A 60,948-nucleotide genomic window follows, 5' to 3' on the forward strand; every position below is an offset into this window, starting at 1 on the left:
CCTAGGTTTCCGAGATATCGCAATGTCCTAAATTATGACATATCCCCATTTTTGCCAAAGCCCTCTCCTTTAAATTTTTTTTTGTGGCGTGCACATCTGTGGGGCAAGGCTTAACTTCTGAGAAAGTTTCGTATTTTTCCCTCCAGTAGTTTCCGAGAAAACGTGTGGACAAGTTCATCAGTGAAAAAACCGTACAAAAACAATAAGTCCCCGACACTTCGTGTTCGGGGACTTAATAATAATAAGAAACACAATAAAAACAATAAGTCACCGCCACTTCGTGGTCAGCGACTTAATAAAAATAATAATTAAGTCGCCGACGACGAAGTGGTGGTGACGTATTGTTTTTACTGTGTTTCTTCTTCTTCTTCTTCTTCTTATTATTATTATTATTATAATTATTGAAAAACGGCGACCGACACGCACGGGATTTTTTTCGTGATTTTGTTTGGACTATTGAGCTTAATATATACACCAAGTTTCGTCAAATTCTGATTAGCAGTTTTCGAGATATATGATGTTCCAATTTCCAGTATAAAAAAATGGGTACGTCCAGTCCGGCGGCCATTTTGAAAAAGTGGCGGCAACTGGAATAAACTTTTGGAGTTCTGCATCTTTCGAAGAGTAGTTCTAACGTCCTGGGAAGTTCTTCTCAATCAGATAAGGCGTATTTGAGAAAACGTGCGCACAAATCAATGAAAATTTTATGACAGGAGAATTAAAATAATAATGATAATAATAAGAAACACAGTAAAAACAATAAGTCACCGCCACTTCGTGGTCAGCGACTTAACAATAAATATATAAATAGGTACGATAATAGTGCCAGGTTTTTCACGACGGATAATCTTACGAACTACCATTTCTGATGAATTCCTTAATAATGTAGAATTTAAAGACCCTTGTACAGTCAGGATAAGTTCCGGATTCCAGGAAACTATCCGGATGCACTATTACTCGACCACAAATTGATATTCCTTGTAGTACGGTTTGCCTGAATTTCTTTATCATAATAATCACGTTTTCCACGAAAATAAATCATTTCATTGGAACCAATGATGCGTACGAAATAAATCGGCATTACCTTGATTTCTGAGTGCAAATTAAATCAAAACATTGGCAAATTACATTCATTATTGTTGATCAAAGCTAGAAAGAGGGCTTGAAAGAATTTCGAGGTCGCTAATTGATAAAGCAACGACCCTGAAAATGTACCGATAGTATCTTAGAACGTAACTCATCAACCTTTTTTGATGTATCATCATTAAGGTTCGCCCTTGAAAAAATATTTGCTAGTTCGTTCTAGCATTTAATTACACATCAGTCTCCAATGGGTTTTTATGTTGACTGTATATCACGTAGTTTTCGAGAAATTACAATGAACATATTTTATTTGTACATTTAAGATAATATGCTTATTGTAGGGAAATTTTGTAACGTGCATTACTTGGACATTAATAACAATATTCGCCTAGATTCCAATTTTCAACATTTTTCAATTCACACCTGTTATTAAGGAATGAAAGATTTTTGCAAATGGCCGATGGCCGCGAAACCGAAATAGAAACAAACGTATTAATAAAATTTAAACATAGTGAGCGCACATCGTTCATTAATGATGAAAAGCAACAAATACGTTAGAATATAATCTACATATAATACAGTAAATACCTTCAGATGTCGCCAAAAAAGTCTTTAACGAGTAAGCTCTGAAAGGCCCCAGAAACAAAAGTAAAATAATCAGAACGATGAAAGTCTCGTAATATAACGTGACTTGGTCTTCATACATAATGCATCCGTTACTTTCCCACTTCCTTTCGTGGAGAGGGCACCTTGTCTACGCGATATCTCTGCTGTTTTTTTTTCAGTGGTATAATGTGTGCGCGTCCAGTATAAATAATTTATTTTAATTTTTATATCAATAACTGAATATTATATCTATAGTTTTTTTCTTAAATCTCACTGGCTAGTCTGTATTGTTTTTGTTTTGCTTAAGAGCTGTCCTCGACATTGGTGCTTTCACAGTGCATCTCGAATTAGTACATTTATACATATGTATGGATGCTGGAAAGACCAAAGAGTCAGATCGACGATCGAAGACAGAAGACAATAAATGGTTATAAATCTGTAACTTAAAATATGAAACAAAGGAAACAGAAACAGGAAACACAAAAATATATAATAATGAGGCAAATATATATGTGTTCCATGCTTAAAAAGGGTAGGTAGATAGGGATTTCTTTTTATTTTACTAATTATTTTCTACCTTTAATTAATGGGACCAGAATCTCAAGTTTAATAGTGCTCAAGCCAAAATGACAATAATTATGGGCACAAAATAGGGTAGGTAGTGAAACCAGAATCACACACAATTTTTTATTTGGCCTAAGCAATCTAAACTTTGTCAACAATTAATGACCGCAGAACATATATCCATAACTTTACTATATTGGTTTCTACTAGTACTAGACTAAGTACTTATTGTGGTGTTTCTAGTTTTTCATCAGTCTGAGTATAGTTTATAATTATGCATGACATTTGTTTAAAATATTTTAAATGTTGATCGAATTCAGAGTGTTCACAGATACAAAACTAATTCTATTTTTTTGCACAAATATGGAAGTTTCTTGTGGACTTGCACGCCCAGTCGTATACTATACTATTTTTTATGGCTAGTATTAATGTAAGATTAGACTGAGTACTCAAAAAGTCTTACAGAATAATTTAACACCAGCTTACTCAGAGTTTTGTACAATGTACTAATGAAAGTATTGGTCAGTGTAAAGATCAGGCAAGGGGTGATTCATCATATCTCAAGATAATCAATGAAACTGTTCAAAGACATTTGTTACGTCATAAAGCAATTTTTAGTACGCCCCTTTCCTTGCCTTGTATCTGATATATGTCAAATAAAATTAAGTGTTAAGCAGCACTCCAACTAAGGATCATGCAAAATGTGATTCATGGGTAAAAAAAGCCTACATATTTTGATTTTTTATATTTTGTTTGAAATGTCATAGTAAACAGAAATTAATATGTGGTTTTTCATATAACCCGTGCTCTTAGGAGATATATCATATAGAATGCACTGTAGATTTCAAAATTAAGGGAGATAACTCTGTACATGAAGCTCAAATACAATAGAATCTACTGCATTTTCAATGTTGAATATCCCCTAAGAGCAGGCAGATTTAAATGAATAATTACACATTTCATAGTATAGACCCATAAAACAACTTAATTACAAAAATAAAAATATGTAGCCTTTTTTGGGGTGTATCACATTTTTCAAATTTTGCATGATTCTTTCAAAGACAGCTACTTAATATCTCCATTTGTTCTTTTATTAAAACAATTACTATGAGGCTTACTGAAAGATTTTCAGTTATTTTGTCATAAAGATATGCACGAATCAATTAAATCATATGATTCTGCCTGGTTTTAAGGCAGAGCTGTACTTAAGTAACAAGGACATTTACTTAGGTCTACCCAGACGGCATAGAATGAAATGGAATAGCTTGCATCAAATAGAATCATCGAGACTTTGCACATGAGACTGACATACTAGTTAGTTTTAATGACAGATTGCATTTTCAGATAATAGCATGTTCCCAAAGGAATGCTCTGTCCTTCCTCACGCACAAAATCTAATTTTCAAGTTCAGTTTTATAGTTGAATAAACTGATGGGGAATATCTAGCAAAACAAGAATTTGTATTTTTGTATATATGGATATGAAATTTGATCATGCAAAGAGGACATGACAGAGAAATACAGTGAAATCTAAATGCAATATATTTCGATAATAATATAAACTCTATTAGAATAAAAAAGAATATTTTAATATTGATATACTGTACGTGTTTATATTATACAATTGTTGTGTGGATATTCGAGAATATATTGTCCGCGTAGTGCATCATACATGTAGTTTAAGGAGGTAGACCTAAGGTAAGGGACATAACTCTTGAAATCAGTGATGTGTTTGCATTATATTCAATTTCACCAAAGCCTATCAAGCTTTCATTTGAAAGAGAATTAAATCAGTTAAAGTTACTTTAATACTTACATGAGATTGATGTAAAATGCCAAACACAAACGTCCAATGACTTGTATGAGTTCTGTCCCTTATGGTAGATCTACTTCCTTAAGACCTTGCGGATGCTATACAGGGAAACTGTAAGGGACATTTCGTATCATATTTTCCTTTTTTACACAATGGGTTAAGAGTGGTGTCATAAAATGTTTTTTATTACTGCCCCGTATTATGCCCCTGGACAAGCTGTATTAGGCCTCAAAAAGTTGTATTAGGCTTCGTCATTGTCTCAGCCTAACACAGCTATGCTCGACCAATACGACTGTCGTCGTACATAATTAAAACGTGGACAATATGAAAAAAAAACCAATTATATTACCATATAATATCAATCACTGTACAAAACTGCATTTTGTACGTTTTTATTGCATTGCTGAAGTCATGGTTTCACTGGTACATTTTTGCAATAATGGTACGCTTTGTGTTTAATGTTAAGACACAATAAAATGAAAGTAACTAGATTACCTTTAATTTTGCTTATATGCTATATTCTAATATTGGGTTTCCATCTACACATATATTTGCACTTAACCAGTGTAATAATGCCATCATGACACGCTGACGTTTGCTTTTTATAGCAAATCCTATTGCCCTATTTAATGGCATAATTTTATTTATTACCTCATCTCCAGGGAGATCCAACCATTGTTTTCTTGTAGATGGAGTCTCCTAAGGGCTTAAGCCCGAAGTTAACAACATTAAAAAATCAGACAACGTTACCGAAATAGAAATCTTCAGACGAATTGTTTTACAGAGCTTTGAAAACCATTATATGCATGAAAGTAAGTATTACATGTCAGTTTAATTACAATCAGGGTTATACAATTCAAATTATACGCTTGTCATGGAAAGATACATTAGTATTTTTAATAGTATATTGAATAAAAGTTTATTTTGATGCCAAATTTTACGATGGAAAGCAGAAAATTTCCTACATAAAATGGGCAAATAGTGTATGTAAGTTTATATCTTGCTGGTGTCGTATTTGTGGTTGCACCAATCCACTGTATATAAAATTTATTTATTAAGTTCAGCATTCGAAGACGTCCATGTCGTGGTTTGACAAAATGGAATTACAATGTATACTCTGATGTATAGTAACATTATTAAGTAGTTGTAAAACCATGTAGCAATGCGATAATTGTGTGAAGATTACAAGTAACTGTACAACCTTTCATTATGTTAGCCTGATCTTTCGCTCTAATGAATTTGAAGCTGATTATATCAATGTTCACCTATCTAAAGTCAAAACCGAAACAGTTAACCGAGCACGTATTAAAACCACATAGAGTTTTGCTGTTCTTTTATATCATGTTCTGTGAAGTTCATGATGTATTGAAAACTAAAACTAACATTAAGTATACCCTTACCTAGACTGGTTCCCGATCGCAATATTCAGTATGCTAAACATATACAAGTATAACAGTGACAGTGTATTGCTAGTAGCTATTATCCCTGGAAGGTAGATCCGGGAACCAGGATAACCCTTACTCAACTTAACACCTGTCAAATAAGAATGACGTTGAGTATCATCATCGTTTTTCTGTGTACTCTAACCTGTGTAAACCGGACACCTGTCTCGGCATCTTCAAATATTGATTCACCAAAATGCTTAATTATTACTGGTTTTATTCTAGTATACGTATCTATAGTATAGCTCAAAATGTTGAATTATTACTGGTTTTACTCTAGTATACGTATCTATAGTATAGCTTTTTAACATATTTGTCTTCTTGGAAAGTAATCTGGCATTAATCTATGATAGTAAATTGTGAATAAAAATCTCTTGTCTGGAGTTTGAACATGTAATTGGAATTCCTTTCGCCGCTCCTTATTGACCTGTAAATACAATTTCGTTGATAGAACAAAGCAATGACTATTGATCGAGAATTTCTGAATGAAACAGAAAAAAAACAACCTCCGTAATATGACAGATATTTGATTACTGTGGTTCTAGATTGGAGATTGTCATATGCAATCTTCTTTCTGTATAGAGATGAAATGGGAAGGAGTGCATTGACATTAGAAATACATAATTAGTTTTCTGGTAAAAAAAATACCTTTCCGACAGGAAAGCTACATTAAAGACTTTGTTTGTATGCCCATGCCGTCATGGAGGTTGTCGACCTTTTCTTTATTGTCTTGTAGCGCTTTTTTTATCCTTTGTGGTTCCTACGGTATGTACTTGTTGTTTGTGTTAGAAGTTAAGCTTATCTTGTCCTTAATTATATGTAGAGCCCAAAACGTTTTTTATGAATGTTAAATGTTCAACGTAAACAAATGATGCTTTATCTCTGCGATACTTCAACAGTAATAATTTTCTTTGATCCTAGAGTGAAAAATTTCTCTATATTACCAGTAACACATACAGGCATTTGTATAGTATTACATGTTTCAATCTGCCTACAAAATTCTTTAAACGTACCACATTTTTGCGTTGTACTAATATTCGATAATGTCTGGAACCAGAAAGCGAGAAAAATAGTACCCGCGAAATTTATTTTTAACGCTATGTAACACTAATTCAAACTACGAAAAATGATACCCGCGAATCTTTTCACATGACAGAATCCGTGAAAATAAGCAACAAAGAAATTGAATATGTTTACATTTATCAATCGCAATAATCGAGCATGTTGTCAAAGGTTGCAATAGCAAAGACCTGTACGTAGCCACATAATGAACGACATTAAAAGAAAGAATGATCTTTTTCTCGACCAAAAAAAAAAAAGAAAAGAAAAGCAAAATAGTACAAAATACAAACAAACAAACAAGCAAGCAAAAATTAATTACATACACAACATTAATAATCAAGAAAGCCAACTAACAAACACATAAACATATGGTGTATGATGGAATGTATCATTCATTACAATAGAAAACTGTTCAAACAAAGTAATAGTTATGAACAATATTTCAATACGCAGAAAACAATTGATTTGATGCCTATGAAAAAAAAATATTATAAATAAAAATAAAAAAAACCAAGGAACGTAAGGAAGATGTAACTAGATAGAACTAGTTGGGTATCAGTCAATAAGGCAGCAGATACAGTTTAACAAGAGATTAAAGATACCACTTCTACAATAGTACGACTGTACAGCATCCCACAGCCAATCTATTGAATGCATTAATTATACTATGTCAATTCGTTGTCGCAATCAAAATGTTTGTTAAAAGCCTTAACGAGATTCTCTGCAAACAAATACCTGTGTTAAGATGTTAAATGGCTATTCAAAATCAGAAGAACTGTACTTGCAGAGCTTTATGGTTCTATTTCAGTCTTTATTAAGTCTTTCCTGTCCCTTACCTAACATGTAATATTCTTATCTGTAAGAGTTGTGATGAACAGAGATATCACGTAGACAAGGTACCCTCTCCACGAAAGGAAGTGGGAAAGTAACGGATGTATTAAGTATGAAGACCAAGTCACGTTATATTACGAGACTTTAATTCCAATATGGCTGTCTTCTAGGTGCAAAATAATGAACAGAACAATAATGTTGGTCCATCTTCAAAGTATTTAGAGAATTTGGGTATTTTTTAATTATATAATTGAAGTTGTGTCTCCTTTTAGTTCTATTTTATATAATGCGTTGATTGGTCTCTGTCTTTTCCTTGTCGATAACTTCCAAAATCAGTGCAAAACCATGTGCACTCAAAAACTCACTCCTTTTCAAAACTACAACAAATAAACAAACGAACAAAAAAAAATTACATTTCAAAACAAAGCAGAGGAAATCGAATATCGAAGTAAAAAGGAAACAATGGTAATGTGACACTCTGTTTTACGAGAATACGACACTAATTACTGTTCCACGTGCCACTAGAAAGAAGTAAATGAGACAAGGATAGGAAATCAACACTTTACAATAAATACAGCGACAATAATGGGTCCGAAAATCAAACAGAATGGAGGGTAAATTTGAAACCTTGCTTTTATTTTAGACACGTATGCCTGATTTGAAGTACGTTATCTATTAATCAATGAAGCATTAAGTACATTGATGCATATTTTACTAAGACATATTAAGGAAATTAACCAAAATCTCAAAATCATAATCTCTAACAACATAGAGCAGGGGTGAAGTCGTGAACACGGGCACTTAAATTACCTATTTAAGATTCGAAATCGACTTATTTTTCTTGATTTTTGAAAAGTACACAAATGTGATGGCATTGTTTGTCTGAATAGGAAATGCGAATAACATGTGTTGTGCAATAAATCACTCTAAATCTAAGGTCTACCAGGCTAGAATTAGCCATGGTAATTGAAAGAATTAAACATTAACCGCTTACGTAAGACGTATAAGGAAGTAATCGATACAGCGAAATCAATTTATATTGGAACTATGGCTATTTATTGCCCAAGTTTGCGCTATTCTCCCATAAACATGCAAATTACAATACATAGTGACATGAATTGTTATGATTACCAATTATCCGCATTTAGTCGCCGAAGTCTGGTAAGTTCTGTTCATAAATGCATAATCTCTAAAAAAATGTTCGGATGAATCACATTCTACTGGGAACTGGAGTTTAATAGACCCATTTTTAGAGTACATTAATAATAGTTATTACATTTAAAAAATAGCATTCAACATAATGGAAATGTGGTTTTATTCATGCATAAACGATTTGCAATGACGTGGTAATACACCTATAAATCGACCGATACAAAACTAGGTGTAGGCAGTCGTTTTTTTTTCAATAATGTATCAAATGGAAAAAAATCACGTTTTATAATATTTTTGCAAGGTAAAAAAAAACAAAGCAATGGTAAAGGGGACAACGAAATAACACCATACATTGAAAAACAATAACTACAACGACAACAACAATAGACAGGGGACAAGTAAGCAGAAAACACAAAATCGACAAACTGTCCGCCAACCTTCATAGTCAGTAGTGTTGTGACCATTTGACCAAGTGCGTCAACACGTAACTACTGGCAATTAATCATCGATCAATCTTCCAAGTGTCACAAAAAGAAGAACGCACAACATCACATGATAATCGAAATCGTCACAAAGAGCAGAACGCACAGCATCACATGGTTATCGAAATCAGGCGAAACCACTGACTTTGCCTTCACACGACCTGAATTGTAAAAGTAGGGTTAACATCTCTGCTTTTTGAGTTTGACCTATTTTTTATGAGAATAGCAGTAATATTCAATCAAACTTTCTTCAATTAACTATGACAGAAACAAAAATCGTTTTCTGTCACGATATGAGGATTGAATTGGGTTTCATACCACTTTTATAAGCTTTAAGCAAACAAATTATAAAATGTCACAGTGAAGTGATTGGAAAATATTGTAGTAGTATTTAGAAAAAAGACAGTGTAAAAAAGTTAACTGTAATGAAAATGCTGAGCAATCACATTCGGATAAAAGTACAAATTCACTAATTTGCAATCCGTCGTTACGACAAGCTAAGATGTTACGAATTATTATACCAATTTGCAATCCGTCGTTACGACAAGCTAAGATGTCACGAATTATTATACCAATTTGCAATCCGTCGTTACGACAAGCTAAGATGTTACGAATTATTATACCAATTTGCAATCCGTCGTTACGACAAGCTAAGATGTTACGAATTATTATACCAATTTGCAATCCGTCGTTACGACAAGCTAAGATGTTACGAATTATTATACCAATTTGCAATCCGTCGTTACGAATTGTTATACCTCTATTAATCAATTTCAGTGTGCAATCATTACACACAAGACTATTCAAACTGAAGGAAGTGAACGCAAATTCTCAATAAATATGGATCTAAACAACAGAAAATACAAAAGCCAATCGAATGATAGAATCAATCAAATAAAGACCATCCAATCAGGAATTCAATTTAGAAATCAAACACCGTAAAAACCGGTGACCCGTGAAAAAAACATGTATCCTAATATAGTCACCTTTAAAAATTTGTAATTTTGAAAGTAAAAATAATAACATAATATGCTCTTCCGTAAATACTGCAAAATAATAATAAAAAAAAACAAAAAAACAACACAAAAAACAAAAACAAAAAACAGAAAACAAAACAAGCATAAGCAAAATATATTCAAATGCAAATAGGTAACTTTACATGACCATTCGCATTCTACGCTCATTCGGAATTTAAAAACAAATACTACTTTAGTACTCGGTAAACCAATATCCTAAATGTTGGCACGAATATCGAAAGGTCAAAATAGCAAGCAAGGACAGTCCAGAGATTTCAGAATATCCTGTATTATCTGTGAGATTATATTGTGATGACGAACATTAAATGTAGTGTTGTAATGATATCTGCATATACAATGACTGAACGCACACACTCTCTTAGAAACGTATTTGACACTATCATCTCTTTTTTGAGAAGATCAGAACAAAAATGGCATGCAAATGAGTAAAAGATCAACTGTGAAATATATACTCCATAGCCCGGAGACATGGGTTGGGTGGTATATTGTCATTTCAAAGGACACGTTTACAACTTGAAAGCCAAAATAGTCACGTTTTTTCTTATCAAAGTTTCAATTTCAAACGCCCTGTGTCATCAAGTTATTAAACGAGGAAGGTGTATCAGTTTAATTTCAAGTTCTTTCGGTCAGAACAAATGCTAGTACTTTAAGTACTAATTAAGTACAAAGAGTCAATTCAAAATTCGAAAAAAATCAAGTCCTGTTAAATGTCAAATACAGGATATTGAAAAAAAAAGAATATTGTATTTGTCCATAAAAACACATAATTTATATTGTGATGATATCAACAACATCCTTTATCTCTACTCATTCTGCTGCCATCGTCAAGACCAATTTATAAAAGAGCTTTTCAATAGGTATCAATTCCTATTATCAGAGTTAAACGAATTTGGTAGTGTCATGGCCGAAGTCAAGGACAAACTCAATAGCTTTTCATTCATAATTTTATCTGCAGTTACATCTTATATAATCATATATATATATATATTTGTGCGGTATGCATATTATCAACACGAGAGTATATTTTTCATTTCATTTCATATTGTCAAAAGTCTTGTTGACATTTGTATTTGTCTCTACTACAAGTACACAAATAGATTTTGTATCACGCAAGCTGTTTTTATAGTCCTACGACCTGCGTATGGAGTTTTCATATCAGATCTTCTCAACGCATACGCTATGCTAGAGCTTGCCGTAACTACAAAGACTTTTCGTATCGATAGACTTCTTACAATTATGCATCGGGAACATGCTGCTACAAGATAGTTGTCACGACTTCAGAAGTTTTTTGGCCGTCATCATGAACTCGTGGATTGTTACGGTGTACCCATATGTACTATGAAAACTGATCTGTGGGTGTTTCTAGAAAACCAGAAGACGCTTACCCTACCGGTGCACCCAATCTATGCTACCAGTTTTCAGTAGAGTCTGAGTTGCTCATTTATTTTTGTTACTTGGTATGTATTATTTTGGTTATTTTATGTGTTGTGTGTGTCTGTTTTCCCTGTCTGGTCTTTGCCCTTGTATGGATTTTATTCGTTTGATTTGCGCTAGAATCTTGGTTCTCTTGATAACTCATTAACCTGTACATTAAACTGTTATGACAAAAAATTAACATACATTTGTATATTGTACATACTTCACATTAAGGTAAACAACAGACAAACAAATAAATACATTGATAATATACCTGACGGTTAAGGTACATTTTATTCAATAATGTCGTTTGGCTATTAGTTTGTACCTACACACGTGCATTAAGATTCACGTTTTCGTGACGTGAAATTCAGCGACCCTCCTGGCCAAGATAAGGACATCGCTATATATATACTAGATCTGTTCAATCTAAATATTCATAAATACAAATGACATTCATGACCATATTACAGCGGATAAATCCTGAAGTCTTTTTATTTGTCATACACACTATAGATAGACGTCACCGTTTGTATTCCTGGACTATATTTGAAATAGCTATTTCCTCTGAGTTAACCAAGTCTGTTGAACAAACATAATTGACATATAAATTGGTGAAAATTCCACTACCACCGTTTACATCATCGTTCTAATTAACCTATATTGTATCCAAAGAATAGATCTTGATTGGTCAGTACTAGAATGTCTTGTTGGAGCAACGATTAACATATCATTCTTAGCAGGGCGATATTTGAAAAAAAAAGTCACCAAAAGTTCACTCATTGTACTTCTTCGCGTCATTAAGATTCCATTAAAGTCAATAGCTAGGGCATTCCCAATTGAATCGTTATCATTTGTCAATTAAAGTATACATTAAAATTAGGTCTGAAACTTGGCTACATATATCTTGATGTGTCATTCACACAAAAGAAATGACCAGGTATGGAACTAAAAAATTATATAAAGTTCACATAGAAACAAGCAAAAAAGTGTAGAAACCTATTTTGTGTGGTCCAGCTTATTAGTATTAATAATCATTAATTAGTAAAGTTTTCATTAAATCCGCTTATTGTTTCCTAATAACAGACAATTTGTCCTGCACTAGAAGCTCAGTTTACATAATATGTTCACCTCCAAACGTGTTCTGGTAAAGCTATAGATTTATTAAATATAAAATATGCTTACACTATGTTGTTTGCAAGGACTTTATGTCAGGTTTGTGAGTGAATAGTCCGATTTTAATTCTAATGATTTCAAGCCCTACCTATCTGAAATATGTTGATAGTTTTTTTTCTTGTAGGTTCCGAATCAGTAAAATTCACACCCGAAATTGACACATCAAATGGCAGCATTCAACGACAACGCGACATGATTATCAATTCCAATATTCAAAGTATTGACGGGCTACTGAGATCTGTATGCTATACAGAATTTTTATTTTGAATAAACAATGCCGAAAATTATTGAATAAAGCCAACAATACCGATTCAAGCCCTTAAAAGGCCATATCTTTTGTCGAGACCACTAAAATTGGTAATCACTGCTTCTTCGCCAAGCATGCGGCATTTAAGGGGATAGTGTGGGTTAAAGTCAGTATAATGTGTCCGAATGGGGTGACACACCTACCTGTGCTTAAGAGGGATAGTAAAATGAAGCCCCGGCTCCGCTTGTCTGACTAGTTCAAAGCAGGATCTGTTTAATTGGGTCATCGTGTCAGACAAGTACAAATCAGGGTCTGATTGTTAATCATTCTTGTCCTAAAATGCATGGAGTATCTATCATAGCACGTGAAACCATAATTAATCAATCAATAAATCATTACAACTGCATCTCATTAAAGTAAGGTTGATAACAAAGGTATAATTGAAATTGAAAAGCTGAGCCGTAGATTAAAAAAGACTAACATACAAATTCATTTTACTTAAACGATGAATGAAATTGAACGTACAAAAATTCAGAGCCCTTTAAACCTTTACCTTGTACATGTACTAGTAAATAGGTCCCCTTCATATGCACCTGTCAAAAGCTAAGATTAATATTGCACATTCAGCATACTGAAGTGTCTAGGAATTTCATACTGTTGGCGCCAGAACAAGCATTGATCTATTAAAATGCTATATTGCTGCGAATTATTAATAGTACTTTTCTTTGTACAAATCAGGAAAAAAATTGAAGAGAATATAACATACCTCTGCGCAAAACCTATTATATTAATGGTACATTTGTAAGCATTGTGCGCCTCTGTTTTTGTACGCTTTGTCTCTCTAATGATGAAAAATAGGGTTATCTTAGTACCCTGAATTGTACATTACTATAGTGCATTTGTATGAAAATTGTACTTCTTTTTATCATAAGACTATTTCAAAAACCTGTCTTATTCCCTATATTGTGATGGCACAACACGTACAGTTCTACTAACAAAGAAGTATGTTTGCTTTACGTCCTTAATTTTACATGGACTGGCACTACATCAAGTCTTTTATATTCTCCGACCCTGTTTTTGATGCGGTAAAGATTGCATTTTTAAGTCCTTGATTCCGATTCAGTGTCATTAATGAATGCAATAATTCCATCAATCAAACATTACGTATTTCTAGTCCAAGTGTTTTTACATCAATATTTCTTCCAAAAACTAGGACACGGTCATTGAATTGCTTCAAATAGATTAATTAGAAGTTGATTTTAAAAATGATACTAATAGAAATAGTTAGACCATTATTAAAATGGTTTATATGCTTTAATTGAACACATTGTATGTACATTCATATTCGATTAAGGCCAAGTTATTTTTGCGCCTTCTTTTAGAATACTTGAAGTATTATTGAAGTAAAATTCGTCGTCGTGTCCCCAACTTAACCAATAAAACTGCTGGATTCTAAGAAATTGATAGTTGAATTGGCATGAACAACCTCTTATTGTTTGAAATTTGTTTGATCTGGTTAATCACTGATCTGTCATAACGACGGCAAAATTTGCACATACCAAAAAGGTTTTCAAAAGGGACAAACATGTAAATGTACAAAAAAGAAATGCGGAGCACGCTAATAAACTACTGTTTTGTATCGATACGTTGTTAGCATCACGTACATACCATCATGATTTCAAGTATCCGTCTACAAAATATCGATTGAAAACACAAACCTGATACATTTAAGTACCAGTCCAAATAAAATTCAGACACAAAGAGGTAGGGTCGATTCTTAGTTTAGAAAATCTACTGAACAAATGACGCTTTTTGGTTCTTTCATGTTATATTGTTTCATAACAATTACAGTTCTTTTTTTTAGTCAGAACAGTATTTAAAAAAGCAGATTCATCTCTCATTTAAAATCAACTAAATCAAACCGGATTATGAACATAACTGTTGCAACAATTTACACACTTTATTCTGATATCGAAAGTGCAACACCCGGATGACAAACCTAGACTGGTTACATGTATGTGATCGGTAACTGTATCACAAATTAGAAATAAAAGTGAATTTGTTGGGTTTTGGCATACATGAATCACATCCTGTTTGATATATATACATACTACTAACGAAATTGAAATTTAAACATCTACCGAATATTAATTCACTTTCATGTCTTGTTAATTTGGTAAAGAAATTCTAAACAATATAAACGTGTCACAACATCATGTATAGCAAAAACATAGAAGACAGACGTGACTTTTCTTTATTTGATTTCTATAGCATAGTTTACATATATAACTTAACATATCAAAACTGTTACCGTTTTCGTCACATTTCATGCAATTTTGACGTCATCAATTTATTGTGGAAGAAACAGTATCGTAGGAAAAATATCCTTTATTTGTAAGTAGGTTAACAAGAAGCTCATGCACACTCCGCATTTTAAATTTTGAAATATATATGAAAATTTTTTTTCACCATTGTCATTAGAAAAATAGACCCTTTGTTTAAAGTTGATGAGCATGCTCAACATACACTTCCACGAGGTAGGCCTGTGTAGAACAAAATAATATTCTCGCTTGTGAAGTGTATATTCAACATGCCCCACACTTGTTCATCGACTATCTTACAGTTAGCACAAAAGGGTATATTATATAACAAACAGAAACATGCCAAAACTGAAGTAATCACTTATTATCGAATTATATAATCAGAATCAATGTCCATATGTAGTGTCCTTTCATATTTTCAGTGCATATTTATGAAATGATTCTTCAGACAAACAAACTAACAAACAAGTAAAGCAAAACACACATACAAAAAAAAATAATGATAACGGCAAATTCAGTTTGAGTCAAAAACTATTAATTCTGAAAACAGAACTCCTGCACTTTCACTCTCAAATGTTTCCCGATTTTTTTAAAAATGCCTCTCACTTTAACAAGTCTTTTTATGATACATATTACTGTATTAACGGTCGAGTCTTGAATCCTTGATTCTGACTTTGTACCATTATTAAACGTCATATTTCCATGAATCAAAAATTACATTAAATTATTGAAAGGTTTGTTTGTTTGTTTGTTTGTTGGGGTTTAACGTACGAGAAGCAATATTTCAGCTATATTCAGATGAAATGTTTGTAGACTAAGTGTTTTTGTATCAATGTTTCTATGAAAAATATAGACACGGTCATTAATATGCTTGACTTTTATTATATATTATTCTTATAAACATTTTATGTATATTCATATTTGATTACAGCTACTTTTTTTTCTCTTTATTTCATTTTACTTGTGTATCAGGACATACGTCTTCCGATTGTTTGAGTAAAATTCGTCGAGTTTCCAACTAAAGTCATAAAAAATACGAGATTCCAAGAAATTATTGAATGAATTGACATAAACCACCTAATCTTTGAACTGTGTTTGACAGATTAAGTGATCTTTTATAGAGGTCGTAAAATATTCACATCTCCAAAAGAATTTTTAAAAATATGTAAATAGAAAAAAAGAAAGAGCAGCACGCTAATGAAATACATTTTACCGACAAATTGTTACCGTCACGTTAAAGTCATCATGATGTTAAGCAAAGAACTTTAAGTATCCAGTATCCGTCAACAAAGTTTCAATTGGAAACCCACGGCTGAAATTCTTTTAAATGATAAAAAAAAATCATCTACTGATTCAATACGCTTTCATATCTTGTCAATTTGATGAAGAAAACTAAAAACAACATAAAAGTGTCACAAAATGGAAAAGTACATCAAGATGAACGTTGCTAATATTAAGTTTATACTCTTTATTCAATAAATATTATCTCATAATCATAAACCTATACAAACTGGTTATCTTTTTCAGTCCCAATTCATGCAACGTCATCGTCGCCAATTATTGTGAGGGACACTTATATTGTTTGGTTTGATGAATCAGAATGAAATAGCAAACTGTTTTTTGTTAGATAACTTATTCTAATTACCACAATAATGTGCCCAACACATCTGATCAATTCAGGCGCTAAGATGTTTTTTTTTCGGGTTACGATTACTATATTCAGTATACAAAAATAATCATAAGTAACAGGCGATTAACTTCTAGGCTATGTATGTATTTGTACTTTACTTAAACAAAACAAAAAGCTTTAAAGATAGAAATAAATAGCATGGTTTTTCACCATCATCATTAGCAAAAATTGTATAAACAAACAGGCCCACGTCAAAAACTGAATTCATCTCTAATTGTCGAATTATATAATCGGAATGTATTTGTTATAAATTGTATTGATTGCGACGAAAATGCTAGCTTAAGTTTCCATAGAATTAATAATATACTTATAATTATTAATAATTAACATATGACGTTTGTAAGGTCACTTAATTGATGTCAATCATGTATATCACATCGTACTATCGGCGGTCCTGCCAGTTATATATGTTTTTGATTGTCAATACATTTTGTAGATGATATTGGTTTCCATTCAGGAGAAATAATTATAAAAACGTACAAATTGTACCAAGCAGCCCCAAGTTATTCACAAAATTTGTAGTTGTACCAGAAGACGCCTAGAAAAGCCAAGTTAAATATCAATATCTGTTTTATAAATGAGGTCGAACAAACTTTATTTCAAGGATTACTTTCATACGTTCTAACCTAATGAACTTGGAATTCAAGATACAAAACTGTAAAACTAGTACAATTTTTAAGCCTAAATATACCTTAATATATATATATATATATATATATATATATATATATATATATATATATATATATATATATATATATATATATATATATATATATATATATATTAGTGGTTTTATTTTCAGTATACACATGCTAAAATCTCATGCTGATGGGGTTTATATTGACTCATTTCCGCCGTTAGATTTGTATAATGAATCACTTTCTTAGTAGAGCAAGAATAATGTCAAACAAGTTTCCAAGCCTTAGTTGGTATCATAACTTCAACAATTTAATGGTCGTCGTTACTGTGTGATTAGTATGTATGTAGTTTTGTTTGCGCAGATGCGACAAGATATCTTTTATCTTATGATTTTACATCTAACAAAAATTTACAGCATCAATTATAACGTGACGCTTATAGGATTTTAATCACTTGAAAAGTGGCGGCTGCCGTTGGCGGAGCAGGGCATGCAACTTAAAATGTTTCTCTTGCAAATACTTTCAAAAACCAAAGTTGTGAGTACCATTCTATCGATAAATTTCATGCCAACAAATAATTAACTCGTCCACGTCTTTGTTCGAATAATATAGTAACGTCCAATGAAAATGGTCGCATATTTTCTTTGAAATTTGATTCTGATATCACCTGAAAGACTAACCATTTGATATACTGACTTACATGAAGCAAACCGGAATATCGCATTCACTATGTAGGTGAAACCGGTCGACACCCATCTAAAAGTACACAGGAACATCTGTATCGTTTCAACAGACCAAAAAAGTCCAAAAGTGTCATTTTCCAGCATTGTAAAAAGCACAATCATGACACTAAATATATAATTGTTCTCATATAGAAGTAGCCAAAAACCTGTCAGGAGAAACTCGTTCCAAATTCCGCCATTCCCGTAGACTGGTTGAATTGGAATGTATACGGAAATTACAAACAATTTTCTATTTCGGTCTTAACGACAATATCATGGGAATCGCAAAAGATTCGGTCAGCATTTTGGATATAGTTTCTAAATCAATGCGTAACAAGAGATCTGATAAATATTAATAAAGGCTTTGATTGCACCAATTTAGCTGGTATATTAAATATCATACAGTTTAGGAAACTATCCTTGCTTATTTTGATATTACTAAACTCCCTTCCATATGCTATATTTATAAAAGGCAAACCCGTAAATAGTCTTTAATTATAGTGCATTTATGCAAAGATGTGATCATTAAGGTAAATACGCCAATATCTTGAAATTGAAGTAGCTCAAAATATATTTATGGTGTCAGTTCTCATGTTATTATAGGTAATTTGAATGTCACTAAAGACCGAGGGTTGAAAACATTTCTTCAGAAAGGACCTAGTAACGTCCTCCAGCCACTATCAATTGGAATAAATGTAACATCATCCAAGACTCATTCAATTCTTGTTGTATAAAATGGATTAAACGTGAGAAAGTAGACAAGAAAGTAATAGATTCTTTCAACAAGACATCCGAATAAAACACGTGAGGAGCACTTTACTTCTAATAAATAACATCAAAATAGTATTTCCCTTATAAAACACACATTGAAAGAACTCAGCAAGGATTTATTTTTGTTTCTGTTAATAAAGCTGCACATAACATTATTGTTATTTTACGTAGTTTTTATTTTGAAATTCTACAAAAAGAAAAAACGAATGTAGAATAAAAAATAGAGAATACGGAAGAATTCACCAACAATCCAACTGACTAAATTTTCAGGAAGTTAAAATGTGAACTAACACAATCTCGTCGCCACCTGTTTACAAACTTGTCTAGTAGCATGGACGTTTCAACTACGAATTCACAAATCACCTTATAAATATAGATTAATTTCCTGTCCAAGTCACTACTATACAACTAGACTTTCTATTTTTCTTACTAGTGTGCTAAATACGATAATTTTTTTTATAAATTTCTGTAACAAAGCTTATGAAAAAGGTGGAATGAACAATTATTGGAGTGTTAAACATTTGCTTGAAGTGGTTGCTAAATTCCATGCCCATGTGGGATCTTTCGAATCTGTTCAAAGATTTGATTTTTCAACTTTAGTCACTACAATTCCACATATTCTCATAAAACAAAAATGATATATTTTATCAAATAATCGAATATCGAATTCTTTAAGATAATATTTTAGTAACTACAACATGCAATTAGTACGTTAATTGGACCTCTTTTGATATGCTTACAGCACTCGAACTTCTGTTACACAATAATTTCGTACGCTCTGGCGAAACCGTTTATCGTCAAGTTATAAGAACTCTCATGGGGACAAATTGTGCACAACTTATTGCGGACCTCTTTCTGTACTGTAACGATTCACAATGTGTGGTTCTAATAAATAAAGACCTTTCAAAACAACATTTGATAGAAAAAATATAATAACTCCCTTAAATATTTGGACGATATGTTGGCTCTATACAACGAAGACTTCAATATTCATACTAAGACATATTCTGTAGAACCGTTTCTGAATAAAGAAAATATCGATAATAAATAATGCCCGTTTCTTGATATCAGTATTAATATCGATAATGGTAAACTCAGTGTTAAAATGTACAATAAAAGGGATGATTTCTCATTGCCGATTGTCAACCATATAAGGTGACGTCCCCTTATCTTCATATGGTGTTTACATTATAACAATCCGTTCGATTTGCTCGTATTTGTAACAATGTTTCGAATGTGAACAAAACGGATCTTTATAAAACCGAGAAATTACAACATCAAGGTTTTTATATTACATGCTCGTCAAAAACATTCACATTTTTTTTTCAAACGTTACAAGCAACCTCATTTTTAAATACAGATGTACTCGTATAGAATTACTATGTGCGGGTATCACCCTTTGTTTTACGGTAATATTCTACAACAAAGCACAGAAAGCTCAATCAGTTAACAAAACCATTGAATAGGCTCATTCATGAGGGATATAGATATGATATTGTTGTCAAATCGTTAATGATAGCCATTTATTGGTATTTATATTGATTCGCTCATAGGGTCTTCACACTGAAGATAAAACACTATATTTAAAAGAATTTATTAGTATGACATGGGTTGTATCTTTATTGCATGACTTATGATGTACTGTGATTCTCAACCCGCATGAATAATTGAATCAGGATTGATTTTACATACGATGGGGACATAACTTTTTATGGTTTAAACTGGTCTGAACCTGGCATGTCAGTTGACTGCTAGTAGTCCTAAGTTTGTACATTTGTAGAAATTATATTCCGTTTCTTTATTTCCGATGTAACAATGGACTCAAACCTTTTTGAACTGATTTTCATGTATGTTTGTGTTATATTTTTACACTGTTGCCAGATTTTAAAAGGGGAGGGTTGTGATCACGCAAAACCCTTTTACTTTAACCCTGCCGCATTTTTTTTGCGCTTGTTCTAAGTGGAATTTATGGCCTCTGTATGTCTTGTTTCGTTTTCACCTTTAGTTAATTTCTATGTTGCTTGAGTATATATGGGCAATTCTTTCTCTGTACCTATGTACAACGATGTTTTGAGGCCAGATGCAACCTCCCCTTTGGTGTGAGTGTTTCTTCATCGTTCATTGAAGACCAATTGGTGACCTTGGGCTGACATTTTATTCCAGTGGGGTTGTTGTTGATGTTTTTTTTCCTTTTTTTACATATACACCATTCCTATTCTTGATATATCACCAATCCGAAGTAAATTATTTAACTCCTGTTTTTTTTTTCTTCCTGCGCTGTTTTTTTCTAAATTCACTTTTATATGTTATTGTTTTTTTATTTTATGTCTTACATCGTGTAAAATATACAATTGCGGTTTACCCTAATTCAGTTCATATGATTTCTGTTTCTGTATAAATAATGATATTTATTTAACTCGGAGTGTAAAATAATTAATATGAAAGAGGAAAATTATAAGCTAGGGAGGCATGATCGATCGATATTTGACTTCTCTGAAGTTGGTGTGTCTTTTGTCATAGAAAACCTGCCCAACTTGTCTGTTGGTCGAGTTCTCCCTTAATTTAAACTTCTCATCGCGCATAGCAGAATTCCTTGAAGAGTTTTTTAACCTTCACTGATCCAGAGGTCACTGGTAAAATTTGTAAAGATAACCGTTATGGGGTATTCGTCCTCTATAAGAATTATTTTTTATTTTGTCTTGAATAAACCAAAAGATCATGCATTTTGTCTCTAAAACTCATATTTATTAGAAACAAATGCTTTAGCCTAATCCTGACAGAATTATGTTTTAAATGCAGAGTTTTCCATGGGAACAAATTTAGTCAAGGATGCAAACGTGGGTCATCACAGTATACATGTACTACATATGTTCTTGTATCTCTGTTAGGTGGTATATATATTTTTACAACAAAAATAACTTCATAATGAGGAAGTATTTTACACTGACAATGGGAAGGAATTGTGATTTCAGACACAACATAATCACATAACGGGTCTCATGCAACGTTTTAAGATAATGATGTAATCATTGTAAATCTAATTCTTACAGAAATCAAATAATTTGCAGCGAAAATGAACCATAATCCCACAATTCCAATTTAAACTGAATGTCACCGGAAGAAGATAATTCCTGAGATCAGGATCCCGGATGTCAATGCATACATGTACATATAAATAAATATTTATATTAAAAAGTACATGTAATCCCCAGGTAACTCGACATAAAATAGGGTTTAAGTCCCATTAAATATTTTAGGGTAAATGTTTGGTTGATATTCTCAAAAACTCTTCTGAGCGGTTATAAAACAAATTTTTCTGGCGTTTTTATATGTATCGAGGGCTTAGATTAAAATAGATCGAAAAAAACCGTTACTCAAAATTTCATATTTAAAAAGGCAAATGACGTACGTAATGCTTTGCACTGGTGAAAACCGTCAAACGCCACATTCTTATTCGCTAATTGTACCAAAGTTCAAACAGAACAATATTCTCATGAAAATGCACATTACAAGTTTTTTTTTCTAGTTTCAAGTCAATACCACATCTTACTTAGAGAACGGGCATTTTGTCTCCACTGCATGCTTTGTATGGAACCATACTTGGTAACGTTGGTCTATTAAAAAAAGTTTTATTTGATCAAATGAACTCTTTCCGAAGTTCTTCAAATGTCAATGTACATACATTTACGACAAATGGTCATAGCGGTAATCAAAATAATGTAATCTAGGGACAAAAACCAGACATGGAAAAACAGACATGCACAACAAAAAACAACTAAAGTAACTAAAATTATACATACAAACAGTTAAACAGTTATATCGGTCGTAAATATCATTTTACATGTGACAAATGTCAAGTTTTACATTAAGCATATTCCTGTTTTCGGAAAATGAAATAAAATCAAATATAACAACTTTTATATAAATAATATAAACTGGACGTTATTTCTGGTGTCAAATTACTATTGCATGTAATTGTTTTCTTGATTATTTGAAGTATGATAAGTGTAATCTTTGAAACCAAAACATAAATTACCACTATAAAATTCAGACACTGCCTATGATAGAGGTGATTGGAGGGGTGTGTTCACATTTTTTCAACATTTAAGTATTAGACTAGAACAACATAAATTACGGTTAAGTATTATGGGGTCCTCAAGACGGTTTGATAGTTTAAATTTACCTGTATTTTACCTTTTCCAATAAAAAAAATGTTGGATGATATTTATAAATGATTTCATTGACTATAGACACACAATATAATAATAATATTATATTTTCTTCATTAAATATGTATTTTTTTGTTTTTACAAAAACAAATTAGCATATTAAAACAAGAAATTTAAAAAAAAGAAAAAAAAAAGACATATTTCTATCTTTTTAAGGTAATTATTTGAATTCTTTTAGAAAATAAAATAATTTAAAATTTGTTAAGGCAATATATTTTAAAAAAATCCATCGAGCAGATTGGTCTACATATACTTTATGTTTACATAACAATTAAAAAAGAACGGATATGGTGAAACGTAACACATGTCCTAGAGTAGAATTTTAATAAACTAATAGTCAACTACCTTCAAAGATCAATCTTACAATCATATACCTCCAAAAGTGACCAAATCCAACAAAATCAAAAACGATTACGCTTGCAAAGTGTCAATTTTATACGCAATCTATATTTATTTTTTATCTCATAAGTGCAACTGTTACAACCAAATAAAACAATAAGAAAAATTTATGTGATCTGTAACTGCCTGTAATTGTGAAATAGAACTGAATGCGGTGGGATTTTAACGAAAGGCGTGATACGATGTTATTCTTTCAGTGTTCAGATCTGAAATTTTTAGAAAACCTTACAATCACATTATACTAAAATCAACCGAATCAAACCAAATCAAGAACGATAACCCTTGCAAATTACAGATTTCATGCATAATCTATATAATTTTTATTTTGAAAGTGCAACAACCGAGTGACAAAAGAAGAATGGTTATGTGATGTGTAACTGCTCCTAATAGGGAAATAGAACTGAAATTTCAATGGACATCTGACATGCACCAATCACGTGTTGTTTAATTTTTATTTGTCTTATACTTAACTATTTGACGTGGACGCAATGTTATAATCAATACAATATACCTATGTTACACATAACTAAATACGTGTTTATATCAACCACAACATATACCGTTTGTATGATTGAAACAAATAAAATGTAATTACAAAATTAACAGACTAGTAGGCAAAACATCTAGGCAATTATCAAAAGGAATTAAAGTAGAACAAAAGAAAAATCAAATGACACATGCCAATATCAGTGCAAAAAAAAAAAAAAACAAAAAAAAAAAAAAAAAAACCAAAAAAAAAAAAACAAAACAAAAAAAAAAAAACAAAAACAAAAAACAAATTGACTGGCTTTTATTTTCGCGATTTCCCAATACTTGTGAATACATTATATTGCGAAAATATCCCGCAATACGGTATTCATGATATTATGTGTTACCGTACTTTGATTATTTACCTCTAATATCCAACCAATATAGGATAAGATTAACGAAACGCATTGGACATTTTAATAGGCTATGTTAAAACTCGGTTAGCATGCCCAAATTTTAGAGAATGTTGTTTCAACCCAAGATAACTAAAATACCTGAAAATGGTAGTCGCGTCGCTGCTTTTTTTCATCAAGATCTACCATACATACAGTAGTAAAATTTGTTCGGTTCGCAGTCAAACTTATCCGAATTGGATTACATGCCAATCGTGTTTTCGACGTCGATAAATGTTAAAGATCTGACATTAAGTGGTATTGCTAAAAAGAAATATACATAAAGTTGGTAAATTCACTCGTTCAAAATGCATTTTTTGAATTGAGCAAGCATTTATAAATCTGATATAGAAAAATAGATATTAGTGCGTTTTTTTACTTTCCATTTCCTTGTCTTTTAGTAAGAACAAAAACTAACTTTTGATTACGATTTTAATATATGTATGACACGCGGAATTAACTCAAACCCTGTTACATGTGACAATCGAATAATGTTAAAGGACCGTTATACAGACCTTGGCTCACAATACCATCACTGTACAATAATTAAATGCCAGTACATATGGGTAAGAAACCCGCTAACCCATAGGTAAGGGCTTTAACTCATATATAACAGTCCGTGAACTCATAGATAACGACATTTTCCCATAATACGGGGGATAGGTGAATTTCGCGTGCCATACATAAGATAACAATCAAAACAAAAAGAAATCATACAGACTATCAACATATTGGATTATACATAGAGGGATAAATAAATAAATAAGCTTGTTACAATCGATCCTGAAAAATCACTTCTTTTCTTGAGTAACAGTCTTTGTAAGAATTATGCAAATTCTGTTAAATGTGATAAACGTTAAAAAGGCTATGTATTTCTATGTTTGTTATTAAGTTGCTGTATATAACTCTATGATGAAATGTGTAATGATTCACTTCAATCTATCTGCTTTTAGATGATAATCAACACGGATAATCCAAAAGTTTTTTAAGGGACATTTACAGAGTTATCTCCCTTGATATTGAATTATACAGTATATTCTATATGATTTTTATCTCTTAAGAACATGGTTATATTTTAAACAAATATCAAAGATAAAAATAAGTAGGCTTTCCAACCATGAATCACATTTTGCATGATTCCTAGGTGGAGTGCTACTTAATACCTTTATGCTTAAATTAATGCTCACAATGTTAATAATTTGACCCTAAACATTTGGCGTGAACAATATTAAACATGCAGCTTAAGAACATCACTTATTTCAAAATGCCATGTATTCTTTATTTGGCTAGTTATATACCTGAAATAGAACAATTTTCTTTAATGTTTTCTGGAACAACTTATATTAACGTAATTTTTTCCTGATTGGAGTTTCAAGCAGAACAATAAATTTGATTAGAAAATGCTTTTCATCAAGTTTTAATGTGATGGAAGGAAACATATTGCACCAAAATAAACAAAATGAATACCAGTTTCCGCGTCTATCATGAATATAATTTCAAGCAAGGTCTTTCGTAACTTTCATTCAATTTGTCACGTTGTCAATAAGGTGACGTAAACAAATATTTGTGTTTGAAATTTTTTTTTTCAATTAAGTCAAAGTTACGTTAATTCTATCTAAAGTAAGAAAAAAAAATTTCTACTTCCCTATGCGTAAGTGTTCATTACGAATCTTTAATTTAAATACATTAAAGTAAATCCAGAACAAAATCGATATTTTTTATTGGCTCTAATCGGATTGTAATCACTTGCAATGCAATGGGTGCTCTTGTCGGAGCAGGACATACTCACCCTTCCGAAGCACCCAATGTCAATGTTTTGATGTACCTGATTCTCCTAGTGAGGTCATGTACTAAGGTTTTGATGTACCTGATTCTCCTAGTGAGATCATGTACTAAGGTTTTGATGTACCTGATTCTCCTCGTGAGGTCAGGTATTAAGGTTTTAATATACCTGATTCTCCTCGTGAGGTCATGTACTTAGGTTATAATGTATCTGACTTGACTTATTATTGACGCTTCTGTAATTTTTGTTGATATTAAAAATTACTTCATACCTGTATTATCATGGTAAAAATGATTATTTTTGAATGGTTAGAAGTAAAGGGCTGTAAAGGTAGCAATACCCGTTTAATATATTTTCACTTGCCCTTAAAATATGCTAACTAGTCATCTCGGCCATAGAACATTTCGGTCACATTACTTTTCGGCCATAGTCCATCTCGGCCATGGTCCATCTCGGCCATAGTCGTTTCGGCCATAGTCATTTCGGCCATGGTTTTCAAAATATACTGTGGCCGAGAAAGCTATAGCCGAGTGACTATGGCCGAGATAACTATGGCCGAGTGACTATGGCCGAGGTGGTAGTATGGTCGAAACGACTTGTATCGAAAAAGATTATCAAAGAAGCCTTCCGATTAATTGTAATACTACTTTTGACATAAAGTCACATTAATGAGTGTTCTGTACTGCATTGGTTTTACCAAAGCGCTAAAAAAAAAACAAAGAATGAATGTTATGACCAGTAAATATAACAAGTTGTGTTATTATGTTTTGTGATATACTCTGTAAGAATCAGGTAGTGGGTAAATATATAAAGAGCAGAAATAGCATTAATTTCTTTTTTAAGTGCCAGTGATTGGAGGTATATGTTGTATGAAATGCATTGCAGTATTATCGTCAAAAGGATTATATATCACTTTCCCTTATCATTTTTTGTAGCTTTGAAGTCACCTCATAACATGGCTCAGAGGGTGATAGTTTTTTGGAGTCTACTACCCTCCATGTAAAGCTAAACTGGTTCCGGTAAAAAATTGGTAGCCTTATCACATGACTCAGAGGGTGATGTTTTTTTTTGTGTATTACCCTCTTGTGAAACGCTAAATTGGTTCCGGTAAAAATTAGGTACCAGTTCAATCTTATTCAGTTTTGCGTGTGAAGGAGAAGTCCATATCAACAACTGATATAACATCGATTAATAGACATATTTACAGTTGACGTTTATAGTTTCAGATGAATGCTAACTTGAAAGAAAACAAAACAATTATATAGAGTAAAATAAAGACAACACAAACATACAAAACTGATTTTTAGGGCTTACTTTGAAAAAGAATGAAAATGGAACATTCAACATAATAAAATGAATATCATATAGCTTAATTAGAGGAAGATAAAGACTTTGTTACCCCTTAAAAATACATTGTCACCCTCAGCTACGCCTCGTGATGACAACGGATTTCTTCAGGTAAAGGAACTGCCCTATCACCCTCAAAGCTATATGTTATTCATATAATATTGACTGAGGTCAGAAGAAACTTAAACGGACGATTGACCAGATCATATCAGAAACAACTCAATGTAGCTTCAAAGGTAACCTTTTCTTTTTCGCAATGGAGAAATTGTCAATATAAAAGTATTCATGAATCGCTTGATTAATCAGTGCAACCCTAGTCGTAACAAGTCTCTTATTTCATTTGTATTCCTCCGATAAAACGATAGATTGCTTTGTTGCTGACAGTTTCTTTTCTATTGCATGATTACAACCTCGATATATCATCTACAAATGATGTATTCTGTTAAGTTGTTGACATTTATGTACAGGTTGTTTTTCAAGGATGACGATTTCGAAGACAGAGTGTCTAGAAACTAAGGAGAAACATCATCAACTTTCTCAGAGAGTCAATGGGGTTTGCAAGTCTCGTTCTAGTTTCAGTTTCCATTCCGGAATTATGGATGTAGAACGTATTGAAAATTCTACATTTCATTGTTTACCTCCGGACAATTGAAACGAGGCCTTACAATGCAAAATCTTCTATTTTAAGCTTTTCTTTAATTTTTATCATGTAGAAATATACATTTGTCATTTTTTATCAGTGGTTTTACACAAAAGATAGTTTGTATTTAATTTTAAACTCGATGCTATGCTAATGATGAATCTCCATGCATTTGAAAGGTAGACGAAGACCCATTCCCATGACACACGTCACGTGACGAGACTTGCATACCCTATAGGCACACGTATACGTATGGTTTATTGTTAATATAGATGTTCAAAAGCAGCACACATCAAAACTATATACAATTTTGGCATAATTCAAAGTAAAAATATTACTCGAATTAAGACATGCAGCCAAATAATTCTTAAGCTATTACACAAGAAAAGGCTTATTAAATATACAATACTTCTAAATGATCTATTGTGAGACAATACTTGGACTTATTTTGCACACACAGCATTGTAAGATATCCAGAACAATACTTAAGTACCAGTCCACATAAACAACAACCTTTTCTGCATTCAAATTTGCACTTTTAAGAAATGAATGAAGCCAAATCAAGAACTCTTGCAAAGTGCCATTTCATGTACAATCTATATAATTTTTATCTCAAAAGCGCAACAACCAAATAAAAAACTAAGACTTGTTACGTGATCAGTTATTGTTTATGAACAAAAATAAATAAATAAATAAATAAAACTGAATTTGCTGGGTTTTTGACATGCATGAATCACCTTCTGTCTGATTTTCAGAAAGCCTTGTTCTTAAGAAACACAAAACAAAGCCATAACCAAATTAAATAAATTGATAAATATATTTTATACTAAAAACATTAAATGAGGTGAAATTAAATAAAGATTTTGACTTTGTTTTTTTCTCAATTTTGTAACTCGCCATACTGACAGTCTGGTTAAATTCCGATCGGAGCAATGGACAGCATTAGACTTCAAATTCAAATATTTGACTTATTGTATCTACTTACCGAAGTGTAAATAATTTACGTTTCAAAGAAAATATTATCTGTTCTTCCTTTCCCCAATGTGATCGCCAACTAGGTTGTCGTGTATTGGTGGGTTACATCCCTTTGAAAAAACTTGCTAAAATTGCTTGCCTTCCGTAAAACGACTATCGGTTTTTTTTTGTTATCACAAACAAGATATCCAATAAAAGATGATTATCACATTAATCACATTATTCACATTGTCACGTTATACAGGCTTTCATGCATATTTAGGCAAAAAAAATAAGGGCTAATTTTAGAGCTAATTAAGGGTTGAAATAAGGCATTTTACGACACAAAAGTAACTTACACTGAGACAATTTTCTATTTTTCTTTCATGTCTTTTGTAAATTTCTGACAGAATAACACCTGATTATCTGCTAGAAGAAACATTTATAGACAATTATGATGTACTACAAAACAAGCAGGATTATTTTCGAAACTCCTAAGACGGCAGTGAAGTAACATGAACATTTTGGAATTCACTTAAAAAATAAGGGCTTTTTAGGAATTCCATTTCATTTTTTAAGGAATTTTAGCAAAAACTGAAAAACGAATTTGGATTTCTTGGGCCGCTGGATAGTCTGCATTATAAACCAAATTAGGTTAAAGAATTAAATTCTTAAAATAGCTCTTGGTCTTTCGATTAAATTTTCTTTTTTCACGATTTTAACTGTCTGCAATAGCATCAAGAAAAAAAACTTTTCATTACTTGTAGTGGTTTTAACTTTTTTTTATCATAGTCATCATCGTTTTCGTCGTGTCGTCTAAATCTACATAATGTGTGCATGGATTATTGGAGTAGATAAGACATCAATGTGATTAGCACGACAAATAGTGTCTTCACTCATAGCAAAAAATCCTTTCGAAGTAAAATGATTCACCCTATAAATGTCTGCAGAGGGTTTCCTTAATGCCCTTGACTTAGCATGCATGCACCATTATGTAATGACTGCTAAATATCGACGACACTTATTTCTTGTTATTTGATTTTCAAGGCTGCAGTTACTAGGTTTCCCGTCTAGAAACATTCATCTTTATAACCGAAATAGCATATTGGTATATAAAATGCACTTTATTATAGGAAAATTGTCGACACATCTGTTCTGCTCGGTATCACCAAGAAGAAAAAAGCATAAATGCAACGTCTGCTGGTGATTCCTTGATCGCTTTAGTAAAACACAACGAAACATAATATGTAACTTAATTTCATTGTGTGGCTGATGCATACAACTATTGCTAAATTTTAATAGCTTTTTTCATAAATGAACAAGTAATACCAAATTATAATTGCAATTTTTAAGGTTTCATTGTTAAAAGTATTTGTTTTTTGAGGTAATGTAATAAAAACCAAACTTGAGAGTTTTTGATATTTGTAATGAAAAATACTGAATAGAAAAGAAGAGTTTCTTTTTTAAATTTTTTTCCATCATCACTTAGCTTCTGACTTACTCATAGTTCACTGTGTATATGTATTAGTAGGAGACTCATTGATTGTAATTTTACTTCGTCCGTCCCATTATATTGTTTATTTGCACGCCCTGGTTCAAATCATATTGTTAATTGGTCTTAAGTTTTGAAAAGCAACACGATGTCTTTAAAAAGGGGAAAGTAATTTTAGTTGGAATGATGTAACAACTTAGGATAATTGTGTTAGTCCAGGCAGGGTAGCCCACGCTAAAAGATAAAGCCTGTGATTTAAACCTTTATTTCCCTTTATGTCTCAATAGAGGTTCACTCCTTCCATTCTCAAGGATATGCGTCTGTCAGATAAATGTCGAACAGCAATATCCCAAAGGTATTACTATGACATATTCATAGATAACAAACATGCATATTAGTCTTTGTGGGACATGCAAATACTCAATGAATGATGACATTTTATAAACGCATATCATGAATGAACACAAATGATTAACTAAATTACATTGTGCACTGAAGTCAGTAAACAGTTTAGCTTTGCAACCATTAGAAAAAAAGGAAATGATATAAAAAGTACAAATTATATTAGAAACTAATATTGTCCATCGCCGATATGCATTATACTTAACTTGGGTTAGGGAGTAGGATAAAATGTATTTGATTGAATAGTTCCGTGAACGAAACGTACTCATATGATTGAAAACATAAAATATTTATTGATTCACAATTACTGCAACTCTTGACGATTCAGCTTATTGTTTATTTAAGAATGAATTATTAAATTGTAAAAAAACTGCAGTTTAGAGCTCACTTTCATGTAAAACAATCCAGTATTTAAAGTGGTCATATAAAAAAATCAAAATTGGTGCAAAACATTTTCTTAAAAATTAAGCAGACAAAAGGGGCTACATTTCTATTGCCTGTATTTCATTCACTATATCCATTAAATAGTCTGTGTTTGTCTGACACGCTATCGATTTTGTCATGCTCAGTATGTTTTCACTGGTTTGTTCAATTGAAAAGTTTCTTTTTCTAATCCAATTTAACGTGTCTCCGCAGACTATCAACTTAATGTGTCTTTGTCCGTTTCAGAAAGGAATATGACTTTCCTAAATTTCAAGGATTGTATAATCATCACTCAATTGTTCGATTTTCTACCTCCTAAATGAAGACAGCAACAAAACAGATATTGTTTTTAAAATTAAGAACAGTCATACTGACTCCAGCATTCCTCCTTTAATTTAATTTCTGAGATTAAAATCCTTCCCTACCATTCAAGATATTGCTAGAAAGACAGCGACCATGACTGGAACGAGATATAGTATATTCATAATCCGGGCACATGACTGGTCCACGAAACAAAAAAGTACCCAGCAAACAAAACAAACTATTGAATTGAAAATATATTTAAGCACTAGTTGTGATATTTTTGTCATCTATGAAGAAATAACCTAAATCACGTGGTGCAAAATTAATAACCTGCGTAGCAGGTGATGTTGGAGTGTGCACTACGGCATCGTGGTTAATTCAAATAGACCGAAAAAATATAATTGCCATTTCTTATAATTTAATTTCAATATCAAAATTCAAGGAGGAAACCATTAAAAAACGTTGATGATATCACAGTCATATAACACAAGTTGGTCTATGAGATGATAAATTTTTAATCCAATCAGCAAGGTGTTACTTCTGAAATTATAACAAAATAAAGCATACATGAATGTAAATTTAGTTTTACTAAACTATGATTTATCTAATGTCAAACAAACAAGATTCAATCTATGTTTAGTATATGGGTTTGTTTTATTGTATTTTATATAATATATTTCATAATTTTTGCTTTTAATATGCTATTACTGATCTAATATTGATTTCGTATGCAACATTAAAGAAAAACAATCAGGATTATCTCATCGTTAATTGGTAAGTAAATGTTCGGTCTATGTTTTTAGAGGCACGTACGCTATTTTGTAAACAAATGTATTAACATTGACACCATAAAATAAATCTATTCTCACCTCGTAAATTGACATATATCATATGTGAAGTTTTTTTTCATAACATGGTACATTGTAAAAGTATTAGTATGAGAAAACCGAAGTCGTAAAAGGGAGCAGTGTTATTAACCAAGGTGATAAATTCCTGTCCGTAATCAGGAACACTATACACAGACAAAAGTAAAATGCTTCGTACTCAAATTGTATCCATATCACGTGATGTTTGCAAATGTCAATTAATTTATGCACGATTGTGATGTGCATCTAGTGATTTGCTTACACATGATACTAGAATATAGGAAAATATATGATAATAAAACGAAAATATTGCATCCTTCCTCAAAGTTTTATGTTGGTTTTTTGATTTACTGCAATGATTAATGAGAACAAAAATAAATAGAAAGCATTAAAATTCATTGAAAAAGGGAGATAACTCTTTAACTTTTTTTTGCAAATTTGGTTGCTTTACTAGGATATTCAAAATGATTTTAAAATCATCCATTGTCGCATTAAAAAGAATTATATTATTTGATATACATATGATATATGCATTACATTGGAACAAAATTCAATGGTATAAAATTCACAATGTGCCAATCATATTATAGAAACTGCTTGATTTATACCCGGACAGTCTCTTAATGCTTTAATGCGAAAACTGTATTTGTTGTAAACCATGTAAAATACCCTGAATCCCAGTAATTAAGAAAATTAAAATGTTAAAGACGTACTGACGAAATAGAAGGGAAAAAGAGCTTATAATATCTGTAAATCTTTATACATTCATGTGTAGATACTGCAGATGTGGTTTTGTAACTAATGGCGAAATAATATTCTGATTCATTAAAGCTGTCAAATTTGAACAACCATTAGAATACCTGTATGCCATTAATATTTCTGCATTTTGATATATTTCAATGCTTCATGAAACAAAATACCGTCCTAGTCTGGCATAACAACATTAAGAAAATGACTTGATCGTTAATCAACTACGACGTTCAAACTAATGAACATAATTATACTTTATACTGGCCATTGAAACGGATTTACGTCATTTGATCCTCTAAAATTCAATAGAAATTATTCTTGGAAAATTGACCGACTTCTTATCAAAACAGACTTTTGTCGTGAAAAAAATGTCAACAAGGAAGCTTATCGGTTAAGTATCCAGCTGAAGAAATACATTGGCATCATATCCTGCTTAGCTGTGTTGTGGTTTAGAAATATACGAAGCAGATGTTTTCCTGTTATTTTGATTAAACAAAATGCATTGGAGTTTCAACAAATATTGCCCTTGACAATGAGCAATATAGTTATGTAATTCAGTACTTACTGAATTAAGAAATATTAGTTCAATGTGTTATAAAACAGTAAACAGTGCCATAAAACCGAAATATAAAACAAAGGAAATAAGCGAATAAAAGTTGATATCTTAAATAGCCATGCATAGTTCGTACCCAGGATCGTAAAGATATGTTCCGATAAAAAGTGCTTACATAGCTTTGCCCTAAAAAAAGCTTCCGATCTAAGTCATATTGATATATTTCAAATTGTTAGATATGTATTTTGGATATAAATCAACTTTAATTCAAACACCCAATTATACAGTATTTCAACATTAAATAATGAGATTTTTATATGACCGCAAAAATTGCTCATTGAAATCTCCACCTGTATTGTTTAATCAGTATTGGAATATTACTCACCGTTGTTTTGGCAATAAGGGGTCATTCGTAAGATTGTTTATTTTAAATTATTCATCTGATTTCAATAATATTTAAAAACAAATCATTCAAATTGCTTTACTTACATTATGTAGCGGCAATACCTAATTTATCTGTTGCCATATTCCAATCATCCCTCGTTTGAAGTCTTCAATTGTATGTTGCTTGTGTAATCTGCATATACAAGTCAGAAAGTTCTTGGAAATCGTCAGGACTGCTGATTTATGTGTTTCATTTTGTAAATGTAGTTAGAAATCAGTTTACAAAAATCTTTGTTCGTCTTTTTCGTTGGGGTTTGATTTTTGAATATGACTTCCTGACTTTCTAAAAATTCGAAGTAAATTTACCCTTGTGTTGCACCTTGTCGATGTTCAGAGTTGTTTAGTGATGCCTGTTTTTTTTTAAAGTTGTCTTGCATGTTTGATGTATGTTTCTTTTCCATTATTCCGTCTCCTTTCCCTTCGTGACTTCCTAGTTTCCTTTACCTTGGTTTCTCTTGATTCTTCGTCCACTTCATCTGCGCTTATCAAACATAAACTATTTATACCGATATTTAACTCACGTTGCAATAACTGAGGTACAACGACAATGTATATACTATCGACATAAAATTAATATAAAGACAACATTATTAAGACACAAACACAGTTTTTAAGATGATAAAAAATAAATAAATCTTACACTGACATTAAAGACAATCATAGAAAATTTAAATTCAGAGCGGAAAAAAGATATCTTACATTGCTGCATTACATTGCTGTACTATCATGAATTTGTTAATTAAAGGTATGAAAAACATTACCTTGGATTAAATATGTGCACAATTCTCATGCTAATTACAAACAAGCCTATGGACATTGAAATAATGTAAGCATGGTAAATACAGACAAAAATAAATAAATAAATAAAAGAAAAAAAAAGGATTTTTTTTTGTTTTTAGGATATTAAATTCCTAATTGATATTGCTGTTTCACATTTGTTCATTTCTGCACAGATGAGGAAATGTTTTGAGATGTTATTGTTGTGTATGCCATTTTCAAATTGACAGGCTGGACAAAAGCAGGACGGTATCTACCTGCATACAGCAGGTTATTTTAATTGTGCTTATTGACAGGGTCAAGTAAAATTGTGGTGTTTCCAGTTTTACAGATAACACAAAAGAACAGCACAAATCATATTTTGGCTTGAATTTTATATACAGATCATTTGTCTTTTCATATATACGGCATGCAATGCGTTAAAAATTACTTGATCCGCAGGATAGTCTATTGTTAAAAGATAATTTATCTTGAATTAAATAACTATTTATAAAAACATAAGGATGAACTTTGAGTTAAAAGATGTATTTGTGTTTTCGGGATATTTTTAATTAAGATATATACATGTTCTACTGTTACAAAACAGAAAAATATTTCTGTTTTTATTTTTTTCAGAAAATTCTTCAAATTTCATATGCGAAATGAAAGGTGGGCAATTGATAAAAATTAATTTTTATATATTTTGACATAATTCGTATTTTTGTTTATTACATGTAATTATCTCTAATGTGGCAATAATTGTTCTCCATGCCATACCAGCTGAAACAATCAAATCATCTGAACAATTCCAGAAATAAATATGTAGATAAGCACAAATTATAAGCCAAAAGCATGCATCTTACAACATATACGTCAACAGTTTAGTCTCGCTGTACAAGTTTTATTCAAAAGACCTTGATATAAACATTAGATTTGAACAAAATTGAATAAAGCTGTCTAAAAGACATTGATTTTAATAAAAGAGGGTCAACAGCTTTGAAATCAGATTCTTCACAAGTGGTGTTAAGGATGTAATACACCTTATCCGGATGATTTAAAGTTAAAACAACTCACTTTAAAAAGAATTAGCTTATTAGTTTATTTTTTTTATTTATTATTCAAGGTTAGGACGGAGCCAGAAACGTGCTCTGACTAAAAAAACCTTTGCTAACGATAAGGTAATGGAATGACTGCGAAAAGAAAAAACTTGAAACCGGGGCAAACAGAAAAGTTAAAAAAAGATGAAATAAGCATCGTAAGTAGTATCAGTAGAGTGCATGTAGGTGTAATTTCTTAGAACATCATCTAAACTGCAAACTTTATATCAAATCGTATAGGATCGGATAAATCATTACAAAGATTATTACAAGGAAGCTGAATTGATATTAATATTCAACAAAAAGCATCAAGCGATATTAAAAAGAAACATATTGTAGACAGCTTACTGAAGAAGGTGGCAGCTAGAAACATTCCTTCGTAATATGAAGCAGTATCATGAAGAAGGGAACAGAAACAAGACGGTACAACCGAAAAGGAATCATCCACCTCCAGTGTGTTTAAAAGTACGTGTACCAACTTAAGGAGGTAGACCTAGGGTAAGGACCAAAACATTTACAAATCATTGAAATGTTTGTATTCAGCATTTTACATTAATCTCATGTAAGCATCAAAGTTACTTGGATTGATTCCATTCTGTTTGAAATGAAAGCTTGATATGCTTTAATGAAATTGAATATGATGCAAACATATCTCTTATTTCAAGAGTTATGTCCCTTATCCTAGGTCTACCTCCTTCTTTATTCTGATTCTGCTTATTTAAGCATAAATGTATAAAAATAATATATCATTGTTATGAACTGACACCTCTGAGATCTTCCGTGCATGATTAACTACGGAATGATGGCACTGGGCATCATAAAGGGAATCGAACGAGTTTATATCAAACAAAACAATATCATAAACCTGTAATATAAGGGCGATTTGTATCAATTCCAGACCTGCTAAGTATTTTATAAAGGAAAAAGCCAATTTATCAAGATATGTGTTAACAAATATGTACTGCGAAGACGAAATCAAAAATATATACCGCGAAGACGAAATAAAAAAAAGCTTGAGTTCAACTTGATAAAATATCAGATCATGCGAAGTACCCTAACAAGACAGGAAAACAAATATAAAACAAATATTGTCTTATTAACATGCAAGCAATATTATTACAATAAAAAATTACTAGTAGTCTCGCGGGAGTAACCATATCGGAATAGATATAATACGGACAGTTTACTAATGTACATTAAAAACAATCGTAAACTTATTCTTATTGATAATGTTAAGTTCATATGCAGAACTGCGTGTAGTTCTGTACTGACTATTACCAATGGTACACTGACATGATTCTTATGTAGATTTCTGCCATTATCTGCAAGAATCAATCAAATCATCTGAACAATTCCAGAAATAAATTTGTAGATAAGCACAATTTATAACCCACAAGCAGGTTATAAGAACTCAAATCAGACCAATGTAGCTAAAAAGTACCATCAACCCAGATGAACCCAAGAAACGAGGCGTTAACTGTTGAATGGAAATTAGGGACTTAAGTATTAGTGTATATTTTTAAAGCACGGAACGGAAGAATATGCATATACATAGAAGCAATTTGGTCAAAATCGAAAATAAATTGTTTAGCAGTTTTTATTTTAAGTTTATACATCTAATCTTGTTATAGTAGTGATAAATGTTTTGTTTAAAAGAAAATAATGCTAAAAACTATACTTGTTTGAGGCAAATTTCAAATTGTGTTCGATAGGGCATTATGAGGAGAGGTCAGGGAAAGAGACGTGTTGAAACTGAAGGTAGTGAAAGGGAAATTAACGAAGGGAATGAATTTTTAATTGTGAAACGTCGACTTCAGATTGAAAAAAAAACATCATTTAATTTTTTTTTATTTAATTAATTAAACGAAATTAATTAAATAATAAAGACGTAAAATATGATTTGTGCGTAGTTCACTTCACAATGCAATCTCGTCAGTATTAAAAGCTTATGTTGAATTGTGCAGAATGCATTTTTATTATAAAAAATCAAAACAACGATCGACATTTATAATGAAGTGCATTGCTATATGCTTATTACTTCATTTACGATAGTTTGATGCGTTCGCAAACGTTTATACACAATATAAATATAAAGATGAAGACTACATTATATAAAATGAGTAAAATTACCTTCAATCGAAATAATTATATTTCAATCAAAAGCCGTTAGTGAAATTTCATAGACATTGTATCGGGAAAGACCTCCATGGTCTATGTACATGGTCTATGGTCCATGACGATGTGCCTACTTGCAAAATATAAGAAAACAAAATTAACAAATAACAAACATATTGTAGCTCTCTTCATTTGAATAGCATGGCACAGAAAAAAGATGCAAATTAATCACACCGTATTTAGTATTATATGTAAAAGATAATATTCGTAATTTAAAGATACTATTGAAAGGGAACTCTGTGTGAAAAGCAATTCATTTTCACCACAAGGACAAAACGAAGTTTTATCATTGTTTTATAGTTATTTCAAATTGAGTATTTATTCCTAGTTCAAAATTTATCAAATGTTTTTATTGTGAGAAAATATATTATTACCCTACCGGTGCACCTGGTCCATGCTCCCAGGTTTTAGTTGAGTCCGAGTTGCTCATTTACTTTTGTTACTTTGTATGTATGATTTTAGTTACTTTATGTTCTTTGTTGTGTATGTCTGTTTTCCATGTGCTCTTTGTCCTTGGATTACATTCTTTTCTATAACCTTGGCTCCCTTGATTAATCTTATACTATTGTCCAAAATTGTAACATATTTGAACAATCATCACAAAAATAACATCACTGTCAAAATTGCTCCTTGCCATTTTCAAATCACATGAAGACCCCCGTTTTAAAAAAAAATATTGGTCAACAAGAAAGTGCCTATCTGCAAATAGAACAACTCACCAGCAGCAATCAAAGTCTTTAAATAAATCTTTGTCTGTGTCTATTATCTGAAATAACCGGAGACCTTTTCTTTGAAAAGACAATTTTGTTAATTTTACTTGCTACTTAAATTCAGAAAACATATTTCTTTATCTCTGCAGCAGAACACATAACTATGTCATGGAAACAAATAAGTTGGCAGTTGACATTTAAAGACACTGTGATTACGCTTATACATCACTGTCTGGATGATCATTTGATTCTTAAAATTTGTCATTCATATATTTCTATTTTAACCTATAAATGTCAATATAGATTAAACTTTTTGCCCTCTTTCCATTAAGGATTATAACATAAAATCATAGAGAGTTCGTCTTTCCTATATAAATAAAAATACATATGATATTAAAACTAAAACTAAAGCAGGTCCGGGTGTTAAAAGAATAGGCCTGCAGCAGCGCTAAGCTTGTCGTATAAGGCGACTAAATAGTGCTCACAGACCTAGCCGGGGGTACCCCTGGCGTGTTACATGCTGGGGTTGTCAGGCTATAATACGGAAAACCTGACCGCAAACCATAGTGGTGCACCGTGTTGGGAAAGATGCCACGTTCCTCGCACGTTAAAGAACCCTGCTGTGGTATTCGATAGGAGTAGGAACCTTTGCGCTCCGCCACAGGAGGCTAAATTGCCCGACCTTACCCATCCCCCCCTTTTTCCAGTGGCAATCAAAATTTGTCGACCCTACTGTCCTTGTGTCCCATCCTTTTTTTTTCATTTCATGTTCATTTTATCATCCATTTCATGTTCATCGTTTGAATATAGCTGAAATATTGCTGCTCGGACGTTAAACCCCAACAAACAAACAAACAAACAAAAAATCAAATTAACTTCATTAGAACAATAAATAAAAGAAAAGCAAAAAACAAACATAGAAACTAAACAAAAACACACATACAACAACTAACAAGAAGCGAAAAAAAAAACAACTGAAACACAAAATAACGTGCAAAACTATACAAAAAAAAAGAAAACAAAACAAATAATTTGTCTTTGACATTCATTTTAATTGATAGGATTGTTAAAGTTTTGTTAGCGTTTGTAAATTGTGGTTGAAAAAATGATTCACACATATACATCCATATAATGGGCACATTGTTGTTTTTAAGTTACAACTAACATCAATTACTTTCTTTTCATTTAAAAAAACATTTTCTAAACACCGAAACCTGTCTAAACCGAACTCTTATTAGAATTTAAAATTGGTTCCGTATAGACAGGTGTTCGGTTTACCAAGGTTCAAATTGTTATGATTGGACTTCGATAAAAGGAGTCTGGTTTAGACAACGTATTTGGATTATTAAGTATTCGATTTAGACAGGTTTCATAGTATTTTTTTTTCTCAATTAATATCACCCTTTATTTTAACACCCAAAATATCATATCCCATTCAACATTTTTCATATGAATGTGTTTAACATGTGGCCGAGCAAACACAAAATGTCAAGAAATTTACCATATGATTTCAATAACTTTGATAATACTTTATGTACAACAATACAGAAAAATATAATGAAAAAACCATTTTGTATATGAATCAGGCTATGGTTGGCACATCATTTTTCAATTTAGTCTTTTTTGCGTATAATGTATTCAATACATTCATAAAACAACTGAAAAACTATTTAAATATTTTCTTAAGCATCTGTGACATAGGTATTTTAAAATTCCCACCCTTTTTTCATAATGCTTTTCTTCCAAATATGACCTATCAATATCTTAAAAAGTCAAATTTTACAAACACTTTAATGGTTATTTCTGGGTGTTATAATGTATAAATGTTTGGCTAATGCAATAATTTTTTTGGATTATTGTTTCTTCATGTGCGACAACTAATACACATTTAGCCTGACACTTACACAGAGAAGTACTCAAGTTTTTCGACAAGTAAATTTTATAGACGTGATTGACATTGATTTAATGTCCTTAATCAGGCAATAGAGTTCTGTCGTTATAAAAGTACAATAAATATATGGGGTATTTACTAGGATCAACTTGTCTTCTTAATTTGAAACTATCTAGTAGGCAATTTTCTATTCGAATGAAATTGCTGACATTACTTTTTCTCTATTGTTGTAATAAAATCATGGCCTATATCATATGAAACAACCAGGACCAGCAATGTTGCAATATGGACAATATGATTGCTTGATGACTAATTCTGAATATCAAACCTAATCATGCAATGTCATGTGCCCGTTGCTAGAAATGTGTCGTTCTGTAAAGTTGTGTTACGATATGCAGTATGGAATGGTGTATCCAGGATTTGTAAAATAGTTTGAAGGACTCAGACGTGTAAGGCTATTATTCGTTCATCTTTGCCCAAACTGCATACAAATTTACAGAATTTTCTGAAAGTGAAGGTTCTAGCACCCAAAAACATCCTTATATAGTTGCCCCTGATATATGTTATCATCTTGGCAAGCATACAATTAATTGTAGCTATGGCACAAAAAGCAGTTAAAATCCGAAGAGAAAGTTATTTGTTTACAAAAATTGAAATAGTCATTTATATAACAAGTCAGACAAATGAAGGTCATAAATCAGAAGAAAACGTCACCGTGTTATAGAAATTTTACAAAAAAGAATCAACGTAATTGAAAAGCTCTCTTTTAATTCAACTAGTATCACTCAAGGGTACATTTAAGTCAAATAATGAAAAAAATATGGCCAATTTCATTTATCAAGTCTCACTTACCCAGAATCTGTTCTTTTCCAATCAATTTGACATATATCGGATATCCCGACCCGTTTCTAACAATACGTGATGGCTTATTCCACCCTAATCTTTGCTATAAAGTGTTCTTAAGATATTTACGACAATATTTTAGAGAACAAAAATGCAAATAAGTAAAATGAAGTACATTCACATTTAGACTTAAAATTACAATTAGCGTCTATTATCTTTGAAACAGACCAAAGAAGAAAAAAAAACATCAATCTATTGTTGAAAGAGTAATCAATTGAACCAAGGTTATAGCGGTAATCAAAAGAATGTAATTCAGGGTTAAAGAACAGACATGGAAAACAGACATACACAACAAAGAACATAAAGTAACTAAAATCATACATACAAAGTAACAAAAATAAATGAGCAACTCGGACTCCACTAAAAATTGGGAGCACGGACCAGGTGCACCGGTAGGGTAAGCGTCCTCTGCTTTTCTAGAAACACCCGCCGAGTTGCTCATAAAAAGTCAAGTCCGGGGTAGACAAACGAGAAGCAATTTTACCATTCTTGATAATATATCAGTAAAAATGTTTGATTCAGCGTTTTATTTTCCATACATAGACGACGGAAAAATACTGTCTTTTTTAATTGCGTTTAGTACAAATATGCATAAGTCAACATGAAAAGGGGATCTTCTTGTTTGCAAACGAGGGACATAAGTGTGTATACAACATATACAATTTTATGTATTAAGCAACTTCAATTGAAATGTTTTTATTAAGCATCATCGAAAGCGACATTCTCCGTAAGGTCCTTTCTAAAGGTTTCAAGTATCATGATCCACGCATTATAAATTGGAATTATAACTTTAAAAATCTCAAGGATGCCGTGGAAGGCAACGCAAGAAAATGGATAAAACGTGAACAAGAAGAAATTGACTCACTGCAAGAGTGAGTAAAAGCTGTGGGTCTTTAGTTTAAAATATTTTGAAAGTTTTAAGTAAGTCAACGAGTATTAATGCTACATCAGTCTGCAAAGACTCCGATGTAGCAAAAACATTGTCTACTATATATGATTAATATCTTAACAGATATGTTGTCGTACCAGCAGGCAAAGCCTAAAACAATGTTGTTTTTGCTTGCATTACCTCCGATGTTTCATATGCGAGGTAGAGGTAGAAAATGAGACCTCCTGCTCCAAAACTGTCCAACGAAGAGATAATGGAAAACCATAAATCTGTGCTATCCTCTTTTGGTCTCTCAACCAAAGTCGATGATTTAGATCTACTGTTAATTTCTTGATCCCTTAACACCAAAAGAATGTATACAAACACAGGTACATAGCTGGATCTAGAATATACTACCAAATATCTCTAAAAACTTTTACCTGCTGTACTCACATCTGTCAAAGAGGGTCTCCAGTCCTACCACTTCTTACTCCCGTAGTGGTATTGATTCAGTGACAATATCATACAAATGAATTTAAACAAATCATCATTATTTTAGAAAATTTACCTGCGCCTTTCAAACTTAAATTGACAGAATCTACCTGTTAAACAGGCAGCGGAATATTTTTAAAAGTAACCTCCATAATGAAATCGTATTATGCTATAAAGTCATCCCTGTGATTTCAAATTGATACATATTGCCCCCCCTCCCCCCGACCACATTACAAGTACAATAAACATGTAATGAACTTTACAATTATGGTTGACAGTCTAGCCAGTGTAAATAGCTTGCATTTTGTTTCTATAGCGCCTTATTCGTCACATTAATTTTATTGCAATTTCTCGGTCAATTATCTCGGAGTCTGTCACATGGGCGAATTTTATATTTTTATATCAATACGAGTATGGAATGCAAAGATAAACACTTAATAGGTAAAAAGAATAATACCAAGCTTCTTAGATAACAATGATACCGATTCAGGGTTTAAATTTCGTTTTTGACTATTTGTTCTGTGTAAGAATCAGGTAAGTTGGGAATAATCTGAACAATGCATGTCAAAAACCTATGACTAACTTTTTAAAAGATGACTTTGGAATATTCAACACCTCATAATGATGAGATATCATATATATGAAACCAGGAAATCTTAAAGAACTGCTATTGTAAAACAGACAAAAATGATTTTCTGCTTTAAGGAATAGTGAGAATGCTTAAAAACATATTACTTTATATTTGCTATGACAAGATATTTTTCTAGCGTTAACACAAATATGTAATATGACGTTATCTAAGCTACTAAGAAATCTGCAGGATTTGTTTTAACTCGGTTCGTACTAAAGGTAAAAAAAACATCTTCGGAAAATTTAAATTAAGTGTAATTTTTATAAGAATCAGGCAAAAATTGGGGGAAAATTACATATATACATATTAACACCCACGTATATGACAATGTAACTTCATTCAAAGATGCTTTCTCTTCTTGAAATGAACATTATTTGATCACTGCATCACTGGATATTCTCAGAAATTTGTCAATAGAATATCAGAAAAATGAATTTTTTGACGTAGAAATCTCCCTTGAAATGTTCATTATAGTGCAATTCAATTAATGAATAACTCAATTTAAACTTTGTCTTTGGTTCTGATGGTAAAAATAGTCAATCTAAACTTTCAAAATGATTCGGTTTTGTATACAATGTTTCACCCACTGCCTGATTCTTACAGAGACTTAGACTTAACTTGAACAAACGATGTTGGATCAACATGTTCAAATGAATAGACAGGCATTTAATTAATTTTAAATTGATGTTTAGCAGTATTGTTACTTTAGTTAGAAATTTTTTAGATAAAATAAAAGTTTAACTTAACCTACCTGCTACATTGAGTTCAAATATGTTTTGTTTATATGAAGAGCTGTTAAAAGTATATCGGCATATTGCATTCTTTAAACCTCTCCAGTTCTAAACGTGACTTGATTATCATTGTATTTTTGACTATTTTGAAAACGAGGATAGACTCAAAAGAACCTACGTATTAAACCAAGCTAACATCTATTACAGTTTGAACATCAGAACTAGTTGCAAAATTTAGGCATAAAACATTCTGTTAGGAAGCATATTGACAAATTAAATGAAACTATGGAAATACACTGTCGTGTATACTGTTATGTTTGTATTTACTGTAACCATTGGTTTCTTTGGTTATGTTGCTACAAGACTTCATCATTAAAGAAGCTTAATGGTCTTCGTCATGAACCCAACACTTGGATCGTAAAATTGTATCCATCTGCACCCCTTAAACCGATTTGGTTACTGTCAGGTTCACTTTTTTCTATCCTGAATGTCACATTTGATGAGCACCTCAGCGGCTGTTTCTAGAGGACGTTTACACCCCATCGGTGCATAAGGTCTTAAAGTTGCTCATTTGCTTTTGTTTTGTTTTGTTTTTGTTTTTTTTATTCGGATTTGGTCGAGTAGAAAAATGTCTTGATTTTGTAAAATATGCAAATCGGGTAAAATACAAAATATCATTTATATTTATATAGTGACATACTCGACATTCGATATGCTGTAAATATGTTTCAAGGAGTTACCTCTTATCAACAGCTTTAAAAACAAATACATAGAAACATTAAGTAAAATGTATACAAAGTGTTCTCGAGACCAAACATCTTTGTAGCCAAATCTATCAGATTCTAGTAAGCGCAACACATAAAATGTAGACCCAGTGTCTTCATGGTTTAAGATAAATTTAATTGTTTTGAACAATGAAGTCTGTAAAGTTATAGATTCAAAGTAGTTGACTTTTATTGATCAGTTTGTATCCCTGTCTCATACAAGCAGAGACTTTTGTATATGTTTCATATAACCATGGTTAATATAGGGGGTCAGTGAAATACATGTATGACACATGTTCGTTTAGTACAAAAGTTTGTATTTACATTTTATTTTCTCATAATACTTTTATGTAGGAGTAAAATTTAGCTTTGTCATTGAATAATTGAAGGTTCATCATTCATAATTAATTATATGCACTTTTATTGAGAACATGATATGGTGTTGCTAAAGCAATATAGCTTTAATCGATTAAGAAGTTATCGTTGTTGTATTTGCAAACTTTGCAGTATACAGATGTTGTATTTCCTGATGCCCGTATGTAGACTTAGATGAAGGACATTTTTAATGAAAATAAAAGAGTAATCAAGGGAACAAGATTCTGGTAGAAATCAGAAGAATGTTATCCAGGGAAAAATACCAGACAAGGAAAGCAAACACACAACACAAAAAAAGAACATAAAATAACTTGATTTATACGTACAAAGCAACAAAAATGAATGAGCAACTCAGACTCCACTAAAATTGAATGCATGAACCAGGTACACCGTCAGGGTAAATATCCTCTGCTTTTCTATACAACCGTCGGTATGCTCATTAAAAGTCAAGTCAGGGTAGACGGAAGAAGAAAGGAAAGCTATGACACGTTAAACAAATGTGTCAATACCCCGTAACGATCCACGAGTTAATGATGACGACCTCAAACTTCTGTAGTGATGACATCATCTTGTAGCAACATAACCCAGAATTTTAATCGTAAGAAGTCTAGCGCGGTACAAAAAGTCTGCGTAGTTATGGTAAGTTCTGGCTTACGGTAGGTTTTTGTGCACAGTGGACCATTTTGCCAGTGCCAATCATATTCAAACAAACAAATAATGACACACTTAATTATAGAAAAGATGGCAGTTTTATGCATATCTAGTTCGTGGACTGTACGAGTCAATGAAGTGAAACGAAAAAAAAAAAAAATACTTAAGGGGACAAGTTGTTATGCAATAATGGATATCTTTAAGAGTGTAAACATATTTCAAAGTTATCCGTGTCATTCCTTACAGTTATCAAATAGAAATACTTCTTATTATATGGTTTGTATAGGGTACAATTTATTCCTTGTTCAGCATGAGGCGATGACACCATTACGATTAAACCGCTCCTACTATTTTGACACGTAATTTGCTGCTACATGTTACCAAATAAAATCACAAAGTACGTTTATTCAAGAGTTTTTACGTAATGTTGACTCCATCCCACCCATGTATCAGGAAGATATCGTAAACAAGATTTAATAATTATATAGCACTGTTTATGGTAATAAGTTGTTCCTAGTTGGGCCATAAAGATAAGATAAAATAATGGTGTTACGCAACGAAAAGCATAAACAATTGTAACGGATTCTTCACGAACAAAGTCGGGGTCATCTACATAAATTGATACATATACATTGTGTGCAAGTAGGAACTTCTGTAGTGATGACATCATCTTGTAGCAACATAACCCAGAATTTTAATCGTAAGAAGTCTAGCGCGGTACAAAAAGTCTGCGTAGTTATGGTAAGTTCTGGCTTACGGTAGGTTTTTGTGCACAGTGGACGGATTCTTCACGAACAAAGTCGGGTCATCTACATAAATTGATACATATACATTGTGTGCAAGTAAAAATCATTTTGTTAAAACATTCATTACCAGAGGTGACAGTTTAGTAGGGAAGTTAATCTATCTAAAAATATTGTACTTAGAAAAGCAGTAAATACAAATATTAATTCAAAACTAAATATCTAATAAAATTAAATGAAATCATCAATGTTTGCTAATCTCAGAAACAACTTGAAGAAAATTATTCCAAATTCAATATATGAACATGAAAAAACACTATGTCTACAACACACAAATCAATTCGTAGTATTGGAATTCTTATCTGAGCATAAAAACAAATAGAAAACTTCTTCGATTTTATAAATTCATTTTCTCCCACCTTCTAATCTAACAGTGGAACAAACTAAGGTGGACCAAATCTGTTTAATTGTTGATACACATATTCATCTTATACAGTGCTATAACGTAACTTCATGGTTGTATTACGCATATTTGGTAGTCTTGGGTTTCATCTGTTTTGTGCTGTGGATACAGGTATCTTTTTGATTTCCTGTCTTGAATTTGTAATTCTTCGCATTGTTTTTAACTTAACAGAATCAATGTGAATTCGAGAAATTTTTGGTACCGTTTATGCGTTTTTATATGAACAAACTAATTTTGTAATACATACACGACATACTGCATTTGCAATAAACATGATTGGTATGTTTGTATTTAATAACCACTTGGTCTAAACGCCTGCTGGTGGACCAAAGGTCCACGAGGGTTTCGACCAACCCAGGAGTCTGACTGGTCTGACCCCGAAACATATAACATTTTATTTATTATACATATCACAATTTGCAGTATTACAAATTTCAAAATAAATAAAGCACTGGGCTTTATTCGTGGTATTGCACATAGTAGAATCTCCCAGTGATAGATTGGTTTCCGATTTCGATAGTTTTGATTGATTACTTCTTGTAAACAATTTATTTTTTAAATTTATGTTTTCATATTTATTTGATTTTAATGTTGCTGATGAGACGTCACTCCATGACACAAGTGTAATGCATTTCCACAATTGTAAGATATACCACTAGAATTTTCGTGTTTTTCAACCATTGTTATAGTTAAAGCCATATATACATGTAAAGGTTCACTTGTTGTTTTCTTATACAACGCGACAGGGCAGCATTTTATACTTAATGTTCATATGTTATGCAACAATGTACTTTAGAGACTATTGGATTTTCCTCATATTGAACCAAAGTGGTAGTTATTTATTTCTACTTTATCAAGATAAGTTTTTATTTGTTTATAAGACATTAATTACTTAAAATGTCATGTCTCTAGCTCAAACAATGCAAGTGTAAACACAGACCATTAAACAAAGTAAAAGTACATCTAGATGCACATCCTTGTTAACCAATGTCGCGTTTTTCTCTGGGTTTGTAAATCATACCAATTATGCAAATATAAAACGAGATCTAAACTTTTCATTGCAAACTGTTCTTTTCTAAAACTAAAATATACTATTTACAAAATCCACTGATTAACTAAATTGTGACAGAAATTGAAGCCGATAAGTGAATGTACTTTTATGTTACCCAAACAAAATATTCCCTTTCATCTATAAAATCGCTTTCTTAAATTACACTATTTATGTGCACCATAATAGTATATTCATTTCGCTATACTTTTGAACATTTGAATCAAACCCAAAATTTAAAATGGAAATTGTTTGGGTGGATTACATTATTAATAGATATGAATGATGAGATGTATACGTACTGGAAATGTATATCATAGCTTAACATTTAACTACAAAAAAAGTAATCCATAAGGGACATAAGTCTGGTTCATTATAAATTTCTATTTACGCAATATCCTGGGTGCCGGGATATCTGGCGGGTTATCATGCTCGAAGTGACCAGTATAGTCTTAATCACGTTGATCCTTCCTTTTAGTACGTTCACATTCACTTCCTGTCTGGTTGAAAAAGAAATCACAGAGATTCATATTTCAAATGGATATTGTGAATTGTATACCATTATGAAAACATGTAAGCGCCTTAATAGGGTACTGTGCATTATTTGTGCATTTTTGTTTATAATTAAACGTACAAAAAAGTAATCAAGGGAACCAAGGTTATAGCGGTAATAAAAAGAATGCAATCCACGGACAAAGACCAGACATGGATACCAGACATACACAACAGAGAACATAAAGTAACTAAAATCATACACACAAAGCAACAAAAACAAATGAGCAACTCGGACTCCACTCAAAACTGGGAGCATGGACCAGGTGCACCGGTAGGGTAAGCATTCTCTTCTTTTCTAGAAACGCGTGTAATGTAATTAGTAAAATGACAAGTCATATCTAGTATTTGGAATTTATGTACAAAAAGAAAAAAAAAAGGATCTTTTTTTGTAACCTTGTAATACTTTGACTTATCTGTTGTTATTGTAATAATACATTTAATCAGACTTTTTCAGTTTTTGTAACAGTCTTTATCTGAGTATGACAACAGATCCAACAACAAAACAAAAGACATGTTATGTATCATACATGTACTTTTACGATAATTTGCAAGGGTTAATCTGGGGTTTAACGATATTTAAAGCTGTGGGATTATATGAACCATTAAGTATTTTCCTCAGAAAAAATAAAATTTTAATAGGTAGGTAACAATGAACCATAAAACAATTAAAAATATTTCGTAGAAATTCATTAAGTAGCAGCCTTTGCGAGAATCATGAAAATTCTGTAACATATGATACACCCAAAAAGGCTACGCATTTTTATTTCTGTTATCAAGTTGTTCTATGGGTGTATATAACGAAATGATTATCGTTCATTCGAATCTGTCTGTTCTTAAAAAGATCTTATAGTTTTTATTGTTATTCAGTGTCATTTGCAGAGTTATCTCCCTTAATTTTGAAATCGTTAATACATTCTTTAATTTACATATCGCCATGTATTCATAACATTTGACCATGCTTCCGAAGGATGTATTCACACCATATTTCTTTCTTCCATAATATTTTTACACTCATACTTTCTACAGGAGGAAACATTTTTCATATATATACATTATACATTCATAAGCTTTTGTGCTATTTGTCTTTTTTTCTGTTGACACTAATTTATATTTTGTTCTCTTTAAATATAGCAGCTGTCGCCTTTTCACTAAATTCATTCCCTTTTTCATTAAGACTTCCATTTTTTTTATGTTCACCACTCTATGCCCTTGTGCTAAATACTTGTTTCATTCTTAAAAAGCAATGGATACATACCTTACCAGTGCACCTTGTCCACACTTTCAGTTTTAGTCGAGTCAGGCTTTAGTTTCTGTGTGTATTTTTCGTTGATATGTGTTTTTATGGCGTTTTTGTCTGCTTTCTTGATCTAGTTTTTAAACATCATGCAAATTATGTAACATATAATGCAAACCCCGAAAAGGCGAAAATGTTAATGGGTCTATATTATGATATGTACAATAACTCATTCCAATCTGTCCGAGGAGATAATTTTCATCGAAAATCCAATAAATTCTATTATTGTTCAGTGTCATTCACAGAGTTGTTCTTTTAAAACATTGTTGGAAAGTAGACAGTTTGAAAAGACTTCATGAAATAATGCAATTATAGAATGTATACAGTGATGCCTGTCTTAAACGAACCCTCTTTGGACATTAAAATTGGTTCAATTAAGAAGGTAGGCCTAGAGTAAGGGACACAACTCTTACAAATCATTGGAACGTTTGTATACAGCATTTTATCAATTAATGTAAGCATTTAAGTAACTTGCAATGATTTCTGTTTCAAATGAAAGCTTGATAGACTTTTCTTGATAGAGTTATTTCCTTTACCCTACGTCTACCTCCATAAGATAGGTGTTCAGATGTTTCAGTATTCGGGTAAAATAGGTTTCGCTGTAGTAATAAATTAACACCGACATTTCACATAGTTATGTTACATTAATACTTGGTATTAAAAGAACTTAATCGATATACACGACATGGACATTTATGTCGTAAGCCAGGACTATTCCAGTGATTTCCAACTGCCAGTTTTTACCTTGATATTACCACTTATAAGAATTTCCTTCTTTCCTTTTTCTTTTTGACCATTGCTTAAATTTTAGAAAATTTGTAATAGTTTTATTTCCACTATTCATTCTATTTGGTTTCCCTTGTCTCTGATAAAACTAGATATTGGTAATTCTTAGAATGAGTGTTTTTTTCGTTATACAAAAAATACCAATGAAATGAATATTTCAAATTTCCTAAATTTCGTTATGATGTACACATATTTATGGAGAAACCTTTTATCGGCAGCATTACAATCAAATATTGAGGAAGTTCAAGATTCAAAATGAAATAGCCTACAAGAAATAATAAAAACAAAACATATCGACAAAGATCGCCACATCCAGCACAGAAAAAAAACTTTAAAGAGGTAGACCTAGAGTAAGGGACATAACTTTTAAAATCAGTGATATGTTTGTATCATATTCAATATCACCAAAGCCTTTCAAGCTTTTGTTTGAAACATAATGAAATAAATCCAAATTACTTTGATGCTGACATGATTGTTGATTTTAATGGTTGAATACAAACATTCCAATGATTTGTAAGAGTTGTGTCCCTTACCCTAGGTCTACATCCTTAAGTGTTTGTCAAAGGAGCTACATTGATAAACATAGACCAATTATCCTATTAGAGCATCTGGCTTAATGCTTCAAACATCCGAAGCAATTAAATTTCCAATTGAAATTTTGCTGTATTCGAAGTATTTTTACTTGCATAATGTTTTGTTTTGTTTTGTTTTTTGTTTTTATCACTCACTTTTGTTTCAATCTGTTTTTATATTGATAATAGAACAATTAAGCCCTGGATACAGCTGTCCCGCATAAATTGACTGTGTTCGAAAAAACAACCATTGTTACCATTGTTGCTTCTTTAAATTTAAAGCTAAAAATTGGATAAATATACACACCTTGGGTGGTTGACCATACGAATAAATGACTTTGGTTTGTTTACAGTACTTACTATAATTCTATGACCTTCTTAGTTGGATCGTTTATGTAATTGAAAAAGCAGATTAGTAAATAATCATATCACAAAATAATCAAAACAGATTAACGCCTAATTACGAGTTGAAAAGTTCACGAAATGTTAATTGTACTTTAATGAGATAGTGCTATGTTGCTAGACTATATGTTTTAATTCGATTTGCAGAGACATTAATCTGAAGATCTTTCCCACAAGACAAGGGAAGAAAAAGAAGGTGTTGCCCGTCCATTTTATGCGACCTTGAATCTTTAGAATTATCTACCAATGGATCACTACGGTGCATCCATCTTCATTATGAGAACCGTTTTGTTCATTAGGTCATAGTTTTCCTCTTTCGACTACCCCGCACTTAATATTTTATGAGCAACTCGGTGGGTACAGCTGAGGATGCTTACCAAACCGGCACAACTGGTCTGCTCCCGAGTTTTTCTTTTTTTTTTGTGTTTCTTTGTGCGTGGTATTTTTCATTATTTTTATTTCATATTCTTTCTTTTCTGTGTTTGCCTTTCTACTTTGGTGTTTTTGAAAATTTCTGCTCGAATTTATATTGGTTCCATTGATGACTCTCTTTTACAGAAATAAACTTATTTAACATAATTGATATATTTTGGTCTCGGCAATGAAATGAAAAAAAGTTTTGAACGATAAACTGTATATATCTGCTGATAAAATAAACATTAATAAATAAAAAAATATTATTTTCCAATTTGCTTTCAACGGTTAAATACTTAATAGGTTTTTTTTCCAGAATGTACTTGATTCTTATACCTTCAGGATTAATTATTAAAAACTACAATGTCCCATCATTTCCATCAGGGAATAGAGCAAATGAAAAGTTATTATTTAAGCGTCAGTCTCTTTAAGAATCAGGGAGTAGGTGAAACATGGTATAAAAAAAACATCATTTTGATAGCGAAATTTCACTATTTGCACCATCAGAATCAATGAAAAGACAATCTTTTCCACATATTGCAGGACCATTGAGATATAATTTCATTGAAAGGCCCTAAAAGTGAACATTTCAAGGGCAGATAACTCTGTCATAAACCTCATTTTTCTAAAATTTTATTGAAAAGTTTCTGAGGAAATCCAATAATGCTGAGATCAAATAATGGTCTTTTCAAATAGAGAAAGCATCAATGCGTGATATTTCATTGTTATGCTCCAAGTTTTTAGTGGAGTTCGAGTTGCTCATTTGCTTGTGTTACTTTGTATGTATAATTTTAGTTACTTTATGTTCTTTTTTGTATGTCTGTTTTCCATGTCTGGTATCTGTCCCTGGATTACATTCTTTTGATTACCGCTACAACCTTGGTTCCCTAGATTACTCTTTGATTACCGCTACAACCTTGGTTCCCTAGATTACTCTTTGATTACCGCTACAACCTTGGTTCCCTAGATTACTCTTAGACAGTTGCAGCTGTAGTAATTGGTTATATATTTTGAATAATTTTCCTCTTGAAAAAATAAAGTGTTCACACATTCTTATACAGGAATAACGACGTGATAGCGTGTCATTGCTTAATTTGAAAATGTCATTAGAGTAATTTAGCTTGCAATTTACGACGTCGAAATAGAAATTATTTTTGTCCTTTACATAATGACAATCAATATAATTTAAAGAGAAACCGACCAGAGATACATTATAAGATATGCTAGCAATCGGTTTATTGCATGAAAACGAATGTTACTGAGCAACTACATTTGTATTCATTTAGGATTATATACATACATCTTGGCGAAATATTTATTTACGGATAGTCGGAGTTATATAAATATCATTTAACATTTTGACGTTTCAAAAGACTATAAGAAGGTTTGGTCTTTTCTAGCAACCAACATCATTTCCTTTTCACATGTTTTTTTTTTCGTATTGTGACTGATTAACGTCGATATGTCGGATGTCCGCAATCAAATAATCTTAAACAAAATAAGAACTTAATTACGAAACAATTCTAATTGGAGTGGGTTAGATAAAAATCAGAAATATTGGTTTGATCTGAGGTTGACCTAGGGTAAGGGACATAACTCTTGAAATCAATTAAATGTTTGCATCATATTCAATTTTAACAAAGCTAATCAAGTTATCATATGAAACAGAAGAAAATTAATCCAAATTGCTTTGATGCTTACATAAGATTGATGTAAATGCTGAATACAGTGATTTGTAAGAGTTTGTGTCCTTTACCTTAGGTCTACCTGTACCTCCTTAAGCTATATTCTTGCATGATAAGCTTTGGAACAATTTATGATTGTTTATAAAGCACTTCAACAGATTGTGCATAAGCAACTCCAAGTTGGTTTTAAAGCATTATGTAATCATAAATTGAAAGCAATCTTGAAAAAAAATATAAACAATTTGTAATAAATGCAGTTGAAAAAGTTTGTAATGTGTCAAATTAAATTTCTTTGACATTTGTTTTTGGGTAGAAAAGTGAGGTTGAGTAAATAGGATTAAGTAATATTTGTTATTACGTCGACAATGTTCTATGGTTTGTATATGTTCCGTTGGTGATTGTCGACGGATGCTGAATCTTTATTGAAAAGAATCAATCGATAAATCAATCATTTAACCAACAAGTGAATGAATGAAATAGGTAATAATCCTACATAAAATAAGACATTGAAAAAATCTTATTTCAATGTTTTACATATAAATATTACTCTTTTCTATTTTGATTTTCATTTGTGTGATTGTGTAACATTGTAATATATATGTTCCGGATAACTAATATTATATGACTGACATAATACGCTGTTATTATTCGCATATAAAATATGCTTGTTCTACTTTTATATATATCGAGTCTAAAATTCCTAATATATCCATCGAACAGTAATCGGATCGATTCTATCATACTTCTGTTAACTAAAAACGAATTGGAACACCACTATAAACCCATGTAAGACCTTTGAAATTACAATATCGTTGACGTCATTCTATTTAATACCTAATTATTGTCTTGAATATCTATTGTATTAATTAAAATTGTTTGCTTTCTGAATAGTTCTACTCATGCTGTTATTCTATGTCAAATTGCATATTGAATCAAGCTTAAGTAGATCGTCTTAATATCGCCATATTAAACATGCTTATTACAAGTAACATATGGACTGCCGATGGTATTGCTTAATTCTTCTGTACATGTATAGTTCCTTTCGAACCTCACCGAACAGGTTGTCTTGTGTTGGCATGTTACGTACTTTCGAAAAAAACTTATTCTGGCTTTCATTACGGAAAGATGAAAAATGACTATTATATGACAGGTGAATTCAGGCTTCTTACAACGTCAGTTGATACTGTTTTATATTTCGTAATTTTAGTAAAACACATTCTAAACCATGTTGCAATTTTATGATTTACGTATTAACACATCTTGGATTTTGTAATCTCATAGTAAATGTCTAAAATGTCCTTTATGCATAAACAATCCATTAAAAATCGTTTATATATATTTAAAAAGACGAAAAGAGATTTGAGATTTGAATCTATGGAGAAACATCAAACACCTCTTTAGGATGCCATACAAATTGTTTATATTATCAAGTGCTTTGTAGAAACCAAAGCAATATAATATGGAAATAACCGATGACAATACTCTTACAAAATATCACGCAGGGGAAAAATCGTACTTGTATCCAAAGGAATACATGAATATATAGAGTACATATCAGATAATGCAATATTTAGGACAAATAAAATGTTCCATTGTATTCCATTCGATGCGTCGAATCAATGTCAATTTAGCTCTGTGGATCAAAGAAACCTCTATGTTTGTTATCTTCTACTGAGGTCGCTGTTTGTTTCATAATTTTCATATTTTCTTTTCACTATAGTAAAAGCAGTAATTTTTGCACTATTAAAATGTTAGTGCTATTTTTGCAATAAACAGATAAACTCAAAACAACCCATCTTCCGAATTGTACACCAAAACAAAAACCCCAAACAAAGATACAAAGATACAAAAAACAAAACAAAAATTAAAAAACAAACCAAAAAATTAACCAAAACACATAGGCGCATTTATTTAGAACAGACGAGCATCGTGTGTCGTACTCTGATAATCTAGTGAACTTGTGTGGTCCAGAAGGGTGAGCAGCTCTTGTGTTTTGCAAGACACCAGCTGTACTCTCGTTGGAGGTCGCGTCTGGAGAAAGAAAAAGACAATTATGAAAAATGGTTTTTAACGAGGAACAAATCAAGCAAGACTATCGGTAAAGGAACATTATTTGTACGCCATAATTTATATTAAAATGAAGATAAACAGATGAAAATACCGATCCGTCTTCATTCTTTGTAACAAATAATTGTGGAACTATTTTTGTTTTAGATAAAATTAGCTTTTGTCATTGTATGAAATTTACCCAATGGTAATGATGTTAAGTAGATAAATCAATTTTACACACCACGTTGCATTATGCATGTTCAGAGCTTTGCATTGTTTATTTTTCTAAAAGTTTCACTTGCGTAAAGTGTACCTTTATAGCAACACGAATAAACATTGTACTTGTCGGTGCGGAGATGAAACTTCCAATTTATTAGGTATACTTTCATTTTTCGTCATAGCAATTAGTTTTATCTGACCTTTAACGATAATTCATTTCAATTGTATGATATCACATTGCAAACTATTGATGCAAACGCAAAGAAAATGTGTCAAGCATTTATATATTCTATTTTGGTAACTAACTAATTACTCTGATGCTGATATCCGGTAGCTGAAAACTATATAATTGGAAGAAATATAGAGGAATCGATGAAATTTAATCTTGTTATTGGTTTCAGAGGTTCTCGTTTTAGCACCAGATTTAATATCACACCATTTAAATGATGAATGCATTTTGGAAGGTCCATTCAAAGTGTCTTATATGTAATTGAATGATTTTGATTCTTTGGATAAAAACACATATTCAATAATAAATTAAAAAAATATAATGACTTTAGGCCTATAGTACAATTATACAAAAACTATGCAATTGAAATATGAAAAACAATTGTGGATAAAGGAAATATTTACCACAAATCCAATTTAAACTGAAATTATATCAGATAGTAAGCATCTCCTGCTTTCTAAATAACACCCGTCGTTTGAATACGTCTTGACCAACAGTTAACACATACAACATGTACATGTAGTATTTTAATTGCACATCTTTAAATTGATTCAGATTTCTTTTTGCTTACCATCTGATATACATGTTATACCTATAAAAAGTTCATGTCAATTTCATTTTTTATACACATCTGATTTGTTTATCAACTACATTTTAGTGGAAGTGTTTTCTTTTTTTTTTATCGTACTAGATTTTTTAAAATGAAGCATGCGGGGACAAGGTTATTTTGCTTCAAGATTAAGGACATCACTACAAAAGTTTAATGTTCGTTATTGTTATTGTGTATCCATCTGCACTATGAGAACCGATTTGTTCACTTTGTAATATCCTTCATTTTCATCTTTCGTCTACCTGACATTTCATGAGCAGCTCGGCGGGCGTTTCTAGAAAAGCAGAGAACGCTTACCCTTCCGATGTACCTAGTCCATAGTTCTAGTTTCTTGTAGAGTCCGGGTTGCTCATTTACTTTTGTTTCTTTATATGTGTTGTTTTGGTTATTTCTTCGTTGTTTGTATTCATTTTTTCTGTGCAATCTTTATCATTCAGATATATGCGTTTAATTTCCACTCAAATACCGGTTCCCTTGATTACCATTTTACATCATTTATATTGATAATGGTTTAACTTTTAAAGGTTTTATAATTATAAAACATCGCATTGATGACGGTTATACATTCAAATGCACTTTTACTTAGCATCTTTAAGAATTAGGATCATTATTAAATTAATGCAAATCTTATTGAAAACTTCAACCTTAATTTTTACCAAGTAAAGACCTGTGGCCCTTTGCACAAAAATTTGTAAGAGTAAAATTAGACGTCACAATACTTTTATTTACTATGACGTCATAAAGAGTAATCAAGGGAACCAAGGTTATAGCGGTAATCAAAAGAATGTAATCCAGGGACAAAGACCAGACATGGAAAACAGACATACACAACAAAGAACATAAAGTAACTAAAATCATACGTACAAAGTAACAAAAGCAAATGGGCAACTCGGACTCCACTAAAAACTGGGAGCATGGACCAGGTGCACCGGTAGGGTAAGCGTCCTCTGCTTTTCTAGAAACACCCGCCGAGTTGCTCATGAAAAGTCAAGTCCGGGGTAGACTTACTTACGACTAATTTTTCTCTTACGACTTTTTGTGAAAAGAACCACTGTTCATATTACATCAAATCCGAAGTCATTTATATCAAAGCTCGTTACATCACTCTCAAAATGGTAAATAGTTCATACAATATATTTCGCTTTGAAAAAAATGAATGTTTTTGGCTTTTGCAGCTAACGTTCTTTATAGTAAGTCACTTAAGGAAGTAGACCTAGGATAAGGGATAAAAAAAAAATCATTGGAACGTTTGTATTCAAGATTTTACATCCATCTAATGTAAGCATCTAATTAACTTTGATTGATTTTATTCTGCTTAAAAAAAGCTTGAGAGGCTTTGGTGAAATTGAATTTGATACAAACATATCACTGCTTTCAAGAGTTATGTCCCTTACCCTAGGTCTATCTCCTTAAATTTTGCCTTATATATTCAGTACTTCAACTTATGTATTACAATTAAAAAACCTTCATATAAGCCACAAAACGAAAAGTGGGAAATTTTTAACATGTTTTTCTTCCTGGTTAATATTTGTATGATCCCTGAAGATATCTTAATTTTGTCTCTGCAAATGATACGCATTGCACAGAATTTCTTCCTATATTTTTCAACGAATAATCTGCATTTAATTAGATAGAAGAAAACGGTGATACTTATTTTCATCAAACTGATAACCAGCACTAGTTTTAACCAAAATCAATACTAATATTTGTTTGATCACTTTTGTATATGTAAATGATTAACATAGCATATGCTTTCTTTTTTTTTGCGCACAATTCTTAAGTGAATTTTATTTCAAAACAAGATAAATAACTGATGTTTCGATACTCTTCGCTGCATGATAAAATCAAGCATGCGTAAGGAATCTGAGATTTTAGACACAATGTAAAGTAAATGGATTTATTATTGATCATAGCTGTATTGACGTCTCAGATTTGTCAAATGCTATTTCGAAACTGTCCTCGATATGCTATTTTTGTAACTTACTTAAACAATTAGCCTGAATATCAAATTGCTTGGAACCCAATTGAAGAGTTAAAACAGTTTGCATTAATGAACGAAATCAATTTAATTTCTTCGCATCATTATTTTTCTGTATAGAACGCGTTTTTTGCATTTATCAGAATTCATAGTTTTTTCAATATGGACATTTACGAACATCCTTAAATGCTTACAAAACACCTATATTTTGTCCTATAATAGGGAAGAATCTCAAACATTCGATCTTTCTTAGTAATTTCATTCATTGTAATTGTCAGGAGAAAATGAAATATTTAAGAGAACGTGTCCTGAATATTTTGAAAGCGAAAATTTCGTCAAGATGAGTAAACTAGATTAAATGGTTGAATTCATAATAAATATTTATACAAATAATTCTAACGTCTTTATACTGGACTTTAAAAAATGATGTCATATCTAAGGCTAAAAAATATGTTAGGTTCTCAGGCATTGCCGCATCCTTGAAAACCCTCCCGCATCTGCGATTTTTATCACAATAAAAAATATTGATTGATTTTCACTTCCACAAATTGCATTTATTTTCCGACAATCTTACAGACTAACAAACTTGCTTTACAATAATGAGCTTTTATTGTACATTTGATTAAATTGAAATGCAATTTTGTTATCCTGATGAAGGTAATTAACACAAAGTTACAACGTTTTAAATAATAAACACAACAGCTGTTAGTTCTTTAATGAATAATCGGTTTAAACATCAAAGCCCTTCAAGCGAATAGGAAATCTTTAAGCTATTCTAATAAGAAGTTATTACCAAAGCTGGAAGCAACGTGAGATATTCTTGTCAAATCACGTTGATTTTCACGTGGTGTGTTTTGCTTGTGTCAGTCCATTCAGCACCGCTGTAAAAGTGTCTCGGATATGTAATATAGTTCTGTCAAAGTACAAGGCAATGTTGATTCATCATATATCAAACTAATCAATGTAACTGTTCAAACACGTTTATTACGACGTAAAATCAATTCTTCGTTCATTCATTTCCCTATAGATGCTACATGTATATTTTGTGAAAAAAATCTTTGACCGGAAGTAGAGTAAATATACTAGCGGGAAATTATCTCGTACTTTTCTGTAGAAGAATGTAACCAAATTTTAAGTGTAAATACCTTCAGTGGGCAACTTTAACTAGCGCTTTTATTTTTGAATCCAATTTCTGTTATGCCTATTGAAAGATTTCTGATAAAAACTTTTTGATATAAAGAGATGCACGAATCTCTAATCATTAGCCTTTGCCTTGGTTTACGGCAGAGCTGTACTT

At 31.6% G+C, this 60,948-nt stretch overlaps 1 long non-coding RNA gene across 1 annotated transcript; it reads right to left on the reverse strand.

The window, feature by feature from the left end:
- Nucleotides 1–56,450: 56,450 nt before the first annotated feature.
- LOC148617068 (uncharacterized) lies at nucleotides 56,451–60,537 on the reverse strand. The gene is made up of 2 exons (XR_015921920.1): nucleotides 60,445–60,537; nucleotides 56,451–56,597 (listed from the first exon to the last, which is right to left on the reverse strand). It is a non-coding gene; the product is annotated as an uncharacterized LOC148617068 (long non-coding RNA).
- Nucleotides 60,538–60,948: the final 411 nt, after the last annotated feature.

The sequence above is a fragment of the Perna viridis genome, chromosome 5 (assembly GCF_037379345.1).
Source record: "Perna viridis isolate PV_CMFRI_1.1 ecotype Kerala chromosome 5, ASM3737934v1, whole genome shotgun sequence".
In the NCBI taxonomy this organism is placed as follows: Eukaryota; Metazoa; Mollusca; class Bivalvia; order Mytilida; family Mytilidae; genus Perna; species Perna viridis.